The sequence below is a fragment of the Perca flavescens genome, chromosome 5, assembly GCF_004354835.1.
Source record: "Perca flavescens isolate YP-PL-M2 chromosome 5, PFLA_1.0, whole genome shotgun sequence".
NCBI lineage: Eukaryota > Metazoa > Chordata > Actinopteri > Perciformes > Percidae > Perca > Perca flavescens.
In genome coordinates this window covers 9,233,811-9,305,899 of record NC_041335.1, presented here as the reverse complement: position 1 = coordinate 9,305,899, position 72,089 = coordinate 9,233,811, and the positions used below count along the sequence as shown (strand labels likewise).

General features: G+C 40.3%; 3 protein-coding genes across 4 annotated transcripts; 2 read left to right on the top strand and 1 right to left on the bottom strand.

The window, feature by feature from the left end:
* Positions 1-6,802: 6,802 nt before the first annotated feature.
* LOC114556129 (Golgi-associated plant pathogenesis-related protein 1) lies at positions 6,803-10,114 on the top strand. The gene is made up of 6 exons (XM_028578986.1): positions 6,803-6,869; positions 7,045-7,071; positions 7,243-7,452; positions 8,055-8,132; positions 8,466-8,615; positions 10,033-10,114. Exons 2-6 carry the CDS (start codon positions 7,065-7,067, stop codon positions 10,035-10,037), a joined length of 450 nt encoding a protein of 149 aa, XP_028434787.1. The 5' UTR covers positions 6,803-6,869; positions 7,045-7,064; the 3' UTR covers positions 10,038-10,114.
* A 22,167-nt stretch (positions 10,115-32,281) lies between these two features.
* tubb2b (tubulin, beta 2b) lies at positions 32,282-34,961 on the top strand. 2 transcript variants are annotated; one of them, XM_028578904.1, is made up of 4 exons: positions 32,282-32,412; positions 33,273-33,381; positions 33,461-33,571; positions 33,786-34,961. In XM_028578904.1, exons 1-4 carry the CDS (start codon positions 32,356-32,358, stop codon positions 34,844-34,846), a joined length of 1,338 nt encoding a protein of 445 aa, XP_028434705.1. In that variant the 5' UTR covers positions 32,282-32,355; the 3' UTR covers positions 34,847-34,961. The 2 variants fall into 2 exon arrangements, with proteins under 2 accessions (XP_028434705.1, XP_028434706.1); XM_028578905.1 differs by lacking the exons at positions 32,282-32,412; positions 33,273-33,381; positions 33,461-33,571 and adding an exon at positions 33,607-33,640 and having other exon boundaries at positions 33,747-34,961.
* A 338-nt stretch (positions 34,962-35,299) lies between these two features.
* On the bottom strand, positions 35,300-45,335 carry bcl2l16 (BCL2 like 16). Its single transcript, XM_028578906.1, has 3 exons — positions 45,229-45,335; positions 44,512-45,123; positions 35,300-35,829 (listed from the first exon to the last, which is right to left on the bottom strand). Exons 2-3 carry the CDS (start codon positions 44,992-44,994, stop codon positions 35,701-35,703), a joined length of 612 nt encoding a protein of 203 aa, XP_028434707.1. The 5' UTR covers positions 44,995-45,123; positions 45,229-45,335; the 3' UTR covers positions 35,300-35,700.
* Positions 45,336-72,089: the final 26,754 nt, after the last annotated feature.

The window sequence follows — 72,089 nt, the reverse complement described above, 5'->3', positions numbered from 1 at the left end:
TGAGAGAGAGCTGTGACATACAAATATGTCCTGTCAAATTACAGACTGTGAGATCAGTATTGCGCAATGCCACTCGCACAGTTATCATCACATCAGCCATAAAGTGACATTTCACAGCTCCCTCGAGGCATATGGGTTTAGAGAAGCCTTTAAGGCTTTTTGACAAATATTTACATCCCTTAACACTTGTTTACAATGAATGGTTCCAGCTGTGCACAGAACAGAGGAATCTGTACATTCTATACTCATAGGGAACATTAAAAGTAATCTAGACATGTCAAATTCAGTTTTTATACTTCTGCACTTGCGATAGGCGTGGCGGGAGGCATTATATTTTTGGGGTTGTCCATCCATTCGTGTGAACGTGATATCTCAGGACCCCATGGATGGAATTTCTTCAAATTTGGCACAGACATCCAGCTGGACTCAATGATGAACGGACTATATTTTGGAGGTCAAAGGTCAAGGTCACTGAGCTCACAAAATACGTTTTTGGCCATTATTCATACACTTATGACAACATATCACACAAATGTCTGAAAGGATAACATATGTGATGACATTGTATACCCAAAAGGTCAAAAGTCAGCTTCACTGTGACATCATAATGTTCAGCAAAAACACTTTTCTGGCCATTATTCAACAACATAACTCAGGAACAGAAGGGGAGATTCTGACCATATTTTACATTTGGTTGGATAATGAATTGGTGACACTAATCTGTGGCGCCCACTTTGGTGATTTTATAGATCTTCGGTGCTACCGGGTTGAAGATGTGAAGATACGTTTAGCCAAAAAATACAATTAATACCATTTTTAAATTGCTTCAAAGTCTTCACTACATGCATTAATATGAGTCTGGACAGACATGGATGGAAACTGCAACTTAATTGGTTGGCAGAGACAGACAACCACAAGGCAGAAATTCTAGTTTTCTGATCACTGTCTTAAAGGTGTTTGTTTTTTTGCCACTGAAAGGCTTAGATTATTATACTACAACATCTTCAACATTATGGAAAGGATCCCTACAGAGATACATTTAAAACCTCTTTGAAACCTTTATGTTTAAACAAAAACAGCTCGGAGGTTGCTAGCGCTAAACCCAGCAGACTCCATTTAAAAAAGCAACACTTTTAGCGTGTATAGAGCCAACATATTGTACACATGTAATTCGGTAAATATTTGTTTGTTTATTTCAACCAAAACTAGAGTTGTGATAGTTGCAAAAGTGGAAAGACGACCCAAAATGGCTTTTCGTAGTTTTATTTTATTTCTGTCGATTTGGAATAAAGTTTATTTTACATGGATTCTGGTTATCAAGCACACAGAAAATGGTCTCACGAGGCAAGACTCAAGGTAAAATACAACAGTTTATTTAGCAGGTAAATAAACTCCGCAGCAGTGTCCAAATAAGAGGTAAGGGAAAAATCCAGGCAAACGGGCAATCTCACACTGGGGAGAGGGGAAGACAGAACTTAAATACACAACCAAATTAGACACAGGTGCAACACATTAGGGTGGGGACAGGTAATCACAAGCGGAAAAATACTAGCAGGACGTAAAACATGACCACAACAGGAAGAGAGAAAACTTACAAGATAAAACAAGAAGTGGAAAACAAAACAAAAAATGTAACACAAACTCAAACAACTAGACAGGGACGAAACACTTTAGCGAATGGAATTTTGCAGATGTTTGTGTTTAAAAAAAAAAGGATCTTACTCTTTAGCAGAAAGGTCGACCTCCTTAGAAATCCTTTCCATAATGTTGTCAGACACTTTTGTGAACGTAAATACAAGCTGCACAATTTCCCTATTTGCTATTAACTTACATTGTAGCTTGTTTCGCAGCTGCTGACTGCAGTGATCTTGCTTAATACTGGACCAATGTCAAAGATTGTTGTTCCCATCAGTCAGTATGGCAACTACAGAGAAATCCCGCAGAGATCACAAGAACTACGTGAGGTAAGTTTGGGCTGCTTGTGTTTTCTCCTTCACATTTCTGATGTCAGTGGGGATTGTTGATAGTGGCACAACAGTTGATGTTGAACAAAAACTCCGTAATGTGCTATTTTCAGTAACACACATCTAGCAAAATCATCTCCAGTGCAAACCTTCTGCTCACCACTATCACTGCTGTCACAGTGAATGAAAGAATGTGAAAACATTGACTTTCCAGGTGCAAAAAATATAAATTAAAGCTACATTATGTAAGAATTATTCTCATCTAGTGTTGAGATCATACATCGCAATCAACTCTCTCGCCACGCAGTATTGCAGCTACGCTAGCCTTCACGCTTCAAAAAGCCAAGGTGTACAAAAGGGCGTCTATCAGCCGTCATTGTTGGAATTCATGCGTTCTCTTAATACATCCATGAGTTCATGTCAGAGAGTGGGCACGAGCGCCACCTGACGGGAAGGAGAGAAAAAGAAAAGGAGAATGCAGCAGTCCAGAGGATAATTAACTAGTTGGGATTTGGTGTATGTCTCCAAAGCAGCTCCAATGTTCACCCCTTTTCCGGTCTCTTGCTCTTTTCAATATCAGTTTTCTTTTTCTGGGCGAAGAAGAAGACTTCTGTTCCTGAAATTTGAATACGTGTGGTCCTCCATGTTTCCTTCTTCAAAATTGCCGGGGCCGGGAAGCGACGATACCCATTAGCAGCAGCTGTGAGTCAAAAAAATGCGAAAGGCGGAGCAGTAAGTCCTGTATGTCCCTTACCGGCTAATGTATTTCAAGATGGCGCATCATTATGGAGCGTCTACCCCAGTTCATGCAAGCGCAAATGTAAAATTCCAAGCTAATAGGAATGCTTGAAATTCATGAAAAAGTATAAGTTTGTGAAGGGCAATACAGATTTTGATAATGAACAACTACAAACATTACACACTGGGGCTTTAAAGAATATTTTCCCAATTTCTGTGGGAAATATAATGAAAGCACAATACAGCATAAAGTAGTGATATCATGAAATTGAAACCCATTCATGTTATTCACATTTCCTTGCTTCAAGACTTACTTATAAATCTAATTCTACTGTATGTCACAAATTTTAAGAACATTTTGTCCTGAGGATGGAGCGGATGTAACCTTATAGAAAGTTGGAAGTGGAAAAGGATCCTCCTCTGGGGAACATGAATGTCTTCATTAAATGTCATGGCAATTTGCATGTTCTGATTTCTTGAGTGCAAGGGGAGATTTTAGCCCTTTTAGTAACCAAATACATTAGGGATCTTCCTACTGGGACTATGAATCTCCACTGTTGGCAATCTGTCCAGCAGTTTTATAAGTTGATTTTGAACAAAGTGACGGCCTGGACAACGGACCGTGATATCCCCATCCATAGCAGGCATTTAGACTGAAATTACACTGTATGGCCATCTCCTCTATATTTACTGTATTTAGGTGGGCAAACACATTTTTGTCTCAGTGCATACATTGTCTTAGTCTGGCAACGCCGCCACTAGCTTAGTTTAGCGTATTGAATGGAATCCTTTGTTGCCGGTTAGCATATCGTGAATAAAAGTGGCCCAACAACAACGAAAATAAAACTAATTACTTCTTGTGGCCTGTTCACAATGAGTACAAATAGCAATGCAGATTAAGACTAGATGATTTCCTAGGCAGATATTGAGTTGGGACTATACTGGGTGGAAGTAGGCTACAGCCGAAGCACTGCTACCCGGGCACAGAGATATCATGCAGAAACTCTGTGTGAGTACAGGTCTAATAAGGTTCGATCTATCCCGTAAAATAACCATGCGTCAGGTTTACAATAATAACTTAATCTGTGGACAGCTGTTTATTGGGTCCATTCGGCATTTTTTCCAGTTGACTATCGCACCAAAAAAAAAAAAAAAAAAAAAAGTCAAGGACTGCAGGATGGATCAACGCCTCGGAAGCTGTGACACAACTGCAGACACGCTCATTTCAGGCAGCATTTGTTGGCATATTCCCCCACACTCACACATGGATTGGTAGCTGGAGAAATGCCAGTTCACCTCCTTGGCACTGCCAGGTGCTCTTGAGCAAGGCACTGTACCCCCCCTCACCTGCTCAGTGCACTGGTCCAGCACTGGCAGCCCACTCACTCTGACATCTCTCTATTTGTGCATGAATAGGTCCTGAGTATGTCTGTGTGTATTTCAGGCCTGTGTGTAGTGATTTTTAACAGAGTATACATTTTAATTTCCCCACTGGGGATCAATAAACAGTATAAATTAACCTCCTATCATTCTATTTCCAAAGCATGCAGCTCCTCTTCTGAAAACTCTGGTTCGTAGAGGTATGCTTCTGGATCTTGACTGTCTGAGAAGTCATCCTCTTCGTCTCTCACAAAATCCGCCATGTTCATTGCCATTCACTATCTACTGTAGGAAAAATAGCCAGCTAACATTCACACCGGTGTGTTGACGGAAGTTGGGGGTTTTCAGGTGCTGCGTGATATCTTTGTGCCCAAGTAGCAGTGCTTCAGCTGTAGCCTACTTCCACCCAATATAGTCCCAACTCAATATCTGCCAAGGAAATAGTCTAGTCTTAATCTGCAGGCCACAAGAAGTAATTTGGTTTTGTTTTCTTGTTGGGTCACTTTTACTCACGACATGCTAATCGGCAACATAGGATTCCATTCAATACGCTAAACTAAGCTAGCGGCGGCACTGCTAGACTAAGACAATGCATGCACTGAGACAAAAATGCGTTTGCCCACCTAAATATAGAGGAGATGGTGAATAATTTCAACAAACGGTGGCATATTCCTTTAAAGGCTTATCCACAACCAAACAATAAGATAAATGGTATAGCCTGCGAAGGACAAAGGTTTGATGTTACTGTTCTGATGAATTTCCTTAATGGAAATCTAATACAGCGCAACATTAGAAGTGCTTAAGTTATTTTGGATAGCAGATTGTCACAAAAAAAAAAAAAAAAAAAAAAAAAAAAATCATGTCAACACCTTGTTTTTCCTTTAACAGAAAAACCGTTCTACATCCACTTTATGTTTTACATTGGATTATGGAGATAAAAACTAAAAATACAGACATCACCGGAGGGGAAAACAATCTGTGCCACAATATGCAGCTAAGGACTCACATTGAGTTCTAACGTAAAGCGCCTGTAGCTATCTTAAATCATTAGATTTATGCAGGTCAAGGGCTTATTTTAGTACCCTTTGTCTACCAGAGAAAAGAAGTTAGCTTTTAGTTAGCTAATGTTAGCTATGTATTAGCAAGCTAAGGCACTTGCAAACATAATACTAAAGCTTTCGGATTTATCCACATTCAATTATAACACGTAATGTAAATTAAAAATGAGGACGTAACATTACTTTTTACTCAAAGTGAACCATGACACCAGATTACAAAACAGGCTGGCTTTAACTCTCAGAGGTCTGAGGATGCACCCTTGCACCAAAATAGTGTTTGGTGTTTTAAGCCCCCAACATCGCCTACCAGGCAGCGCTGCCTGGAAGGCACTAGGATTAGGCAATGGTTATGGTTAGAGCTAGGGTTAGGGCAAAGAGTATAGAAGTAACAAGAGGCGAAACTCAATAGAACGTTGTGTTGCGTTCAGTCCAAGATGGCGGAGCTGCACTCTTTAGAATGTTCCATTGCAACAAACGCACCCATGACCGAGCTGCAGCTTGCAATGGAAACTTCTAAAGAGTGCAGCTCCGCCATCTTGGACTGAACGCAACACAACATTCTATTGAGTTTCACCTCTTTGTTACTTCTATACTCTTTGGTTAGGGTTAAGGTTAGGGGCCTTGAAGTCAACTGTCACAACGCTGCCTGGAAGGTGATGTTGGGGGCTTAAAACACCATTGAGCACCAAAACGACAAAAACAATGTTTCTATTAATATCTCAGCGATATTTCACCACAGAAATAGGATTTAAAAGTTCCTCATACCAAATCTAAACTGGCATCTGGTACTATGTTGGAATGAATGGCAAAAGAAACAAAATCAAAAGACATCAGTTCCTCTGAGAAGTTCTACTTTTTGATATTTTTGATGTTGTGTGTTTGTGTGTGTGACTGCTTTTTATAACTAAATTCTCATGTTGTAATGTAAAAATGCAGTAGTGGAAATCAACCAATTATGTTTACTCGAGTACTGTACTAAAGTAAATTTTTGAAGTACCTGTGCTGTACTTGAGTATTTCCATCTTTTATCTGTGTGCGTTGTTGGATGATGTTTGGATGGTGTGTGCAAACTTTCAGTTGGTGTCAAAATTCACAGGAAACACAAAACCACACCCACATAACAGTGTCACTTCTAATAATGTGATATTCAGAGTGGGAGTCTGCAGAGAAGCGTTGCGGTGAGCAACTCAAGTCACTGTGGTTAGAAAGACATTTGCTGGATTTGTGTTAAATGTAAGCATGGGACCTAGAAGTATTGTTTTATGACTTGATAAAATCCATGTGTGTTTGAAGTCTTCTGCTTGACTATGTTTATTTCAGGTCTCAACTCGGCAGATGCTGCTGGAGGGCCTGAGAACAAAATACATTCTTTACAGGAGGGGACATGGCCACAACCTGTTTGACAGCACCTAGCAGTACTCATCTGCTCTCTGTTTACAGGTTCTCTTTGGTATATCGCGTGTCTGCTGCTCTTATTTCTCTATTATTATTCCTTTACTAATGGCTTTCAGAATTTGCATGTGAAGAATGTGGATCATCCTGAAAACAACAATGCTGAGTCATTTTCAAAAAGGATAAGTGGCACAATGAAATAATTACAGGCAAGGGCTGGGTGTCTGTCTCCTCCTACGCATTGACAAGGAGGTAGAGGTCTTTCTCATAAATACTGACTTCAAGACAGCAAAGGGAACTGTATCTTCACAGGACATCCCTTCAGACCCTGAACCAGGTAAGTGCTGGAGATCACTGGAGTCATGACTGTATGAAATTACTCCTTTCATCACCACCACGCTAACGTTAAATACTTTATTGGATTTTATGGTTATTTTTTCACTCTGTATTTTTGCGTTATTAGGGTTTAGGGTTATTTTTTAATTTTAAGCTCTGTTCTTATTTCATTTCAGCCTTCATAACCACATGCACAATGGCAGGTTAGTGCTTTATCTGCTCAGGAATTATTTTCCACAGCATTCCATAATATATCATCACAGGGCAGGATTCATCCAGTCTACATCCACAATGCCAGCCTCAGTGATTGCACAAGACATGTTTCCTCTAAGCAGTAAAAGCTTATCAATTGATATCGATTGATTTCTCTACAGATGCAAGCTTTCAGCGGGAGTTCCTGGAAACCCACAATGCCTACAGGCTGAAGCACAAGACGCCAAAGATGACCCTTAGCAGAGAGCTGTCTGCTTCAGCTCAGAAATGGGCCGATCACCTGCTGGCAATCAACGCCCTGCAACACAGTAAAACTAAGGACGGAGAGAACATCTACAATATGTGGAGCTCAGCAACACTTAAACTGACAGGTGAATTAGAGACCCAAGTCCTTTCTCTGAATGTATCACTCTTCTGTACTTATTCTACGGTCTCCACTATGTTTTACAAATTACCACCCACCTGTAATTTAAAAAAATAATGTTGCCATTTCTATTAGGTTTTTTTAGGAAAATCGCTACTTTGCAATAGCAGCTAACCAAGGGGTGTCAAACTCATTTTAGTTCATGGGCTACATCCCCCTAATCTGATCTCAAGTGGGCCAGACCAGTAAACCACTCCAGAAAGATCAGAAACTTTATCTGCCACAGAGTTTCTTGTCAGCTTGATGTTGGCAAACACAAGTTGCTTCTGCTACAACATCGTTCTAAGGCCATTGTATGAAAAAATAATAAGGTCGTAAATTTGGAATTGGAATTAATTAATTCTCTGCAATTTTCACACTTTGCAGATTCATCCAGTGGGCCTGATTGGACCCCTTGGCGGGCCAGTTCTGGCCCACGGGCCGTTTGTTTGACCCCCCTCTGCCTTTAGAGCAGCTCTGTTTAGGCTATAAAGCTCAAACTTCAACTACCAATTTAAATTCATAAATTTCATATTATTTTCGTTAATTTTTGTCTCCTCCATGTTTTAGGGAAAGAAGCTGTAGATTCGTGGTACAGTGAGATCAAGGATTACAACTGGAGCTGCCCTGGATTCAGCAGCAATACTGGTAAAACTAAACCCACATCATGATGAGTTCTAGAAAGTCTGTAAATAGAAATACATTTGAAATGTGTGAATCAATAATACACGTGTATATCTGCATCCCTAAAATATGTACAGTACCAGTCAAAAGTTTGGACACTCAAGTAAATGGGAAAGTAGGTCTAAACCTTTGACTGGTCTTTATTATCTAAAGAATAAGCCATAACTATGGGAGAAGTTAAGTTACTACTTTGTTATATTGCTCTGTAATTGCATTTATGTTCAGGTTCAGATGTTATATTATGCAGTGAATAACACATTGAAAGATAGTACCCCACTGCTGTGTTTCCTCCTGCAGGTCATTTTACTCAGGTGGTGTGGAAAGACAGTAAAGAACTGGGCGTGGGCATGGCCACTGATGGCCACAAGGTCTTTGTGGTTGGGCAGTACCGGCCAGCTGGCAACATGAACATGGCGGGATACTTTGAGAAAAACGTCCTACCAAAAGGTAACATATTACCACACTTTTGCTGATGAGATTAAGAACATTACCTTACAAGGCAGCAGAAGTCAACTTCACACATCTGCAGCCCCAGAGGGAAACGAGAAGTATCGGTTTAACCTTTGAGAATTTCACTTCCCAGAAATGTTGTAAAGGCAACATAATTATGCCTTCAAGTTCCAAATTAGAGACTACGTCACACCAAAGACCATGGTGGAAAGTAACTAATTTACTGTACTTTTGAGGTAATAGTCTTTTACTTGAGGACTTCCATTTTATGCTACTTCATACTGTTACTCCACTACCTTTCAGAGATAAATATTGTACTTTAAACTTCACAAAACCTATAATCCACTTAAATAAATAGGATGTGATATTCCTGAATATCCTAATATATGGAGTAGTTAAAATTAGCACCAATTTGAATAGCTACAAAATAAAATACTGTTTTTATCAGTAGTAGTAATGCAAATATATATAGCACACTGTACATGCACTCTGAAAACGGGGCAAGCATAGGAATTACTTTTACTTTTGATTCTGTAAGGACATTTTGCTGCTTATTCTCATGGTCCATAACTGATATATTTCATCGTAAATCTACAGTATTATACTGTCAGTAGCTTAGCCAGTAAACCACTGTTTATTTACAGTTTGCATAATGTTTTTAAATTTTAAGGCATACTGTAAATAGACATAGTTTCTTACTGTATTATTTGAATTTACAGTAATATACTGGCTGCAGTGTAATTCCCGCCTTTTCCTTTATTTTCCCAAGATGCATTGCTATTAACAGTAAATACCTGTAATCTGTAACATTCACAGATAGTGCTGTAATATTCTTTTCTCCCAGAATGCATTACCATTTACAGTATGATCCTGTATAACATTAAAACAATACGATAATGTGAGATTTTAGCTGTAAATTTACATCAAAGGTTTACAGTGTAGTTTACTTAGTAATTTTTAAACTAAACTAATGCTATTAAGAGCCATGTACATCACAATATTTGTCTGCTTTAGTTTTAGAATGCACATAGCACAGACGAATGCTGCAGCTCCTTTTATCAAAGAATGTGTTTTGAACTTCACTAGCAGTTGTACCTTTAACATTTAGCAAAAAACCTTTATGTCATAACAAACATTTGTGTTGGTACCAAACTTTCTATACACCTGACTCCAAGTAACCGCTGAGAGGAAACTTGTGTAGCTTTTTAAAGTAAATCTGATGCCACAACAGTAAGCTAAATATCTGTGTATCATCAGGGACAGATGTTTCCTCTGATGCAGCCCTTTTTTCAGTCAGCTAGATGGATTTTACTCATTATCTGGTGCAGGTTTTAGGAATACACAATGGCCTACTGTGCTTACACTTCATCAGTTGAACAACATGCCTCACCAGTATTTTACTGTCACTTTCCAGCGTAAAAGACAGCTGGCAGAGAGGTGGGTGGAGCAGACAACACTTCCAGTGAGGAAGGTGCAGTGAGCCCAAGGAAAACTTCCTACTGCTCCTGATCCTTGACCATAACTGCGACCCTCACACTATTGCTAAATGTTCCATTTTGTAAAAAAAAAGTAAAATACATCAAATAAAAAATGTTAGTGTAAAATTGTCTCGGTTGATAACGTATTTAATAAATCTGTAGTTAAAGTGACAGGTTAAAGAAACTTAATTGTAGTGTTGTAATCATGATTAACTAAACGTGAATTCTTCATGTTGGTGGCTCTTTAAATAAAGTGCTGACTTGCTCCATCTTTAAAAGGAACACGCCAACTTATTGGGAATTTAGCTTATTCACCGTAACCCCCAGAGTAAGACAAGTCGATACATAACCTTCTCATCTCCGTGCGTGCTGTTACGCTGTCTGACGGCTCCAGCATTAGCTTAGCCTAGCACAGATCCTGCAGGTAACTGGTTCCAACTAGCCTACTGCTCCAAATTGTGACAAAAGTGACAAAATAACACCAACATGTTCCTATTTACATGTTGTGATTTGTATAGTTACAGCGTGTACAAAAAACTACGTAACATGAGACACAGCCATCTTCTAACCGTAAACAAACCGGGAACTATATTCTCAGACAGGCTTGCTGCGAGCATATCACTCCGCCCAAGTACTATATTCTTCCGCCTGAGAATAGTTCCCGGTTTGTTTCTTGTTAGAAGACGGCTGTGTCTCATGTTACGGTGTTTTTTGTACACGCTGTGACTCTATAAATAACAACATGTAAATAGGAACATGTTGGTGTTATTTTGTCACTTATTCGGAGCAGTAGGATTACTGGAACCATTCACCTGCATGTTCTGTGCTGGCCTGATGCTGCTGGAGCCGTCAGACAGCATTACAGCACACACGGAGATGAGAAGGGTATGTATCAACTTATCTAACTCTGGGGGTTACGGTGAATAAGCTGAATTCCCAATAAGTCGGCGTGTTCCTTTAACATTTATAATGGTGGCATATGCCCCAATCTTTGTGACCCCACAAATAAAAATAAATGTCAAGACATTTCTTGCGTTCAGACATTTAGAAGTTAGTAAAAAAGGTAAAATTCGTAAATATACTGCTTGGCTGAGCATTGTTCTTACACATTACTGTTTAAATGGACTTATGTTGTTGTGAATAAAGCAACTATAAAAATGCATCTGCAGTATCCTGTATTTTGTGTCAATGCAGTGACCTTAGTATAATTTTGCCAACCCGCCCCTTTAATTCTTAATACATTTACAGTAATTGTATGCCACCATTAAATATATCTTATTGTATAAATGTTAAAGACGGACCAGGTCAGCACTTTATTTGAAGGGCCACAAACATGATGAAGTAATGACGTAATGTTTAGTTAATCATGATTAACATTTTTTAGAATATATGAACACTGCTGTGACTGGTCAGTTTTTTTGAAGAAGATATGAGCATCATTAATACATCAGAAATCATGATGATTCATATACCTTAATTGATGTATTAATTAACGTATTGCTTCTGCATTAAGTCATTCATGAGATACTATTAATCCTTGTACATTACTGATAGTTCATGAAGTACTACATGAATAAATGCATGCTTTTTCTTGCATGACTTCATCCACGATAATTCATGTACCAGTATTATAAAGTGTTACCATTACAATCAGCGCTGAGCTATATACACATTATTATCCACTAAACCAAATCACTAATTCCCTTGATTTCAATAGATCCATAGACAAGTGACAGATTCCAGGAAAGATCTGAATAAAGAATTGGAAAACGCAAATGCCTCAGGCTCTGGATGAGGATGATATAATTTTGCTCTTATTCTAAGAATTAAGTCCTGAGCAGACAGACATTGACTTTTCCTGTACATTTTGTAAACAGAATATTGAAACAATATCTCACTTTTTTTTTTACTGTGAAATATCCAAAATATTTTGGACAGATTTGGAGTCTTGCCTTTTTGAACCCAGAAACTTTGTCTACTCTTTTAACCTTAAAGATACCACGCGTTTCTACGAAAATTCAGGAAATGGTGCTCTTGAGTATCTAATTAATTTCATCAATCTGTATGCCAAATTTTGTATTCACTAGCAGAAATTCTCTAATTAATTTCCTAATTTTGTACCTTTTCTCATAGAACTTAAATCTCTACTGAAGTCACTTAGATCGTTGAATGACATAAAAAGTATTAAAACTGTGGAAACTGTAGAGCTTTTTTTCCCCTGAAACCTCTGGCTAATTGTAAATTTATCTTTAAATGTACCTACATTTTTTCTATGTAATGATTCTGTTATTTCATCGTTTGTATTACTTTGTATGTTTTTTATTTATATCTTCATAAGTGTGTACACTTGATGTATATGTGCTATTTCTGTTTACCTGATTCTTTGAATACTACTAATAAGGCCAGGTCAAGCAGAGTTAGATTTTTAAGTGCTGCCCCAGCCAGAAGTAACTTTTTATTGCCACTTTACTAAGATATATTTTGGAATCAGCAATCTCCAGTCGTTTTTACCAATCCCACCAAACTCCAAATGGAGTCTGGTGAGTTTGGCGATAGTGATTTTGAGGCCGTTTCATGCTAAACAAAATAATTTTACTATGTAACAATCTCTGTAGGGATCTTTTCCATAATGTTGTCAGACACGTAAAATAATAATCTGTGTTCACACTTTTTTTTTTATTCCTCAGGGTAAATTGCAATAACAAAGCTGGCACTGACTTTGTTAACTATTATTTTCAATGCACTTTCACAAGTTTTTACTCTGATTTTAGCTTATCCAACAGCAGAATTTTCTCTCTGCTCAAATTTGGCTTTCCTTTGTTTCCATTTGAACCAGTTCCCAATATTTTTTGAACCCATTTTTTAAATCAATCACAAGATTTCATAAAAATAAAAAGGAACTTTTTCTAAGCATTTAAATAATATAAATAGGCATTTGCAGACTAGCATATTACTGTAAAAATGTAAGTATTTGTTTAAAGAATGATATTAGTAGTTCCTTGACTCTAACTGGCTGTTCCTTCCCTGCTGGACATACAGTACATACAGTAGATAGCTGCTCCTAAAGTCACTTAATAAATGTGATTGCTCTTAAAAGTATATTCCTATTTAATACAGTCTATGATGTTGATTGATGATTATTTACACTTGTTGGTTTGATAAATACAAGCTCAGATCTCAACTGAATACCTACAGTATGGGAAATCTTGACACAATGTGTTGACGGTGCTCTGTTCTCCACCACCATCATCTAAACACACTAAATGAGGGAGTATCTTATGAACAATTGGTCATCCTTCCAGTAGAGTTCCACACTTGAGAGATAAGTAAGTCAGAGTAGTGAGAATCTATAACCAAATCTGTTCTGGAGGCTTGTGGTGGAACAACATCTTACCAACACACTTTAATTTGGGTAGTCCTTTCATTCGTCACTAAAACTAATCAGAAGGGGGCGACCTCTAGCTCACCCAGTAAGAGCGTGCGCCCCATGTCTGCAGCGGCCCCGGTTTGAGTCCAACCTGCGGCCCTTTGCTGCGTGTCATCCCCATCTCTCTCCCACCTTTCCTGTCTATCCACTGTCAAATAGGAGGAAAAGCCCCCAAAAATAATCTTAAAAAACAAAATAAGAACTAATCAGGATGCCAAATTGCTCATCATCTATCCATTATGTGTAACTGCATATCCTTTAGGGTTGCAGGAAGCTGGAGCCAATCCCAGCTGACATTGGGGTGAGGGACACTGCCTACCGTGTTGCTCATCATGCATTATAAAGACCAAATATTGTCTACATATCTCAAAATATGGAATTAGTATCTCAATGTATTGACTAAATATCTCAAAATATTGACTAAGTACCTTAATATATTGACTTAGTATTTTAGAATATTGATTTAAAATCTTAGAATATTGACTTGGAATCTCAATATATTGACTTAGAATCTCTATATAATTACTTAATATCTCAAAGTATTGACTTAGTATCTCAAAATATTGACTAAGAATCTCAGTATATTGACTTAGTATCTCAGAATATAAACTAATAATCTCAAAGTAATGAGAAACTTTAAAATATTGACTTAGAATATCAAAATATTGACTTAGTATCTTAATACATTGACTTAGTATCTCAGAATATTGACTAAGTATCTCAATATATTGACATAGAATCTCAAAATAATGAGAAACTTTCAAATATTAACTACATATCTCAAAATATTAACTTAGTATCTCAATATATTGACTTAGTATCTCAATATTTTGACTAAATATCTCAAACAGTGACTTAGTATCTTAATATATTGGGGGGGACAGACACCATCACCACTTTTAAGAATAAACTAAAAACTATCCTCTTTGATAAAGCTTATAGTTAGGGAGGAGGAGTTGCAGTGTCCGCCTAACCCGGCCCACCTGCTTCTCTTCATAGTCGTCAGATTAATAATATCACAAAAGTAGAGGGAGGCAGGCTAGTACAGCCCGAAACGGCAGGGGAGAGTTCCTGCTGAACCCTGCTGCTTCCTGCTACATCCATCCATGCTCTGCTGTGCCCTGATATGATATGAACTACTACGACTATCATTTTAAGTCACTATTCCTTATCTTTAAAGTGACTATTATTGCCTCCGTTTATCACATCCCCAACCGGCATCGTCAGACACCGCCTACCAAGAGCCTGGATCTGTCCGAGGTTTCGAGTTTTTCCTCGCCACTGTCGCTCGGCTTGCTTTTAGGGGAATTATTAGAATTGTTGGGGTTTTGTAAATTATAGAGTGTGGTCTAGACCTACTCTATCTGTAAAGTGTCTCAAAATAACTCTTGATTATGATTTGATACTATAAATAAAATTGAACTTAGTATTTCAGAATGTTGACTAAGAATCTCAAAGTAATGACTAATTTTTAAATATTGACATAGAATCTTAATATATTTACTTAATATCTCAAAATATTTACTTAGTATCTCAAAATAATGATTTATGCTGCATTCCAGGCAACCCATAACCCGTGTTTTCACAACCTTCTACCCGTGAAAGTGCCCTGGAACGGCAGTCAAACCCGTAACTTAATACCCGTGAACTCGTACCAGATCGTTGTACTCCCAGTTACAGTTTATGTCACACAATTAAGAAAATTAAGCAGTTCTTTTGGTCCTAAAATAAAATTCACCAGGGTTTTTGGGGTAAAGTTCGAGATTTCCATATTACTGCTAAACCGTATAAATGATCTTGGCGGCATTTTAGACAGGTTTTTAATCAAGTGGAAATATGGCTTTAAAGTGGCCATATTATGCTAATTTTCATGTTCATAATTGTAATTTGAGATTGTATCAGAATAGGTTTACATGGTTTAATTTTCAAAAAACACTATTTTTGTTGTACTGCCCAGGGCTGGACTGGGACAAAAAAATTGGCCACAGACACATTCCCTGCAGACTATCAGGCACACAAACGTATGGACCCACAATACACAACTCAGGTACGTATTTGCAAATGTTTGCTGCAAAAAGTCAGAATAAACTCTCAGGCATAGGTATCCAAAAGTGGCAGGCAAAAGGGAAAATCCAAACACAGGCAGAAGTCGAAATCCAAGGAATAAACAAACCGATAAGGACACTAGGAAATAACGCTTGAAGGCTGTACCCAGGGGAAGCAGACAATCTCGCACTGGGGTAAGGGGAAGACCAAACTTAAATACACTAAACAGAAAGGACAATGAGACACAGGTGCAAAACATATCATAAACAATCACTGACAACAGGAAGTAAACAGACAACATAAGAAACAAACAAAAACGAATCAAAAACAAAACACAAACGTGACACAGGCGCGGAACGTGACACAGACAGTCTATGATATGAGTTGCCTAGTGTTCTGCGTTCATGTGATCGTTTTGGTTCCTTCAAGAGGGGTCTCAAGACTTTTCTGTTGATCTTACACTTAAATAATTCATTCATTCTTAGAGTTATGATTTGTGTATTTATGGTATTTGTATTATTTTGTATTATTGATATTTGATGCTGTATTGCCATTACTGTTATTATTACTATCATGCTTTATATTGGCTTAGCAACTTTAAAAACTGTTTACTGTTAATTTTAACAATTGTAAGATTCATATTTTGTCGCTTTGGACACAAGTGTCTGCTAAATACAATAACCATAACCCTTCTCAATGTAAGCTTAAACAGTTAGGTTACCTAACAGTCACTAACTTTAATGTTACTGCCAAACTGCTCGTTCTCGTTATGACGTGTGACACACACACACACACACACACACACACACACACACACACACACACACACACACACACCCTCCCTCCCTGAGAGTCCCTGTTAATTTGCTTACTCCTTACCACATCGTCATCAACTCTCTCTTCCATCTTTTCCTCACTCGCTCCCATGGCCCCGTCATGGTCACTCTCCTCCTCCTCGGCTTCTTCCCTGTCATGTTGTTTCTGCTTCTCTGTATAGCCAGCCACCTCTCCTCCTTCCTCTACTTCAGGTAATGCTGATGTTGAAGCAGCTACTACAGCCCCAAACATGTCAGAAATGTTGGCACATTTTGAGGAATCCACCTGTAGATTGTTAATCTTTTTCTCCTGTAATTTCTCTGCACCTCCCTTGCACTTTGGTGGTTGTTTGTCCATTTTAACATGAATGCTAAACTTCCAGCATGACTATTACAGCTCATGTCTCAGGGCCGGGAGGCGTGGCCATAGTGGGATTCGGAAATTTGCAGCCCGGATTTTATTTGGCCAGGCCAGCGCCAATAAAGAAAATTAACCAATGGGCCGCTGTGAGTTCTTTATGGGCCGGCCAAAAAATAAAAAAAGGCCTATTTATATCGGCTATTCGGCCCAAAAGTGCGTCGGCCTACCGGGAAAATGCCCGGTATGCCAGATACCCAGGCCAGCAATGGTACTGCCCATTGCTGCAGATCCCCTTTTCACCCTGTGTTAGGTCTCTGTTTTAGCTACAGAGTGAGACCTCTCAACTTCTGTAACATCTTTGTTGGCAGTCGCACATACGCAGTAGCTAGGTAAGGCTCACAATTGCTAGCTAGCTCTTTTCTCCAACTTCAGCCTGTACAAGCAGTATTAGCCGGGAGAGTTCTTCTAAATGAGTGCGCACTTCCAACTTTGCGTGAAATACCTGCAGAACAGGGACTTGTAAGTAGTTCTATACAATTTATTTTGTAGATTAGGGTTAATTTGTGTGTGTTGTAGCAGTGTTTTGCCATTCAGAAATAGCTAGCATGCTAGCCATAGCATGCTAACGGTTAGCCCCCTCATTTTGGCTAGTGACGTAGAAAGCCCTGCAGATTTTGAACAGCTCACCCGGAGACTGAAGGCAGGTTACACTCAGAAAGTCGTATCTCACTCAAAACAGACTGGATGGTTTTTTTTCTAAGTTTGTATGCATGTGGAAGCACCATAACACCCAGACTTTTTTCATAATATGGGCACTTTAAAAGCCCTCCCCTAGATAAATCAAAGCATTGATTTTCTAGCCAGAAAAGCCACCTTTCTGGACAGACCAATTCTCCACACATTAGCAGGAGCTCCAGTCCAAATTAATTTTGAGTATGCTGCCATCTCCTGGTATACCATATTATAACGTTTCAAAAGCAAACTTCTGCTTACATACAAAATTGTGGAAAACATGGTACCACAGGGGGCATCCTCTAGCTCACCCAGTAAGAGCATGCGCCCCATGTAGGCTTAGTCCTTTCCAGCGGCCCGGGTTCAAATCTGACCTGCGGCCCTTCGCTGCATGTCATCCCCTCTCTCTCTCCCCCTTTCCTGTCTATCCACTGTCACTATCAAATAAAGAGAAAAGCCCCCTCCAAAAAAAGAACATGGTACCACAGTACTTAACCGTTTCTTACTATAAACACTGTTAGCGCATCTCCATGATGCAAGCCTTCGGTTATCATGCACCACCCCCACCCCTCCTCCATGCAGTTGCTAGCGTTTATCCCGTCAAATCAAGGAGGACACAGAGGATAAAAAAAAGTTATGGACTCTTCAGAAGAGGTAATTATCTTGTAATCGTTATGTCCTCTTTGTCTCCAAAGCTGACACCGCTGATGTCCTTTCTCAGGCCTAGTCCACACGGACACAGGTATTTTTATAACCAGAGTTTTTTCTCCATTTTAAAAAACCCCCCGTCCAAACATGCTCTGTTTAAAATAAATCTCCGTCCACATGAAAACGCAAAAACACGCTGTCAAGCGCTGTCAAGAGCATGCCACACCAGCAGGCGGCGATATAACCCAAATCGTAAAGTCACCTTGGCCAATCAGAAGCCTAGAAAAAAAGTTACATCCTACTCATCCGCCATTGCAAAGAATCGTCAACAAACATCAACAAAGCAGGGAACACAGAGAACACTGGGGGCACAGGGAACATAGAGAACACTGGTGGCACAGGGAACACAGAGATAGCCCTGGGGGCACAGGGAACAGAGAGGGCCCTGGGGGCACAGAGTGTGCAGGGAACACAGAGAACACTGGGGGCACAGGGAACACAACCCACCACACTCCATTTAAATAAACATCATTTTATCATTGTGAAACACACTTCATAGTGTGATCAAGTACAATCCATAAAACACACTTTAACTTTGGTAGTCCTTTCAATTGTCACTAAAACAAATCAAAAGGATGCCAAATTGCTTGTCATCTATCCATTATGTGCACCTGCGTATCCTTTACAGAAGTGGTTCCCAACCTGGGGTTCGGGCAACCCTCAGGGTGGGCGGCAAAGATCACAGGGGGTGCGCAAGTCTTTATCTGGTTTGAGGTAAAAAAAAAAAAAAAAAAAAAAATGCAAATAAGCAAAACATAAGCAAATAATTGCTTATGTTAAACAAATTATGATAATACACTAGAATATATAATGTGTACAAAAGTATGTATAAAAACTATGTATTTTTGTTCTCGCTTAAAATTGTAGGCAGGCTACTTAGTAGGCCAAACCTCCAGGACCTCTTAAAGTGATGGTTCGCAGTAATGTCACCCTAGGGTCCTTTGCACCATGACGTCGAGCCAAACACCCCCTCAGAAGCTTTTTTCACCTGGGTCTAACATTGGGAGTGAAAAGGAGGTTTAGAGGGCTGTGGGATCAGTGGAGGTGTCGTAAGAACAGTTCTTGTCCAATCACTTTCAATTCCACAATTCCTTTATTCCAAGCATTATCAAAAAGACAGGTTACAGGTTTGTATGGTTACATGTTTGGGAGTGTGTGGTTTCTGAGGGGGAAGGATATGGGATACAGTTAGTATCACAAAGGCACAAACCAGGCCATAATAAACATACATACATATCTGCTCTGTTATTAACCTAACAATGAATAGAACTACTCCAATGCACATATCTCAGGTAGCTCAAACAAGCAATGTAAACTTATTTACTCGCAACTGTACGATACACAGCACCTTTACACAGCACAAACAGGAATACAGGAGAGGCACTCGCCTTATAATGACATTAGCACTTTCTTTCAGAGTATGTCAAGTAAACTATAGAACTTACATAGAGCAATAACGCACACAAGGCAGGAAACACAGCATGTCCAGCCTCAAAGATCCTCCATGTGGTTCTGAACAAAAGGAAGGGCTGTGTGCACAGGTGCTGCCTATTTGAGTCTGTGGCTGATTGAGGCAGATTGATTGCAGGTGTGGCAAACTACAGATGGAACTGAGTGGCAAAGTATAGGGGGCATGGCAACTGCAGGACAGAGCTGGAATCTTCCAAACAGGGAGAGTTAGCGTAGAGTAGCGTTATCAGCTGAATAGCTTAGCGCAGGGGCTAATGGATCCGAAGTGTCTCTTAACATTACCCCACTAATAATGCCCGAAATGATACCAAACATCTACAGTAGTACAAATAGGTTATGTACTCATAAAATGATGAATTGTAAAGTTTGTAAGTACACCAGAAGTGTATGTAAATAACACTTGCCTGCTGGCTTCTGCTCTCTGCTGCTGCTGCTGCTGCTACCTGCAGTTAGACGAGTGCTTAGGGCCGTCTACAAATTACTACACCGAAAAGAGATACAACAAAAATATTTATTAATTTAATGATTAAATAAGGTAATGTCTCCAAACTTACCTCAATTATAACTTGTCTCCTGCTAGTTATTCTACAGCACTTACTTAAAAATAAGTTAAATTAAAACTCTTTTCGGTGTAGTAATTTGTAGACGGCCCTAAGCACTCGTCTTACTGCAGGTAGCAGCAGCAGCAGCAGAGAGCAGAAGAGAGCAGAAGCCAGCAGGCAAGTGTTATTTACATAAACTTCTGGGTACTTACAAACTTTACAATCCATCGTTTTATGAGTGCATAACCTATTTGTACTACTGTAGATGTTTGGTATCATTTCGGGCATTATTAGTGGTGTAATGTTAAGAGACACTTCGGATCCATTAGCTCCTGCGCTAAGCTATTCAGCTGATAACGCTACTCTATGCTAACACTCCCAATGTTCGACCCAGGTGAAAAAAGCTTCTGGGGGGGTGTTTGGCTCGAGGTAATGGTGCAAAGGACCCTAGGGGGACATTACTCCGAACCATCACTTTAACCTGGGAACCTTGCTGTCATCAGGTCACCTAGTAGCTGCTATCATCCTCGTTTTTCCTGCCGCCACGGCATCACTATTTTATGAATGAAACATGGCGGAGAAACGTCAAAGTGCTGATAACTCCTCTGTATCAAAAAAGAAAGTAAGGCTCTATCTCGAGAGTTACCTCAACTTTGGTTTCGGTGAGGGGGGGCTCAAGGAAAAAAGGTTGGGAACCACTGCTTTACAGGGTTGCAGGAAGCTGGAGCCTAGTTTAAAAAAAAAATGAAAAAGAAATACAAAAAAAAGGGGGGGTTTTAACAAAGTGTACTAATTAGTACACTTGGTAGTAGTAATTTGAGCTGCTGTGGAATCTACTGTCCATGTGAAAATAATTCCAAAAGGTACCACTGTGTGGCAGCATAACACAACAAAATGTGCTTTTTTGCTCTGCATGTTGCATATTGAAAAGCAGGACCTGCTTATAAACTAGAAACGTAATTTTTGGTATTTTTAGTATTTTTAGGTTTATTTATCAGGGACCATGCACAGTTCAGGTCCTGTACCAGAGTTAGCTATACAGCTAATTTACATCTGTGGTCCCTGGGCAAGGGAGATAAAAGGACAATATAGACAATACAGACAATACTATCAAAACAGATAAAAACTTAACAACAAACAACATGTGACAAGCATTACATCACATATAAACCAGAATAGAAAATATACATTCCATGTTATAAAAAGATCAATGATCACATATTTGATTCGCCTTCAGCCAAGTCTTAAGGACATTTTAAAACTGCTGGGACTTGCACAATCTCTAATATCAAGTGGAATTAAGTTCCACTTTTCTATTACAGTAAATAAAAAAGCTGATTGACCATATTTAGTCTTAATCAATTCGAAAAACAATTCAAAAAACTTACCTAACAACCTAAATAAAGCATGGTTTATTTACTTTTATTATCTGTGATTTAAAAAGATTTGAAACTGTTTAATGATGACATGACAAACTACTAAACAATATTTTGTAATTAATTTCAAGAACATACGATAAAAGATATCTTGTTTCCTCTTTATAAAATATAAATAGTACAACAAAGTGCACATCTGTCACAGTTGTCAAATGTACAGGCAATTATGTCAACAAGTTGAAATATTGCCACCATCATAATATGATTTTTTCATTTCATATCATGATTTTACAAATTATTAAAATATATTATATTTATTGTGAACGATATGATATGGCACTCCCCTGTAGTGAGTTCATTTGCCATAACCAAGTGAATGGTAACCAGCCACACAATAAACTTCAGGATTATTGGTTGTTTTCAGATTAGAATAAGAAAAACTATGTGTTTTAAGTGGTATATAAATATTGTAGATCTGAAGCACAGATCTGGTGTATAAGTACTGACTTATTTACAACTTTCTATTGTGCATACTGTGGAACTTTAGCCCATTATATCACTGCCTCTCCAGTCTATTGGCGATGTTTGGAAAGTAGGGCTCCATTGTATGCTGGTAACCACACAGGAAGTGCAAACTGACCAAATGCAAATGCAAATGTATAAGGAGGAAGTTGTACTGATAAGAATGGATGTATTCTGTCTGCCTGTTTTGCCTATTGTCCTCTGTCCAGGTTTGAGGAGTAGGATGGTATGCTGGGGAAACCTGTCCATCATCAAAGTGTCACAGGTGTGATCACAGTAACAGATATGTTTCCTGTAAGGATTAAACTCATGATCATTTCAAGGTAGAGAGGGTTGCTGGATCTGGATGACACTGAATTTACAATTTTGTCAGCGTTTTGATGATCATCTTAATCCTAGTCTGGATCAATGGAAGTACATTTTCAGGATGAAGCCTGAGGGCCGAATGTTGGGCATTGTCCCTCACCTTCTGCTCTCTGGATGTTGCCTTTCTCAAAATCCCTTTATACAGGAAACAACAACAGCCTCCTAGCTAGCAACCTAACAAATGGAAGCGTACAACGGGGCACTGGCATGACGGTGTCCCAAATGGCAAGTTTTGAAGAAAATTTAGACAGCACAATAAGGCAGGCCTGGTTGGTTCTTTTTGGTAAATTATTGTAAAGATTTACAAAGAATATGTTTACGGCATAAGCTATCTAACTGGGACGTTTTGGGACCGACTGGCAGGGATTTGCTATGGACGAAGTACACATGGTGATGTTTAACCATGTATCCAGCTCATTTCAATAGCTCACTTTACTGTTAACTTAATATTTTATCTGATGTTTTCCTTTGCAGGGTGCAAATGTTCCACCAAAACAAGTTCCTTTCCAAGACTATTTTGCAGAGCCACCATTGCTGCGTCTGGAACTTAGCGCCGCCCAAGACGATTGAGATTGGTTTAAAGAAATACAAAACAATTCGTACAAGCTCAGGCATACATTCCTTGTCAGTAAACCTTAATGATATAGACTCATTTGATCCGTACACAGCAAATAATCTCTTTCAATGACATTGGTAACCTACAGTTTTGCACAGTTATGCTTCACGTCGGGCTGTACACCCCTTAGCTTTAATATAATCACAAGTGTGATGGCATGTGGCTCAGAGTGTACAGAGGGTCGGCCCTCCACCCCAAGATTGGTGGTTTGATCGTGGCCTCCTCCAGCCTCATGTCAAAGTGTCCTTGAGCAAGACACTGAACCCCAAGTTGCTCCCTGGGTTCTGTATTTCTATGTGTCCACTGCTCCTATTGTTTAGGATGGGTTAAATGCAGAAATAGAATTTCACTACAGTTGTATGTTTAAAATTAAAGTTTGTTTAGAAACTCACTATTGTAATCTATTGCTTAAAGGGTCATTTCTGTATTTCCCCATGCATTGGTGTCTAAGTGACTTATGTGAACAAACATCTTTAAAATTGGTCCAGTATTGAGCTGGAATGCTTTAACCGGTAGCTGCCAACCAGGCTGCAATGTAACCCTATAGGGCAAATGCACACCATCAAATTCTGTCCACTAAAAGGGCTGTTTTTGCCACTGACAGGCTCAGATTGTCTGTGTGACAACATTATGGAAAGGATCCCTACAGAGATAAAGCTTTTTGTTAAAGAGTATGATCACTTTTGTATAACCAGAAACAGACGAAAATGGCCATCGCCAAACTCACCAGACTCCATTTCAATAAACAATACTTGTAGCGTGTATAAAGCCAGCATACTTCCATATGTAAGTGGGTGAATTAAGAATTTATTTCAACCAAACCAGAGTGGTCATTATTGTAGCAGTGGATCGTATCTGGATAGACAAACCAAGATGTCTTTTGATAATTTTATTTTGTTTCTGTCGACTTTGAATGTAATGTTTTTTATGGTGATAGAATAATTTAAACAGAGTCTGGTGGGTTTGACGACAGACATTTTGGGGCTGTTTCATGTTAAACAAAGTAATCTTATTCTTTAACAAAAATGCCTATATCTGTAGGGATCCTTTTCATAATGTTGTCAGACACTTAGAATAATAATCTGAGCCTATCAGTGGCCAAAACAGCACTTTTACTGGAGGTAAATTGAAGGTGCGCAATTGCTCAATGACGTTACATTGCACCTTGTTATGTCTAGTACTGGACCAATTTCAAAACAGGTTGTTCAGTCACTTAGACACAAAAACAGAAAAATAGGGTCCAGGTTAAACTAAATTTAGTTAGCCTTTAAACCTAGACACAGATGTGACAGACCTAATTTGATCTGGCAGTTTGTTGCAGAGAAGAGGGACAACAAAAGTTCAAAGTAACTGAGCTTCCTGGCACTCACTGTATTGCAGAGAGACAGTGACTCAAAGGGCCCTATCTTGCATTCAACGCAATCGCCTTTGTACACTGACACATGTATCATTCCTATTTTGCACACGACGCACAGAGGACTTTTCTCTCCACAGACGCACATCGGTAAACTAGGGAATGTATTTGCGCTCCCGGGGGCAGTTCAGCGAAAAGAGGAGGCGTGTTCAGGCGCAAACGTTCCTTGACGCTATTTTGCAGTTTCAGAAAACAATTCCGCCACAGACCAGGAAAAACCTGGTCTAAAGTCAGTGGCGTGTTATTCAGATGTTATTTTAGGGACACATGCTTGGCCATAATGTAGCGTGTGCACAATGCGCATACACTTTGACTCTCTCATCTACACGGACGCAGCAGTTCCCATTTTTGCAAACCATACATAATTACAAAGAAAAATATTACTGAAAATGCGCTTCAGGTGTTTGGATAGATCAGGAGGCACTTTACAGTACAGTCCTCAAAATGTAGCAACACTCTCTGTGGCTTGTTGTGTTTTACACAACATTTCCATGAATCATGGATGTGTTGATGACATATATGAGGAAATATTAGAGGACTTAAGGAGACGTGAACGTGAATTTTGAACTACGGTGGGATTGGACACTCCGGCGGGATCTGGTCCGGGAGTGGTAATGTGCTCCTGGTGGAGCGGGTGGACGGAGATGGAGTGGGGGGAGGAGGAAGGGGCACAACAGGAGCAGGTGGTGTGTTTGGATGCCCACGCTCCATGGCTGCAGCAATCCTCTCCAGACTTGAGGAGATGCGCCCGAGAGGCCGCAGCAATATCGCCACCCGGCCAAGACGGGCATTTATTACTTTGCCGCGTCCCGGACAGCTCCTGCTGGCGTGCGCCAGGCAAATCCGCCGTCATGATAGCAATCCGCCATGGAACAAGCGCGCCTGCTCTTAAAGGGAATGTGAGATGACGCTCTGATTGGCTTATTGCAAGTTACGCCCAAACCACACCTAGCTACTTCAGACCAACCCAAATTTTAGATTTGCGTCGGGCGCAAGAGTCATTTATCCCGCCGGTATAATAGCAACAGCGCCCGAGATCCGCCCCCACAAAGCTACTTGCGTTTCACGTTTGATACTTGCGTTTCAGATCATTAAAATAGGGCCCAAAGTGTGAATACGTACCCCCTCTGAATTTCCTGTCTCTAATTAAAACCACATTTCCCATAAAACCTGTTATTTCACGATCCCTCCCCCTTTTCATCTTATCATGACAGTAATGATTTTTCCGTCAGCCAACGCCTACCAGGAACTCTGCAATGCAGTCTTAAGGTCAGAGACGGCCAGCCTTTTTGCTGATTACATGTTGATGATTTATACATGGTATGATAATGCTCTCATGCTACATGCAGCACATTTTAGTTAATCAAAACAGCTTATGTTATATACAAATTAGACACAACAGTATGATACAGTATAATGAGTTGCAGCCAGCTGGGCCTGCAGCAATGCCCCAACATTATGTTGTATTTTTGTAACATGATATCCTGTGTTAGCAGGGTGGGCACACGCATCGTGGACTTCCCCTGGACCACGCTGTACACTGTGGGGCTGTGGCTGTGCATAGCCTGCTGGTGACTGTCTGGCTGTATTAGCATCAAATGGACTTCCTGGCTCGAAGTCTCTGGAGAGCAGCCAAAGACACAGCTCTCTTAAAGACACATTACGCTGGTGAATGATGGGGGAAAAATCAATGTAGGGATGCATTTATTCCGCTATAACTTTTAAAAGCAGGGCAAATATACAGTTTTTACACTCCAAATATGTGTTTATGGCTAATGTGGCTTTACTTATAGAACTATATAGTAAGCTATCTGCCTGTCATTGCTCCACCCCTCTAATGCACTTAGTTTGCATTGACACTGATTTGTCATATTCATCTATATTTCCTGTTGTCAATGGGAGGCTCTCATTCCTTATCCATATATTCAATCCTACAGAAGCAGTGAGGTTGAGGGTAAAAAGGTTGACAGTTTTGTGTAACAGATAGAAAGGTTGCCTTGACTAATCTTATTATTTTAGGACGATTATTTCACCCCCAACGCCCACATAATATGAATGCAGATACTCTGCCTTTGGGGCATCTTTAGGGAATGTGGAGATGCAGTATCTAACAATTAAAATGGGTTCTATCTGATTTCTTGCCCATCTTAAAATTGGCTTCATATTGACAGTCCTTAGGAATAAAGTAACTGTTTTGCTGTGTGTCTGTCTGTTAGCGTACTAATAGCTAATATTTATAGAAATTAATATGATAAATTAATCTGCAATATAATACATTTGATTGTATTTTAAATTTCTAATTTCCCATTGGCTTGATTGTATGATTTCCTTTTAAGGCAGAAGCTGAGATGGCAGTAACTCTGCTGACCTAGTTAACTTTAACCAGAGGTTAGCTGGGGTTTTATCTCCGTAATGACTGGGATAATGTCTCATTTATTCAGATGGAATAACAAAATTTATTACAAAGACGCCGGATCCTCAAAATATTTAGATAGCATCTTTAGTCAGATAAGAGCTAGGCAAAAATCAATAAACTTAATTTTAGCTTTTGCTAAGGCTAGCTTTTTCTTGCTTTAGCTGTCAAGTTAAAAGTCTCTGTACAACAAAGTCCAGTAAAAGCAAAAGGGTTTGCTGGTTACTATACATGATCAAACATGTTTATACATCTCTATTGCAGACACATTTTTATGTAGTAATACAGAAAGTGAGATTCCAGAATGAACTCAATTTTGACCAAATCTGTTAATGTTTTGATTTATTGGTTATATTGTAGTGATTACGTATTTCATGTAGCCTATGTTTAAATACTCTTTTTTTTTTTTTTTTTTTTTTTTTTTTTTTAAATCTGCTCAATCAATGGCCTAAATCCAAATTAGGCTTCAATGATACATCTCTGTAAAGACTCCTTTTATTCTGCTTCTTTCTCAGCTGAGCCTTTGTATTTCACAGCATCTTCTACAAAGCCAGCTAAGGGTGTAACCTGCAGGCAAACAATGTCTGATGTGTGTATGGCCTGAAAGGGATTTGGTTTGCAGCAGAATGTAAGACAGCTGAATGCTGCGGCACTGGGAAGTCAGTAAGCCGATATGAGAGTGAATCAGTGGTTCTCTGAGCAGACATGCTACATGAGCCCAGCTGTTCCTGTCTAACACCTGTCCACTCCAATAACCCCATTCCCCACAGTATCTACATAACAGCACCAGTCGCACACTGGAAGACCATTCCCCGAGCTGGTGCATTATTGACCTCAAAATGCGTTTACGTGTTTGTGTGTGATTTTCTATGAGTGCATAGTTATTCTACACCCTAGTATTATGCAGTTCATTTTCTTACGGGCTTATATATTTTCAGCTCCAAAAGGGGGCATGACATAAAACATTCGGAAACCACTGATTTCACCTTTATATATATGCACTTGCTACTGGTTGCATTTTCTAAGAGAGAAATAATTGAATTGACTTTATGATTTGAAGCTGTAGCCTGGAAATATGAGATAACCATTTTGTAGTCCATCTGTTTTGCTGTTTTTTTTACATTCAAAACAGTGCACATTAACGAAGCTCCAACTTTAGCGGAAAATATCATAACTGCAGTGTTGGATCAGCCCAAGAAATTACATTAAATATAAAAACAACAGTAACATTTGTTTTTCCAGAAACAATGTCCAACAATGTATTGGAGAATCCACAGAACTATCAACAGTTTCCTTTGGAACTACTTTCTTTTATAAAAAATAGTCCAAATGAAATATTTTGGGATTGAAGTTAAAGTTATACATCCTTACATTCAATCTACTTTATCTTGAAAATATTCAAATTAATTCCAAAGACTATGTTCTCTAACACAGCTCCTCCCTGTTAGACAGACAGTGAGAGTTTCTGTGATTCTGTTATGGTTTTACTAAGTAAACATGTTTTATGATCAAATGACATCAGTGACTTTGTTACTGTGAAGCATTGAAGCATTACAATCTCTGATGTGGGTGTGTCTATCCCAGCAGCATCTGTTTTTTTTTTTTTTTTTTTATTGATCTAGCTGTTGGAGGCTGAGTGCTGAATGCTGCAGTGTTCTGAGACATGCTGAGTCATGGGAAGCAGCACTGATTCAACAGGGTTTCACAGAGACCGTATGTATGTAAGCACACTGTGGGAAGTGCTTCATCATGAGGTAATGTACTCATAAAAAAGCGTCAAACAGCAAAATCTCCTTTCAATGCACTGAAAGGTTCATGCATTAATATCCAGCTGACCTGCTCAAGCTGTCACCACAAACCACTCAATGCACTCCATCCCCCCCAAACAAAGAGATCAATGAATAATGTATCAGTAATAGCACAAAGGCAGCAGACTGAAGAGGAACACAACTGACTGAGATCAAAGAAAGTATCCACTAAGTCTGTAACACTTACTGTCAGCGTTATGCTTACATGTTACACAGTATAGTCAAGATACCTTGACCCTATTCCATATTCACGACGTTCCTCTTCCGGGATTGCTCCGTTGCCGCTGAAAATTCCGCCGGATTTCACTTATTTAGGCCAGATATCCGTTGCCTTGGGCTTCCTTTGTGTTGGCATTTTAAACCCTGGTCGATTTATGTGGACTATGGCTAACCTTTTTCTCAGATCTCTGCAAGGTAAATCGAGACAGCTAGCTAGACTATCTGTCCAATCTGAGTTTTTCTGTTGCAAGACTAAAACAACTTTTGAACGTACACACGTTCCACCAAAACAAGTTCTTTCCCGAGGCTATTTTGCAGAGGCACCGTCCTTCGTAGCGCCGCCCAAGACGATTGTGATTGGTTTAAAGAAATGCCAATAAACCAGAGCAAGTTTTTCTCCCATCCAGGAATGCTGTGTGGAGGAAGGTCTGGTAATGCAGGACTACCTTGACCCTACGCACACAACTATAACAACACAATATGTGTAAAACCACACAAAGTCACAACATTTTCCTATTTATTTATACATTATGATCTGGTGCCAGGCAGTAAATACAAAGCACATCTTATGCTGATTGAACCACAATTACACAAAGTGACACACAAAGTGATGACAGTTTATTCTTTTACCAAATGCCATGGCAAACCATTCAATGGTTGTTGAGATATACCTCTTTCATTCACCATTATGCATTATGCATTACCATTCATTCTTTTGGGACCATGAATATCTACTAAAAGGCCATGACAATCTATCTAGTAGTTGCTGAGATATTTCAGTCTGGACCAAAGTGGTGGATCAAACAACAGACTGACACTGTCATTCTTAGGCCTAGTCCACACGTACATGCGGTATTAATGCCGCGTTCTATTTACCTCGGAACTCGTTTTTTACGAGGTCAAAGTCGGAAACGCGCCCAATGACCTCGTATTTACGAGCTCGGAATTTGTACAACCTCGCAGTAGCCCGAGTTCAAAATCCACCATGGCTGCCCCCTGTATCAACAGTTGTGAAAGCTGCAGTAACATAAAGTTATAAGCACTTCTGTCTTATTTGTGTCTCACTAAATCAGTCGTTCACACAGGCATGTCCAACTTCTATCTGTGGACATGTTGTTACGCTGTTTGCATGCACAAAAAACGGCGTAATGCGTTGTTATCAACTGGTTGCTAACAATAGCTAACCGGGCTAGAGCTAATGAAAACAATGAAAATCCGACTTTAAATAGAACGCATTCAACTCGGGTATGACGTCATTCCCAGTTACGGCTTTCGAGTCCCGAGGTAAATAGAACGCGGCATAACATCATTTCATACACATGCATTATAGGTCACTGAAAGCAGAGAAAGCAGAGAAAATTTGGCCAGGCGGAAGATTTTTTGAAATATTAGTCTGACATGCCTTCCTTGTCCTAAGTGGTACAGCACTAGATGCTTAGATTCACATAAAAACAGAATGATGGTGAAACTGAATCTTTACAATGTTGTGATATAATGTTTCCTACATAGGCCTGATAACAACACATGTAATACACTATATGTGTATATGACTTGACTGGCCGACAAAGAGCCCTGACCTCAACAGTTACAGCAAGCACCTGAAAACAACAAGGCCCAATGCAGACAACGGGATACAGTAGCTGGTCATATTTCCTTGTATCTTGATTCATCCTCTCTGTGACATGGCACTGTCATGGAGCAAACAGAGGAGGCCTTTGTGTGTCAGATTACAATGCACACACAGAAGAGACTACAAGCGTGACCTACATACTGGTCTGTATGATATGGTAAGCAAAGCAGTGGTGTTCCTGTAAAAAACATCTAGGGCCCAAGCAGTGTGAATATAAATTTGTAATAATACTACCGTATTTAGATTTAATGAGACTCACTCAATAAAATACTATACACCCACCTAAAGTCTATAGTCTGCACAACAACTAATCTACATAAAAATGTATGGTATGCATAGATACTGTGTTAATGGCTGGAAAGGTTCATGGAAAGCTTATATAAAGCCCTGTACTAAGGCACAGAAGTCCACAACGCCCAGTGAGAAAGCCTAATCGTCATGGCGACAACCACCTAGGATGTACCCCCCCCTCAGTTGTTAGAGACATGGCCGTGGCCCATGCAGAAGAGCTGGTGTCACAGCCACATTCTCGCCTGGAATTCAGATTAACTATTAATAAGCCCATCAGCCCTCATCCCGCAACCCTGCTTTACAGCAGACAATACATGTAGCCTACAAACACACAAAGGCTTTTCTTTTCTCCAGGCATCCTGTGTCTGAGCCATGTCCTGTGTTTAAAACTTACATTGAAGCTGAATTCTAATATTTTTAGTCTTACATTATCTTAAGAATCAGCCATAAATCTGCAAGATTCTCTGTCTGACAGGTTAAAAGCCTATTCAGGCTGAAAGAAAGCACTTTACATAATATGGGCTATTAGAGGTTGGGTGTATGCACATCCTGTGGGAAATAATTGTAATTTTTTTCTTTTGATTCTGAATCAGTTCTTCAAATCTGTGTGCATTGGCACATCAACATCACACATGATCATTGTGATTATGTATGTGTGCAGTGCTCTGATAGATAAAAGTCTACTACCAGGGCACTACACAGCTATTTTTGGTTGCCTGCCTTGATAATAATATTATAGTCCTAGCCCTTCTGTTCACACACAAATATCACTGCCCCTTACATTTTCTGTAAATATGAAGTTATTGCCTAGTTGTTTTAATTATGCAGCTTTTATTTAGAGTAGGCCTAAGGGGAACTAATATGTAGAGTTAAGCTGCTGTTGTGCTTAGCTGGAATGCAAAACTGTAGACTCGTTGACCTAGTGGCGCATGACTGAAAATCATGGTTGTTGCCACGACGGTCATGTCCAGTTCTGCTGCGATCGTTTCCGCTAGCGAACCTCTGCTAAACTGGACCATTGTATGCTGTTACGTTAGTCCGCCACGTGGACTGTGGCTAACTAGAAGTCAACTAAGGAGTCTTACAACTGGTCAAATTAAAATAATTTACTTTGATTGTCGAAATGAAATGTTTCACTGTCTTTTACAGACGCTAACTTGCGGCTGTTAAATGCAGAATTAAATCTGTTGTCGGTGTCGCTTTTCTTTTCCGCCATCATGAGGAAGTAGGCCAACGTCTTCAGATTAGACGTTAGTCACACGTCTGACATGAATGTGATTGACAGGAAGATTAGACCAATGGCGGATAAGCATTGAAACATTTGATTGGTTTAAGATTGTGTCTGTAGGTGACGCTTTCGAAAATCAGCCAATACACATTCGATCTTAGACGTAAAGGGCGGGTCTTGTTGTAGTATAAAATAGAGGGTTGAGCCGTTGTTCACACACATAAAGAAAGGCGGTATCAGTCGTAGAAAGGTCCACCCCACCTCCAGAAAGCAAAATGAGGGAAATTGTGCATCTCCAAGCTGGCCAGTGCGGAAACCAGATTGGTGCCAAGGTTAGTAAAACTGTATTTGCCGTTTGAGTTCTAAATTGAATGCTTTTATTCATAAACGCCGTGTTCTCTTCCTTAGGAGCCGGTGCTTTGTGCCTATAACGGTAACGTCAACGTTACATTACTCTTCCCACGAACCACGCCCTGGGAATATTAATGTTCCCTTTGTGAAAATTGCAGTTTTAACGTTTTGATTTGAACGATTTCCCTTTTGGGATGTATTTAGGGCCGTAATATATATAGACGTATAGACTAATAAAAACGATTTAACCTTTTTTTTTTTTTTTTTTTTTGCATCTTTTTAAATGTATCGGAATTTAATGTAAAGCCCAATGTAGCAGAACATCAAACCGCTACATCGCAATCGAAACCCTATAACAACGTTTACGTTGAAGAACTAACCTTGGGATATTGTCGCCTTTGTTCTATTGGCTAACGTTACTGCAATGCGAAAAAACTGATTGATTAAAACAAGCTCCTAGCTACTCTTGTAACGTAAAATGAACAGTATAGCTAATTGTATGTAAATAACCATAATTTTCCAAGGTAACGTTAGATCTAGTGATTTTTGGAACGTTCACTGCTCATTGAGGCCTAGCGTTACTTGGCAATGGCTTTTGAACAGCGCCCGGCTTTTGCTTGAAGTAGGCGGTCCTGGCGGTTAGTGACGTAGCAGGATTTTTCAAATTCATAATCCATGAGTCGCAGCCAATAGGGGATCAGGCCGCGCGCGCCAATGTAGCACGGCGGGAAATGAAGTAGTCACTCCAGCCTTCGATATTAAAAAGGACTGTTAAATAAACCAGTTATAAATAAACTTTTTTTTTTTTTTTTTTTTTTTTTTTTTTTTTTTTGTCTTGCAGTTTTGGGAGGTGATAAGTGATGAGCATGGAATCGACCCAACTGGTACATACCACGGTGACAGTGACCTGCAGCTGGACAGGATCAATGTTTACTACAATGAAGCCTCAGGTAAGTATTTATTTGTACAGGATAAAGTACAGACTGTTCTTTGCCATTTATTTCCCTAACTCCTGACCTTCTTTTGTAGGTGGGAAATATGTCCCCCGTGCTGTGCTGGTTGATCTGGAGCCAGGTACCATGGACTCTGTGAGGTCTGGACCTTTCGGCCAGGTCTTCAGACCAGACAACTTTGTGTTTGGTAAATTACTTTTTTGTGTGAATTTGTCCAGCGAATTTCAGCTACTCATTATGCTTTTGTTTAAATTTTATATATATATATATATATATATATATATATATATATATATATATATATATATATATATATATATATATATATATATATATATATATATATATATATATATATATATATATATATAAATGCGTGAACCTTAATCTTTGTTTTACAGGCCAGAGTGGTGCTGGCAACAACTGGGCTAAGGGTCATTACACAGAGGGTGCAGAGCTGGTGGACTCTGTCCTCGATGTGGTGAGGAAGGAGGCAGAGAGCTGTGACTGCCTTCAGGGCTTCCAGCTCACACACTCCCTGGGTGGTGGCACAGGCTCTGGTATGGGCACCCTGCTCATCAGCAAGATCCGTGAAGAGTACCCCGACCGCATCATGAACACCTTCAGCGTGGTGCCTTCCCCAAAAGTATCGGACACAGTTGTTGAGCCCTACAACGCCACACTATCGGTCCACCAGCTGGTAGAAAACACGGACGAGACCTACTGCATCGACAATGAGGCTTTGTACGACATCTGTTTCCGCACCCTTAAACTCACAACCCCCTCGTACGGTGACCTCAACCACTTGGTTTCTGCCACCATGAGCGGTGTCACCACCTGCCTCAGGTTCCCCGGACAGCTCAACGCCGACCTGCGTAAGCTCGCGGTAAACATGGTGCCATTCCCCCGTCTGCACTTCTTCATGCCAGGCTTCGCTCCCCTCACGAGCCGAGGCAGCCAGCAGTACAGGTCACTCACTGTGCCGGAGCTCACCCAGCAGATGTTCGACGCCAAGAACATGATGGCCGCCTGCGACCCGCGTCACGGCCGCTACCTGACTGTGGCCGCCATCTTCCGCGGCCGCATGTCCATGAAGGAGGTGGACGAGCAGATGCTGAACGTGCAGAACAAGAACAGCAGCTACTTTGTCGAATGGATCCCCAACAACGTCAAGACCGCCGTCTGCGACATTCCTCCCCGTGGCCTCAAGATGGCCGCCACTTTCATCGGCAACAGCACAGCCATCCAGGAGCTGTTCAAGCGCATCTCCGAGCAGTTCACCGCTATGTTCAGGCGCAAAGCTTTCCTCCACTGGTACACCGGCGAGGGTATGGATGAGATGGAGTTCACAGAGGCAGAGAGCAACATGAATGACCTGGTGTCTGAGTACCAGCAGTACCAGGATGCCACTGCTGAGGAGGAGGGAGAGTTTGAGGAGGAGGGTGAGGAGGAGCTGGCCTAAATGTGTCACTTCTACAAAGCTCTGCTGAAGTTGCAGTGAAATAACGTTCCATGTCTATCCAGTTTTCAGTGTTCTGTCTGCTGTTCATGTTAATAAAATCTTATGCATTTTTGAAGTCTGCTTTTCTGGTTTTAATAACTTGGATATATAGATAGCAGATGCCCTACACTGTACATAAAGTGTAGATGCATAACTGGTGTTTTGCCAGTACTATAAATCCAGGTAGAATCATAAGCTGTCTTGTGTGAGCCCTTAAATAACTCATAACCCTTGTGTTGTCTTCCTGTCAACCTTTGGGGGGTGGGAACAAATTTTCAGTGCTTATTTGTATGTTCCATATTTTCTGATTTATAAAACAAATTGAAAATTTGTCAATTTGATCCAAAGTCAACACAGGTTAATTGTTGTTAAATGCTCTGAAAAAAATGTGGTTAAATGACCATACAAATGCAGTTAAAGTGTCTCAATTGGCTTTAATAAAAGTAAAATCAGAAATGCAGTATGTTCCAGATTGCTCTAAAATTCTGACTTCTGACTGGATGTGCACAGCTGACAGTAAAGCAAAGAGCAGATTAATTAATACCAGATCCTATAATTTCATATACTGCTCAACAAACATGGTTAGCTTACAGTTTTTGACAGGATTCAGAATGGCTTAATGCTCCTTTCATCCAAACTTTGTACACATTATTACTAGGTATGCCAGAAGTGATGAAAATTATACTAATGTGTATCAGTTACTGATAGAAGTTTCTGCAGAATTAAAAGATGTACTTAAAATTCCTCTTCCCGACATTTTCATATAGTTCACTCTTGGAGAGTTTTTGGTTGTGGACACTAGGTGGCAGTGTTGGTTAAGCTATTCTTTTCCACAAGAAGTAGATGATGATGCCTATGGCCAATGCCAGCAGTGTCCAACAGCACCCTTTCTTCACCTGGCCCTCCAAGCCCTGCTTCTCTCCAAAGCGTGATACAAAACCAATCTGTCAGAAACAAATAAGTTAATGAAAGTTTCAAATGAAATGATACAAGTCAGGACAATAAACTGTGATAATTGGATGTCCTGTTCAAATAATACAGCATTACTTGTGGAGCGTCTTCCTTCCTCGAGAGAGCATTCACGTATCATTTAGGAGAGAAAAGAAGTAAGTAAAGAATCAGTTAATCAAAAGAATGTGGGTATGTTTGGTTTAAATTGTTATTTTTAAATTTTAATTCAGCATGTGGAAACCAGTTAAATAGAATGTCTTTGTTGTTTGCCGAAATGAAAGGAGTTTTTGTAGTATATCTTGTGGAAGTAAAGGTCAATTTTGATACATCTTGAGTTGCACAGAGGCCCAAAATTGACTGTGGCAGTTAGATTATGGTCATTTGAACAATTAAATTTTTTTCAAAATATGCATCATTAAAGCACAATGTGAAGTGAAATAAAAGGAGCCACAATGTAGCATTTCTTACTATATGATGAAGGGACCCTATCTTAAAGTCTATCTCTAGGTTTTATAAACTTTATTGTTATGCTTAAATGGTGCATATTCCTAAAAATTTATATTTTAATCAAATTACCACTACCTCACTGACAAAAAGGGGTAAGATAGTATCATCAAACTCTCGGCAAATAAAGAAGCTGCAATGTGTCTGCAGTGTGCGTTGTACCTATAGGGCGTCATTTCCAATGTCCCCCCCACTTTTCAAAATCCCGTTTGTGTCCACCCCCCCCACACTTTCAAATATGTTTATTAATTTATTATATGTAGCTATTTTAAACAATAAAGAAAGTAAGACATCTACATGGTTTAGTACTATTCTTTCTAGAAGAATTTATCATTATGATCAACTGAATTATTTCCTGGATTTTGTATCACCATAGTCCCTATAAATGTATGTAGAAATGCAGGAAATTGGATTCAAATCGGAAAAAAAATGTTTTGGCGGAGGACCCCCTGTTTTGTGTCAAACTTAGAAGACGTAGTGACAACTGAAGACAGACAAGTTCAATCTAAAGGAGATTACGCCCTAGGCCGTTTAAAAATTGCATCGCGATTCATTTTTTATTTTAACTGCTTCACGATGCATAGTTATATCCCTAATGCTAAAGTCAAATTACTAAACACGAGAAGCACTGCACAACCTGTGAAAACAATAGTATGATGTTGTTTGAGAGTCTGGTGGACTTTAGTCTATTCCAATTTCATTTTATTTATATACTTTATTTTGAATCTATTGTTAGAGGATACTACACACAGGCCTGAAATACAGAAACATGCTCAGGTCCTATACTGTTCATGCACAAATGGAGAGATGTGAATGAGGGGGCTGCAACTGCTGTACAGCCCTTACTTAAAGGTGCTCTAAGTGATGTGACGCGTTTTTTAGGGTAAAACATTTATTGTCACATACAGCAAACATCTCCTCACTATCAGCTAGCTGCCTGTCCCCTGAACACACTGCAAAAAAAACGTGGTCTCTGTAGACAGCCCAGGCTCCACAAATGGCAACAAAAACAAACTGCGCCAACCTGCCCCACGAACCATAACAGTGTTCCAGCCAATAACAGACAAGAAGGAGCTGGTTGAGTCATGAATACGCATTGTGGAAGTAGCCTACGTGCTAACGCTGCTGCAGTGATGGCTCAACCAGCTCCTTCTTGTCGGTTATTGGCTGGAACACTGTTTGTTATGCTTCGTGGGGTTAGCGTTATCAGCTGGTTAGCTTAGTGCAGGCGCTAATGGATCCACGTGTGTATCTCATAAATTACCCCACTAATAATGCCCGGAATGATACCAAACTTCGACAGTAGTACAAATAGTTTCTGTACTTATAAAACGAGGCATTGTAACTACACCAGAAGTATATTTAAATAACACTTGCCTGATGGATACTCCTCTTGGCTGCTGCCGCGCGAGATCCCGCAACATCACGCACAGAGGACAACATCTATTGCTTTAAAACCGAAGCCAGGATATATACTTAACTGTGTGGCATCTTGTCCTATCGCCTCATGCTGCAGTAGCTGCTTCTGCTGTTCACTCGCTTCTTGATTCTTCTTTACCAGTAGTCTCTTCTGGCAATAGATGTTGTGCTCTGTGCGGGATCTTGCGCGGTTTATTATCGGATCATAAGCATAGCATCATAAATATACTTCTGGTGTAGTTACAAACTTTCCAATGCCTCGTTTTATAAGTACAGAAGCTAGTTGTACTACTGTAGAAGTTTGGTATCATTGCGGGCATTATTAGTGGGGTAATTTACGAGATACAAACGTGGATCCATTAGCGCCTGCACTAAGCTAACCAGCTGATAATGCTAACTCTACCAACGTTATAACAAGGGAAAAAAGTTTATGGGGGGTTCTTTGGCTCGAGGTCAAGGTGCAAAGCAGCCTAGGGTGAAATTACTCCAAACCATCACTTTAAGCAAGACCGCTGCAGTCGGCAGTGGGCACCTCCAATTTACATCCGCTAAAAGTGATTGTTTTTACCACTGACATGCTCAGATTATTATTCTGTCTGACAGTATTATGGAAAGGATCCCTACAGAGGTCAGCCTAAGAGTAAGATCCTTTTTGTTTAACATGAAACATTCCCGAAATTGCTATTGTAAAACGCACCAGAATGGATCTAAAGAAACAGTAACGTTATTAATGTAGAACACACTTCATTCAAAGTCGATAGAAACAAAATAAAACTATCAAAAGCTGTCTTGGTTCGTCTGTCCACTGTTCCAACAATCACCACTCTGGTTTGGTCAAAATAAAGTTTGAATTTACCCATCGACATCTAGAAATATGCTGGCTCTATACATGCAAAAAAATATTTCTTAGTCTGGTAGAGGTTTGGCGATGGTTGGTGATAGCGATTTCGGAGCTGTTTCATGTTAAACCAAAAGGCTCTTACTCTTTAAAGAAAATGGTCTATCTCTGTAGGGATCCTTTCCATAATGTTGTCCGACACTTAATAAGAGGGGTGTCAAACTCAACTTCACCGAGGGCAACGCTGGAAAATGAGAATCACATCAAGGGCCAGACATGTATAGTTTATTAACATGCTTTTATTAAAAAAAAAAGTAAAAGATTTTTGATTGTATTATTGCATATCTCACATAGATTTCTCATTTACAGTTTGGTCCACATAACGCCCCCAAAAAGTCAACAAAAAAGTTCCTCAGCCATCAGAGAATTTAGCAAATCATTTAAAACAATGATTACATTTTGTATTTTTGTAAAAGTGGACATATTATGCTTTTTCGTATTTTCTGTCACATCAACAATGTTATAATGTCAGATTTTCATGTTTAACTTGGCCAAAACGTTCAATTCAAATAATGAGGTAAACGTATTTTAGAGAAACCCCCGTGAGTTCAAACGTTTAGATTTCCAACTGTTCTGAAAACTCAACAGTTTTTTCTACTCTCGGCTAAGTATTACGCAACTCTAAGCCGGCCTGCTATGATTGGCCATCTGCTCCAAGTAGGCAGGACTGGAGTGTTGTTTTTACTACGCTACTGCGGCTAACGGCACTAAAATGTCATCTTGCGAGGCATGTCCCCTCACGGAGCCCTTAAATTTGTATCTACCCTCTTTGAGGGCTCCATGAGCGACAAGGAAGTGTCAGGAATTACATCCCTTTTAACCCCCGAGATGGCCATTATGGTTGACAAAGGATTCCTAGTCGATGACCTGGTACCTGGGACTTTTCTTTTGTCACTCAGAGGGCCCAGATGCCAGAGGAGGATGTCCTACAGACCTAATCCATAGCTCGGCTGAGGGTGCATGTAGAAAGGATGATTCCAAGAGTCAAAGAGAACAAACTGTTTGACACCACCATCCCCCTCTCCCTAACCGGGAGCATTAATCAAATATTTACAGTAGCCTGTCTTCTCTCAAATTTCCAAAATGGACCCCTAGTGAAGACATGGGCAAATGAAGTTTGAAACGGTTTTTACAAATAAATTTGACATTCATGATTTTATGTGGTTATCTGTTTTCAATATAGAATTTAATAATAACTTGTTTTACTTAATTAAAACGACAAGAAAGTAACAATGAATTAATTGCTGGTATTTATTGTATGGGACAGACACTTTACATGCATTTTGCCATGTAAACATAGAAATAAAAACGGTCCATTTTTTCTCTGATGACTTTGCATACATCATTGTCCCTGTAAATCCGCTGAATCAGCAGGTCGTCTTCAGCCGAAATGACAAAATCATACCATGTCAAACTGGTAATAAGCATCTCACCCTCCACCTGCCAGTAATATGCATGTGATTTTTTTTTTGTTCCAAATTGCCAGATTTCATTTTAAGGTAAGTACAATACACATAACGTTTTACGTTGGGGCATTTCATTTCTATAAGCCCAAACTGAACTGACTCTGAAGGATCAAAAACAAGTCCGTCTGGAGACGCCCCCAACCAGGGAGCAAATTTTGGAGGATTACAAATCCACAGGGGTAGTGATTGACACGTTTTATTTGGCAGTATTCCCAAATTGTATCAGCCTCAAGCTCTAGCCCTCGCTGCATTGCTGCTGTCTGACGAGTTCCTTGCGGAATTCTGTGAGCAAGTCCATCTTCTGATTTTTCACTAACGTGACATGCTAAATCGAGAGGCAGTCAGTCTGGGCCTTCTCAGTTGGTGCCACTCCGTGCAGCTACTCTGCTCTCTTCTAGCGGACTCGTACTTGTGTGCCATGTCCCAGCTGACCTGTAGGCACTGCAAGTGGCGCTGTTCTCCTTCAGTGGTGACAAAACTGCAGGCTGTTGATTCTAGGTGGTATCCCTGAAGGGGTAGAGATGGACGTGGTGGGGCAACATGAAAGGAGCGGTCTCTCCTTGTTGCTGCTGGCTGCTGATAAGACAGTGGGCTTCCTCTTTGGACCATCCCGACGCGTGAGTTGGTGAGCAGGACGTCAGCGCTGATGGCCATACTGCAGACTATTGGTGCATCAGCCAGAGGGAACGCTTGGTACGCCTCGGTCACCTGGAGATGGACTAGTATTTTAACAATATACTGAAACACCAAGTAACTACAATTTCACATCACACATATAATAATAACAAAAGACCAAATTGGTTATTTGATATGGTATGGGACCCGGGTTCGTTTTCGCCTTGTGGTCACTGTTCATTAAAGGCATAAAAAAGTATACTTTAAAAACCATTATCCTTACATGTTACTCTATCCCCATTTACCTGAAGCACAGAGAGATCAGGTAAATCCCCGCTGAGGCCTTTGTACAGTGTGCTCCTGTGTGTGAAAACTTAAGTTACTTGAAAGGTCAGGAAGCAAACAGATTTCAAATCAAATATTCACTCACACATTCCAACACATCTATAATATGTGACTTACTTGACTCCCTCTGTTGTTGCTTGAGTCTTGGGTTTAGCAGAGAGTACAACCATCCTGTCCACTGGGCATATTGGGTTTCAGCATATCCCCAATCAGTTTGTAAAGACAGATTTATTATTAGTAATAATAATAATAACCAAAGTTCTAGGCTTGTGTCATTGTTGTTCTCCTTTAGTGCAGCTTAAGACAGTGGGAACTGCAGACAAATTCAGCTGACTGTAATGCGCCGACTGAAAGTGCTGCTCCCGCAATACACAAGCATCTATGATGTATTAACTCCACAGGGTTTGAATCTTTCAGGACCACCTGCAAAATTAAGTTGTCTAAATTAATACTCAGGCCTATCTAGACTTGATCATTCACTGGGTACTTTCTGAAAGAGAAAGCATAGCAAGGAAGTAAGAGAGCACTAACACAGTGGGGATCCAGCTAAATAAACCTACCTGCCTGGCCATTGTTTCTACTAAATTTGAGTTGAGCTAAACTTTTATGAGAGAAAACTACAGTGCTGTAGGCCTAGACCTAATACTTTATGTACAAAAAAATTGCACGTCTACAGTAGTATCTGAATATAAAACATACGTTTGTGCTTGTGTTTTATGTTCATCATCATGGACCTTAGCTGAACCCCCAAGAACGTTAACACTGGGTTACAACAGCATAGTAGCGTAGCATAAGGTAAAGAGACAGTAAACGTGAACAAAGTCCAGAAGGCCAGCAGCGACTGGCAAAGTAAAGTCACAAGCTATTTTCAGCCATTCAGTAGTTTATGTACAGTGTTGAGCTGAACTTTATCTGTGCTAAATCCCCGGGTACACTGGATTGTGAAAGTCACGTAACAACTTTAGATGGTCCGATACCATTTTTTGCTTCCCGAAACCTATTCCGATACCTGAACTTGCGTATCAGCCGATACCGAGTACCGATCCGATACCAGCGTGTCATATATTTGATTATGTTTTAACAGCTGTATACTACTATCCCTGTATGGATGTGATATGATTTATATCTTTGTTGTCGGTCTGGCTCAGGTTAAACTCTTTGTAAAACATGAACAAACACAAACAATGAATGCCACAGAACTTTCTTTTAGTATCCAGTTTGACAGTTAGTTATAACGGAAAAAGAACATAAATAAACTACTTTAACGTAGATTTTCTTTAGGGCTTTATTACATGGTATTCGATCAGTACATAAACTCCAGTACTTCCCGATACCGATACCAGCATTTTAGGCAGTATCGGAGCAACGACAACAGATATCTTGTCTAACGTTACCCGTATCCCTATAGCTTCACCATACACTCAAACAGTGCGCTTTCTCCGATTTCTTCATGGACCTGTGACACTGTGCCCTGATCATAACCTCTCCTGACACCTGATCTTTATTAGATACTGAGAAAAGCAGAATCAATGAAATTATTTTGACATAGTACAACAGTTATAGCAAGTAAGTAAAATAAGCTAGCAGCTAGCTCTAGCGAAGATGCTACCATCAAAAGCAACGTAGCTACTTACCCTCATAGTTGTGGATATAGGATGAAATGTAAAATTTGAATCCTTTATTCCTTGCATCATTTTTGAGTTTGGAGCCATTGCACAGGAGTCGACAATCCTGTGTCACCGATATTCAGACGTGGGAGGTCTTGGAGGCATCGGCTAAAAATAATAGAGGCCATTGTCGTTGAGTGATGTTTCGCCGAAAGTGGAGGTAGCGATTTCCTGTCAAATTCGAAGTGTGTGCAGCAGCCATTGGCAGTATGAGAAAAATTAAGTTGTTTTTTTTAACATTAAAGCATGTAAACATGTTCTAGTACAAACACAAAATACAAGCAAAACCCTGAAAATGTGATATATTAAAGTTGCCCTTTAAGGAGGGTACCACACAACCGACTCACAACAACCTGTTTCACAGACTCTCTTCTTTAGGAATTTTTCAGTCTCAAAGTCGGTAAATGTGCCAAATTCTGCTTTAAGTGTTCGGATAATTTCAGTTTGAAGGGAGTTTCCCGTCTTTTTGGTTTGGCATACAACTAAGGGATTCAAAACCTAAATTGATATGTGGCCATAGATTGTATAATATTAATGGACAGAGCATGTGTGACAGCCATTGGTTTGTGGAGATCTGCTATGAGTCGTCGAGTTTGCTGTTACGGGCGCAGCCATCCTGGTTGCAGATGTGACGATTTTAGACGAGAGGGAGGAGTCCTTACACTCTACGTTACCTTACACACTTTCACTGGCAATCACATCATAGCCACACCCTAAAACACCCCCTGCTTTATCGCAGATTAAAAAATTAACGAGACCATAATAAAAAAAAATTAACATTCTTTATTGCAGAAGACTTAAAACTAGCGATTGAGACCATAAACTGTCAAAAATGTTTACTGAGGTAAAAAATCAAGTGAGAAGCCGGTCACTTGCTCATAGACTTCTACTTCTAATTCAGATAGAATGCAGGTTTAAGGCACTTCCGCATTTGCAGCACTTCGCCGAATCGATTGCTTTGTCCATTAGTATTATACAGTCTATGTATGTGGCACAGAAAAAAAGCAGTACGGTTCAACCCGCGGGCCGTGAGTTTGACAGAAGTGCTTTAAAACAATCTGAGCAGGGTAGTGGCAAAAACAGCACTTTTAGTGGACGGAAAGGGACGTTTAGGCTACATTGCAGCCTGGTTCACAGCGTTCTTACTCAATACTGGACCACTGTCAAATATTTTGTTCGCGTTGGTCACTAACGCCGCCTTCACACTGTCAGTTGAAATCAGCTCCGTAATACGCAATACACCCCCAGCGGACGTCGTACTACACCGTTCAAAATGGCAGAGAGACTAGAACGAGTGATAAGTGTCTGAATGTCCGATTCTCTCTGACCTCTCTTATAAAGCTATAAATAGAAAGGCTGCTGCTGCTGAAGTTGCCCAGGACGTTGACATGTCAGGTCGGTTAAACGTGATATAGCGGTATAATGTCAATAGTTCTGTGTCTGTTGCTAGCTAACCAATTAGCATTAGCAGGTTTGTTTATCAGTACCATAGCAACGCTAACTTCCGTCGGATAGGAACCGTCCGTAGCCTTTCGCAAGAGTTCAATTTTTTGAACGCATCCGGATGACCAACTGACACGATTTTTTTCGCACCGCATTCGTTCGGACCCGGTTCGGACCCATTCGCATGGGGTCTGCGAATCTCCATAGGAAATGAAAGACTTCTGATTTCAACTGCTAGTGTGAAAGCGGCGTTAGACACCGATGCATGGGAAAATAGGGTCCAGGTTGAAAAATATTGAAATTGCCCTTTAATCTTACCCATCCTCCCTTGTCTCGTATCTCAGGGCAGATGACCCTCTCCACATAGGACCCCACACACTCCTTCAGCTGTGGCAGGACCTCCAGCATGTCCCTCTCATGGCAATGCAGAGCCATCTGGCCAGCCAGCACATACACCGATAGCACGGCGCTCCAGGCCAGGTCCCTGCGCCGCCCCCCAGGGACTGGTGGGAAGAAGTGCTCGTCCAGGATGCTCATGAGCGTGGGGCAGGCCGTGTTCTCTGTCACGTCCTTGAAGACCCGAGGCCAGCGCCGGAAGAAGATGGGGAAGCGGGTGAGGAGCTCGTCTCCGGCGTAGCGCAGGGCCGTGGTGCAGGCTGTAGGAGCTGGACCCATGGCGCCATCTGCCCCCCCTGTGGTTACATAGTCTATGTAGTCATGGGCCATCAGAAAAGCCTCTCTCACCAGCGGGTCAGGACTGTTCAGGCCCAGTCTGGCCCCTGGCACCTCCGACTGACACATGGTCTTCTCCAATTGCCACTTCACTAATCACCAAGATGGATGGTCAGTAGGACACAGATAACAGCTCCAGTACCAAGCAGCAAAGCCATTCTCTAAGTCACATCAGTCTGTCATGGCGGTGAGGGGATGCTGTAAATGCGAAATTTCAAGAAATCACAGTATAGAGAAGAGGGGAATAAACATTCATACTGCAGTGTCATTTCAAAATGTAGAAATAAAGTATTCATAACTCACCTCCTCTTCGCCATACACCATACACAGATAAAAAAGAAACAGCCAGCAGGTGAACGAGTGTTGGGGTCTCAGTGAAGTGTGTCTGTACGTGTTGCAGTCAGACTGGATCACCCAGTCCCCTCACCAGCTAAATATAGAGTCCTTGTTGGAAACTGACACTGATCTCCAACCTCGTATATGCACAATCATGGCCGTCCTGACACACAGCCCCATTCCAACGCAAGAGGCAAAGCAAGGCAGGGCAGCTTTATTTGTATAGCACATTTCAGCAATAAGGCATCTCAAAGTGCTTTACATAAAACATTGAAAAGCAGTTAAAAACAATTAAAAACATTTGTTATAGAGAATATGAAAGCAGCTAAAATAGGATGAGACAGGTATGAAACACAAGAGGAAAAGTTACAGTGCAGCGTAAGAAATGAACAATTAAAATGGCAGCATCAAAAAGAAAAGTCTTCAGCCCTTAAAGCTTTAGTGCATAACTTTTTTATATTAATGAACGTCCGTTACATTCAAGCCATTGCCCAGTGAGTTGATACAAAGCCAATTAAGACTATCAGCTCCACACAACTCTCTCTGGATTTCTCAGCATGGCTGTGTTCAGAAGATTTCGTCGTGTGTATCATGTGGCCACGCCGACAGTTTTGTTGTCATTACTTAGAATTCCTGATGGGGCAGACAGACACTATGCACTGTAGCTTTAATTTATGAGAACTTAGATTTGCAGCGGACCAGCATTTTTCTGATATGTTTTTGTTCCAGATATGTGGTGCACAAAAACTGAATGCTGCTTCTCCATGTTTAGATCTCCGGGGAGAGAAAGCAGACTGGTCTCAACGACCTGAGAGGTCTGGATGGTTCATAATGTAGCAGCAGAAGATAAATAAACCATTCAGCGCTTTATAAATCAACGGTAGTATTTTGAAATCAATTCTTTGAGAGACAGGAAGCCAGTGTAAAGACCTCAGATCTGGCGTGATGTGATCCACATTCTTGGTCTCAATGAGGACTCGAGCAGGAAAAGTAGCACAAAGGAGGAACAGGGTAGCTTTACATGAGCAAAACAATCAAATGCAATACATGATGTTGATCGGTTACAGCTTTCAGTGAGGTATTAACATCATGCACATGATGAATGCAGAGGAATATGACACTAAACCCCTCTTTTCTGTTTCATTTAATTTATCGTGTTTGTATTTTAAGCATTTAGCCGATTGCATATTTCTAATCTAACCTTGCCTTTGTGAGCTTTAAATGATCATTTTGCTGTCATAATACCCAATGAGCTTATTCTCTTGAATAATGTTTAGCACTGGGAGTCTTTCAAACAACTTGGAATACAAATTAGGTATTAAAGGATAAGCTCACCCATATTAAGAAAAAAACAAGCAATTTTCTCACTTACACTACCGGTCAAAAGTTTTAGAACACCCCAATTTTTCCAGGTTTTTATTGAAATTCATGCAGTTCAATGTCTTATTGTACTCTGAAATTAAAGAATAGAACAAATGAACAATTTAAGTTAAAAAAGAAATCATGGAATCAATTTATAAACCAAAATGTATTCTAAATTTTTGACTCATCAAAGTAGCCCCCTTTGGCAGATATAACAGCTGAACACACTCGTGGCGTTCTTTCTACAATGGAAATCAAATATTCTTCAGAAAGTTCTTCCCAACTCTGTGGCAGAAGTTCCCATAAATGTGTGGCACTTGTAGGTTGCTTTGCTTTCATTTTTCTGCCCAGTTCATCCCAAACCAGCTCAATGGGGTTTAAGTCTGGTGACTGTGCTGGCCACTCCATGTTGTTAAGCTTACCATCTTGTTATTTTTTCCTAAGGTAGTTCTGGCATAGCTTGGACTTATGTTTTGGGTCATTATCTTGCTGTGGGATGAACCCCTGACCAACTAGGTGCATACCAGAGGGTACTGCATGGCGCTGCAAAATGCTGCGGTAGCCGTTTTGGTTCAGGGTGCCTTTCACTCTGTACAAATCACTGACCCTGGATCCAGCAAAACAGCCCCAGACCATCACGCTTCCTCCTCCATGTTTGACAGTTGATGTCACACACTGAGGAACCATCCACCACTCAACGGCGTACAAAAATCCTGCGTGATGAACCAAAGATTTCAAATTTTGATTCATCAGTCCATAACACCTTCTTCCAGTCTTCAGTAGTCCATTGACGATGTTTCTTGGCCCAGGCAAGCCTCTTTTTCTTATTCTGACGTCTTAGCAATGGCTTTCTTGCTGCAACTCGACCTATCAAACCTGCAGCTCCAAGTCTTCTCTTTCCAGTTGAAACTGAGACTTGCTTATTACGACCACTATTAAGCTGTGCTTGAAGCTGTTGCAAGCTGTTGACTCTCAGAAACTTGTCTTCTGATTCTGTTGTGGCTTTGGGTCTGCCAGACCTCTTCCTGTCAGAGTTTCCCCCAGTTTCTAAGTGCCTTTTGATGGTGAAGAATACTGTACTCACTGACACCTTGACTTTCTTCGCAATTTCTCTGTAGGAAAGACCAACATTCTTAAGTGTTATGATGGTCTGTCTCTTTTCCATTGTTAATTGCCTTTTTTCCCGCCATTTTTATAGCAACACACTACTTTCTGCAGTACAATACTGTTCAAATAATGCTCACGAGGTTACGGTACCACAGTGTGTTCCAACAATACTTTTATACAAACACAGGGGGTTGTAAGTAATCCAGTTAGAACACCTGTGGGAATTGGTAGCACCAACTTTCAAAGCTTGATCAACCTCCATTGCTGCAGAACAACTTTACATTGTTAACCCATTTCTTGTTCCCTGAAAAAGGCCTTTTTGTAAAATACTGAAATGTACATTATTTTTCAGTTTTGGGTAACCTTACTTTTTTTTTTTTTAACCTCAGGCAGTTCACCACTTACCTTTGTACCATTTCAAGCTATTCATTGGACTTCAATTTTCAATAAAATTCTAAAAAAATGTTGTGTTCTAAAACTTTTGACCGGTAGTGTACCTATGCAGCTAGTTTGGGTTCTCTTTGTCCAGCTTTTTTTTTGTTGTAACTTCTTTCTAACAAAGAAATAGTCTCTTAAAGGACTGCAGTCACTGTGAGCATTATGTGCAATGCATTTCTCACTTACACAACAAAATAATATATGTTGTTTAAAAAAACACTGTTGTAATTAATAGGCAATATTTGGTTTGTAAAGGTGTTGCAACGGCTCCATGCAGACCTTAGCGATTGTGATTGGTTTAAAGAAATGCCAATAAATCAGAGTATGTTTTTCTCCCATCCATGAAGCAAAATTACGAATCCCTCTATGGCCACGCCAAGACCTGCCCTACGAAGCAGCTCGATTGGTTGGGGTTAGGCATTTGACCTCGAGTGGTTAAGGTTAGGATAGCCGATTGGTCAGGGGATAAGACCTGTACAAATGGTGTTACGTTACCTTGCGTAAGCATGGACAGCTGGCCAATAAATGCTATTTAAGGGCGGGTCTTGGCGTGGCCATAGTGGGATTCGTAATATCGCATCCTCGAATGCTGTGTGGACTAGCCAGACCCTCCTCAGCAGCGCTCTGGAGGAAGGTCTGGCAAAGCGAGACTAACTTAACACAGTCTAAATTAAATCATTTACAGGATTAGAATAAATAATTTTACGTCTGGATAGATTAAAATTGCAATTAAGCGTGCTTTAATCATATTAGTTTCTACTTATGGACTATGGATACAGCTCAATGGTACCATTGCACACAGAGGCTTATTATAAGCTTATACCATAAAAATGACACAATAAATACGACAATTTAACAATTAATACACATAGATCGAACAATGTATTTAATTAGAATTTCATGTTCAGCACAGCCCTGCTGCTCAGTGATTTGTTACTTTCTCTTAATTGTGTGCATCAATCTCAGAGAACGGGGTCTTGTTCAGCTTCCCTTCAGAAAGTGAGAGAAGGAAGAAATGGTTGAACAAAGTGAGGAGGAGCAATTTGACTATCACAGGAGATGCCAACAACAAGAAACTATGTGAGGTAGTGATGTGAGGATACTGTATTCAGTAACATTTAGAACATACCCTTCATGTAAAACATAAAATACGGTACAATTAACAACTATAAGATATGATCTTATATTTCTAGCACTTAAGGTAATTGTTAAGCATTGCTCCCGGGTTGACCCAGGTGATCTCTGATGTCATGACCAGGGACATTCCCACGTCGACTGGCTTGGTTTGAATTTCCAAAAGGAGGGTCGAACCCTGATCAGACAACCCTGGTAGGTGGTGTGAAAGTGGTAACAGTTGTGACTGATGATAGCATTAATGTAGAGCACATAAGTTTCTGTGATACCAAATAATGGACGGAATCGTGAAATTAAGAATTTAAAAAAGTTATAAGACGGATTCCACCATCTTACAATACACTGGGGGAAACACTGCAGTCAAAAGGGCATATAATAAGAACCAGGCAAAAGTCATTAAAACAATGATTAATAATAAAAATCGATTAAGGTTTTGTGCAAAATTCTGACTACACAAAGCAGCAGTGACACTCTACTCTGCAGGGACACAAAGACATGAGTTAGTGTTCACAGTTATTAAATATCATTAACATCAACCAGTCCCGACAAAATAGTTTACCTTGGCTGTATCAACTCTCCTTATCAGGGATTATCAATAACTCTCGGCCCAAGCCGACTTCCACGCTGGACAGCTGAAGCTGTTCCTGACTGTGGCGTGCAAGCAAGCAGCACACGGGGAAAGTCTGGAATACATTTTACGAGCTTAAAGATATTTAAAGTAACAAACAATGATGCTGACAGGGTTAACTACTGCCGGTCTTTATTTCTGAGGGACTGATCTGGAAATCACCTTTTTTTTTTTTTACTAACTACCCCTTTATTTTATTTATTTATTTCAACTTTATTTGCATATTTTCACAAACAATTTTTTAACAATTCGGCATCGTACTTAAAAGATATATAATGAGCCATTCAATGAGCATTATAACCTTACATAATGACAAAATAAATAAACTTAAGAAGAAGGTACTAAAATACACAGATAGAAAAGAAGAAAGTAAAAAATAAAAAAATACAATACAAATAAAATGAATTGAAAGGTAGGCTATATAATCACATTTCCTTGAAAAATCTTGTATCAAAAAATCAGCTATATAAATACTTTTCTTATTAGATCTGGAACCTCACAGCATTGGTTTATTGTGAGGGAACGCTAACTGGAAAGGGCGTGACAAAGTTGGACTTAACCTGCCGGTTATACAAACAAACATTGTGATTGGGTCTATAGAGCGTAGATATCGTTAATCTTATTAGTAACACTTTTTTCTTCTTATACACTGGACTATCATTTTGGCAATGGTGGCCTAAAACGTACTGAAGCGAGTTTGTGACCAGGAGGTTGCCGGTTCATTCCCTGGACTGACAGGATAAATCTGGGTGGGCACTTACCACCACTGAGGTGCCCTTGAGCAAGGCCCTTAACCCCAACTGCTCCAATGGAGCTGTTCAGTGGCCAGTAGATTAGACTTTGATCAGATCAGTGGTTGTACTGGGCAGCTTCCAAAGTGTGAATGTGAGAATGGGATCAGAGTGTTCCAGAGTGTTCCTGCAGGGTAGGTTCTCATAAAAAAAAGTTAAAAAACAAATCCCATTCACATCAGGCATAAATACAGGTATCTCAAATCTGAACTAATAAACCCCAAACCCTTGCATGGAGAGATGCCTGAGGTGAGAAAGTATTTTGTTTTTCTTACTTGGCTGAATCAACCATTAAAAAGTGCAGAACCCATTTCACCACATGGGAGCAGTAATGTATTACTAGAGACATACTAAGTCTTATTTAGTGTGTGTGTGTGTGTGTGTGTGTGTGTGTGCGTGTGTGTGCGTGTGTGCGTGTGTGTGTGTGTGCTTGGAGCTGGGGCAGGCTCACATGGAATTTCATAGCTCTCCCTTGGATTTTAACTCATAACTTGTTTGCAATGAACCAAATGCTCATCTGTAATCTTACCTTTCTAGAAACTAAGAAATGTATGTAAATGCAAACACGAAGAGACATTTTAATTAGGTGCAAGCAAATGTATTTAAATTGTGGATACTGCCTGTGAGATCTGGATTTACACACGGCTAAATCTACATTGTCCTTTAAGTGTTTACTCTCCTTAATCGAACGCTCTGTGTATGGCATTTATGTACGTTGTTAGTATACAGCAAAGACATGATCATGTGGTACCATTAGCAGTTCTGTATTCTCCGGCCATCTGGCGCAGCATACATTGTGAATGTGCATGGGAGGGGAGATAAGTCCAACCATCCAGAAAGAACCCTAACCCAACCCCTGCAAACACACACACAAACACACACCTTCCGTACTATAAGAGTATGTGTGTGCATGCGCGTGCGTGCGTGTGTGTGCGTGCCTGCGTGTGTGTGTGTGTGTAAAATGGCTACCTAGTTGTTCCTCTATTGCTGAGCCAGGGAGCAGGGGAAGTGACATGGTTGATAGAGGTTCCTATCAAGCCTCTCACATGTTAATCTGGCAACATCTGCCAGCAGGGGGAACTTCCTGTCTCCTTTTGATGTGTAGATGATTGTCCTAAAAGGGGAAGGTGCAAGATGAAAAGGAAACATGATGTAACTTACAGTTGCTTCTACAGTAGACTACTACAAGAGTCTACGGCTACACTCGCAGCTCTGAGGCTGCTGCTTAATGCTAAACGTCAGCATGCTAACATGGTGACATTTAGTTACCATGTTCACCAGCTTAGTTTTGCATGTCAGCACGCTAATGGGCACTAACCATGAAGTACAGCCGATGAGAAGCATTTAGCCATAATCAAAAGTATTGGACAAATTAATCTTTTTCCCTGATAATGGAAATTGTCATGACAATCCAAAAATTGTTGAGACATTTCACTTAAATCCACAAATATAAACCTCATGGTGGCGCTAGAGGACAATATAGGGGATCACCAGAGTCCATAGCAATAATCTTCTGGATAACATGAATGTCTGTACAGAACTGAAAAAATAAAATAAAATAATCCTTTTATAAGCAAAAATGCCCACAATAGTCAGATTCAAGCCTCTCATGAATATGAGCATATTGGCTGGTTTTCTTAGTCTTCTATGTTAGCAAACTCAGTATCTTTGGGTTTTGGAGCTGTTTGTATATGTTAACTTGGGGTTTATTATTTATTATAATAAAACCCATTATATTTATTATGATGGGTACTTCATTTTTTTTTCAAAGTTAATCAATTATTTGAGTGTTGCCTGGTCAGTTATCCAGCTTTGGGTTAAAACAGGTTAATTTATATACTTTGTGTTTTCTTTGCTTTATTTTTAGCTTTTAATACTACCTTTCTGTTCATTTTACCATTTCTTTCTTCCTATGGTTACTTTCTTATTCACCAGGAGAAAAAAGTAAATCAATTAGAGTGTTTTATCAACAATAATTCATCTGCATAGCCTTAACCTTGGGTCAGGGGATAAGAGTTTCTCACAACAAAGAATGAGTTGATAAGGACCAGACAGGCCTGTATGTGTGGATGCTATTGCCATGGTTCACACCCCCCTCCTTCTAATGAACACAATGGTTCCATTTCTGTCATTTTCATCCATGCTGTGGTGTTTTTGTCAGTACATATCTGCTCCAGGGCACCACACACACAAAGTACCTGCAATAATGTAATCCAAAGCATTACAAACCTACCGTCTCCGCTGATAGAGAACAATGGAAATGGTCTGCCATGCAGAGGGGTTTTTAACAGAGGGCAAAAGTCATCAGCGAGATGAGGCGTGCATCATTACACAGCTAATTCAACTACTTTGCAAAACAGAAACAGCAGTCTTGTTCTGCTGAATGGAACAATGCAGTGAGTGTGTGTCTATTATCTTCAATTATCATAAGAGTATCTTTTGCTCTCAGGAAGTGGCTTATCAACATCTACACAGAAGCTGAAATGCACTTTGAAGTTCCTACCCATCACAAAAGAAGAAGAAGGCTCCAATAAAAGCAGCAAGGTGACAGAGAAAGGTTGAACAAAGCAGACGGATGAAAACCGACCTCCTACTGCTCCTCCCCACCAACCCGCAAACAAACAATCGCGATCTCCACGCCTCTTGTTCTGGACTCCCATCAGCCTCGCAGTGGGAGCTGTGGTCAGAAAGAGGAGGAAATTGCTCTGAATTTGTGGGTAATTGAAAACACCTTTATCCCCCTGTGTCTCCATCTCTACCTGCTTTAAAAACCTCCTCCCCGGAGCCTACCTTCTATACCAATACACTCCTAATGGCACCCCTTTCCCATCCTGTCCTCCATCTCCCACTGGACTGAATTGATGCAAACGATTGCGCACCCATTTGCTGTCTGGAGGAGAGGTGACCCACTTGTATGGTTTGCTCGCTGTCTCTTGGCCCACCTTCTCCCAATTGCAGGTATTGATGCCCCGCCATTGTTTCCCCCTGCCCAGGGGGTGGAGTGGTTTGTGGGAAAATTGTAGGACCCCTCAGGTGTTTGATGGCTTTTATTGATTCACACCAGACTCCCCAGCTCCCATTTACCCTTTGCTACGCAAAACAAGCTTTTTAGATATTGGCTGTATCTGCAGAGGCAGCTATTGTTAAGACGTATTATTCTGTTCCACCAATGCATAAGCACACATTTTCTTCTCATGTGTGGCTGATCAATGCAGACCGGAGGAAAAATTGTGGTCTTTCTGCATCTCAAAGTGAAGCTGCTCTACTTTCAAATGTCTCTCATTAATTGCAGTGTCTGTTTTAATACGAAATAAACAACCTCCAACACTTTTTCACATTTTGTTTTTTCAAGGATCTTTAAACTTATCCAACAGTTACAGGAATATTTTAAGAACACCAAAACCTTTAACTTCGGCTGCTTAATTTCAGTTGTGTGCAATGTAATCTAGAAAATGGCGATGGTTAATTAAGGGCAACCAGGGCAAAGCCCTTCCTGCTGGCAGCACATTGGTTTTGAATCTGTCTAAACAAGTTGTGACCCAGCTATTTATTTTCTTCCACCTAAAAAACACACTGATGGTAATTCTGTCTGGTGAAGTCAGAAATGGAAAATCAGAGCTAAAGCAAATTACTAATTGTTTTGATGTAGTTGGAGTCCTAAAAAAAAAGATGTGATAATTAAATGCTAATTTCAGGGTACCACAAAGATATGGCGGCAACTAAAACTTTAAGGTATAAGAAGCAATGTTTTACTTGTTTTTTTTGCTCAAATTGAGCAGCAGGGCTCACAAGATTTGCTGATCAATGCCAGGCACTTCTCTTTTTATCTCATTAGCAGCACAGTTTTCAAGCTTTCATAGAGGCCCTGTACGTTGAGTCACAACATGATGTTGCAGGTTCATTGCATTTCACACTTCGCAAGATGGGTCTGTCTCGCAACGTCTTCGTCACAATCTGTGTCAGAAATATGTATACATTGATAAAACTGATAAAACATTTTGAGGCAGATGTGAATGCTTGGTGAATCGTAGTTTAAATTCAAGAGGAAATGCCAGCAAAGACACATCATCAACTCACGTCATCCATCTGCGTGATGTTTACAAAATGCACTACAAGCTTTGGCCATAGCACTTGCACAGTTTACTTCAACAATATTAGTTAGTAGGTTAGCATTTAGTGTTAACGATTTTAAGTGCACCTTTGCATTCCTCAGATCTCTGCAGGGTAAATCCAGACAGCTAGCTAGACTATCTTACCAACATGAGTTTTCTGTTGCAAGACTAAAACAACCTTTGAACGTACACATGTTCCACCAAACCAAGTTCCTTCCTGAGGCTATTTTGCAGAGGCACCGTGGCTCCGTCCGGTGCTTAGCCCCTCCCATGACGATTGTGATTGGTTTAAAGAAATGTCAATAAACCAGAGCACGTTTTTATCCCATCCAGGAATGCTGTGTGGATGAGGGTCTGGCAAAGCGAGACTAGTCAAAATGAGACTTGACAAATGTCAGGTGTCCAATATGGCTCAAAGTAGCCCCTGCCTTATTCACATTAAAGAGGAAAAATGAGGCCCTTGCACTGCCCGTTCCCCATTGCTCTGCTCAAGATTATTTGAGGATGTGGGGGAGTCTGTGCAGCTAGCTTATTAGCAAAGAGCAGTTTGTAACAAATTGACATACTTTATTACTTCCTGTTGTAAATATATACCAATTGAAATGACCTGCAAAGTCATTTCTGCAGGTTTTTAAAGTCAAGACTACATAGGCCTGCACGCTACAATGTGAATGTTGTTAGGTAAAGGGTCCTGCATCACCCTGTCAGGGTTTCATTCGCAATAATCACCCTCTTACTCTACATTATTCCGCTTATTACATGGCTACTTACTAGAGAAGTCAATCACTTGACACAGAATATTGATATAAAATGATTTCATTTAAAAATAAAAATGGTCCTCCATATTCTAGGATCAGAACTGCGTCCATGGCAAGAGTTTGTCATTCAAAAATAACACACTGTAGAATACTATAATTGACCCATACTGTTCTATAACAGCAGTTAAATCACTAAGACTCAAACAGTACATTGCAACACACCAAGTAGACAAATCTGAAGGCTGATATTTTGACCAGTAAATGTTTTCAGTTTTGCCCCATTATGATGAAGATTCACTGCATAGATTGATACAGAAATACTCCTTATTAATGTATTCTCAATTTATTCTCTCATCATCAACACAAGCAGTGGCTGATCAGCTATGGGAACACTCACAAAAGTCAGCACATCTCACGCTCAGTCAACCATCTTAAACATCTCATTTTGTGTGTCACAAAATAATATCAAGCTCAATTTTCCAGCTTTTTCAGAGCTTTCAGTCGCATCTCGCGGTACTCATCACCAATCTGAACTGTGCCTTCATGTGACCTAAGAGGCTCTAAAAAAAGTGACGGCGACACTGATCTCATTTTGTTTTTACAGCATCCTACCCACAGGATCTTATCATATTATCTTTACAATTCATTCACCATAATATTTTTGCTAGTTTAGGAAATATTGCTCATCCTCACTACTTGGAATTCTGACTTGCTGCACCTCTACACATTCCTTAGCAGGAAGTCAGACTTTCTGCCATGTCTGAAACACAAACTAGCATGAGCAGCAAAAGCCACACAGCTGAATACACGAAAGTGTGCCACTTAGAGAAACTCAAACTTCAAAAGGGAAAAGACGTCAGAGTACGAGACACGCTGATTGATCTGCGGGATGTGCAGTGCAAAACTGCAGTAATGAGCGCTTAGCACCAAACGCAGAGACAAAGAAAAAAGGAAAAGTAACAAGGAACTTGCAGATTACCACTTTAACAGCGCATGGAGATGTGGAACAATCAGCAGAAGCGTGATCCAATTGGAGCATACAGAAATAGAAATAGAGCTTTAGAGGCTGTTATGTTCATTGTTGTGAAGGAGAGGCGAGGTGGGAATTGACTCTCCAGTGCAAGGGAGCAGGCTCTCCATGCCAATAACCACCTCTTCATCAGCACCCCTTTGACACCGGTTTTCACCCACTGGAATATATATCACTTTCAAAAGCATGACGCCTGCTCTCCAAATATTTAATTTTCAACTTGAGGTGTACCTCTTGTTTATATAACTAAGGCCTCATCTCAATTAGAGCACCTAGGGGTGGGAGGAAGCGAGGATGCATATCTGTACACCCATACCCCCTCTCGCTCTCTACCTCTCAAACTCGTTTACAGTCACACACACACACAGCACTGTTTCCCTATCTCTCTTCCTGCGTAGCTGTTAAGGAGATAATGAGATTAAAAATCTATTTTTGTCAGCTACCTGCAAGTGATGCATTAGTGGAAACATTCCGCAACACTACGGCTATTACTAAAATGAATGGGAATGAAATTGCTTTCCCCATTTACCCACTTCAATGCCTTTCACACTCACAAAGTTGTTAGCAGAGGCTTATCTCACTCACCTGGCCTTATTCGTTTTTACATTATTCCAGCATGAGTCTCGACCTCAGGGACTCGGAGGGTAATGGTGTGTCACACAGGGTTGAGATTACATAAATTAGAAGCATTGTAACACTACAGTTCTGCTATGTTCACAAGTATGTATTTAGACATAAAGAGGGGGAAGTGGGTGGAGAAAACACACTACTATATTATGTGGTAGAAAAAGTACACTCTTATTGTAAATATTGTATTAGATATTGTTCTGTTACGTTTACTCATGTAATGTCTATCATATAATCAATTATAATCAAGAAATCAGACAAATGTAACTTGTAATTATACTTTGGGATCAAGATATTTTCCAGGTCCCGCACATATATTCACTTTTATTTCTAAGTAACATAAGTTTAGCAGGATTCACTATCAATCATGTATCACTATGGGTGTATATTCAATGCACACTGGGTTCACAAGTGTACAATGTTTAAGCACAATTTAGGCCTTGCAGTCTCGGAGATGAGACTTCTTTCTGTGTCAAAGAGACAGGAAGTGCAGTTTGAAAGCTATCTTTAGTTTAAACAATGATGATGTGAGTGAGCTAACGCAGGGAAGTTAGCATAGCAAGGTGTATCCTGTCAGTGAGCAGAGGAGTTCTCTCTTTGAGACAAAGCTGAGACAGAAAATGAGTACATAAGAATTTGCTTGTGCATTGCTTTGTTCCAAGGTAATAGGATCAATGACACAGAAATGATAAAGATATTTCAAAATGTATCATGTCTTCCACTTCACTAATTAGGCCATGCCTAAGCTAAAACAAGCTTTAGTGTGTAACTTTTTTTATATTAATGAACGTCCGTTACATTCAAGCCATTGCCAAACAAGGCTAATTAAGTCAGCTCCACAAAACTCTCTCTGTATTTCTCAGTATGGCTATGGTTCAAAAGATTGTGGCGTCCGGCGACTGTCCCGTGCAGAAACTCAAGTGAAGATAATTACCTCTTCTGAAGAGTCCATCTTGTTTTTTTAAACCTCCGTGTCCTCCTCGGCTACTAGCAACTGCGTGGAGGAGGGGTGGGGGTGGTGCGTGATCACGGAAGGCTTGTATCACGTGGACACGGCAACAGTTTTGTTGTCATTACTTAGAATTTCTTGTGGGGGCGACAGAAACTAAGCACTATAGCTTTAATAAATAATAAAATAATCAGTTATCAATAAAATCTTTTGATTTGCCCTATGTGGGAAACCAGGAAATGGTGAGTACCCATAATCTCCAGAAATATCTGAAAATGTGAAATAATTCGAAGTACACCATCCGGTTTGACTATCATGTACGTTAGAACCATATTAATATTAACAGTCTATGGTTGGAACCTAACAGACAATGAACTGTCCTTGGTGCACTCAGGAAAAGGGAAGAAGTGGAGACAGGTAGGAAGGAATAGAAATAAAAAAATATAACCAGTTTAAGGTCATTCTTAGATGAAGGAAACATGAGGTAATTGTGTGCGTGAATGTGTCCAACTAACACTGTCCAAATTGCTGTATAAAAAGAGTTGCCACTTAAAACATACATATTGATACGTTTCAATTTCGATTGATCCAGCTTAACGTGCTACGTTGACAAGTAACGTTAGCGTTAGCTCATGCTAATGCTCGGTAGGAAACGTTAACGTTATAAGGTTACAACATCGTTCAACACGTTCATAAAGTTATTTTAAGTATAATTGTTTAGATCAAGGTAAAGTTAATGTTAAACAGCACTGGCCTAACCCACGATTACGTTTGCCAGCTAACGTTAACATTAACGTTAGCTGTATAGATAGAAGACAAATCTAGTAATCTAGTAGTTAGCCAGCAGCCAGACACTATCTTTAATTTACAGCAATCTGAACCCAACCAGCACAAAGTCCAGCGCTGGGTGATAACGATGCTAACGGAAAGTTTTATGTTCAGTCGGGGAAGCAGACCAATACACCCCAGGTGTCCAAGTCTGGCTGTGTTGTGCTGAAATTCTCCCCAAAAGGAGAACAAAAGCAACACCCGGCAGCCATGCTTTTGATGTAGGCGTATCCTCGGCCAGTATCTCTGGCTAGGCTAGGCACCTGAGATACTCGGCGGCCAGCCCCAGCCGCAAATTAAGTCTCTCAGCAGGGTTGAGTAAGGTTACAACAAACCCTTTCCCCCGGTGCTAAAAACATCCCAAAAGTGACACAGACATGAAACATATTGTGATATTGTGGTTTTAGCTGCTGGCTAATGTTAGCTTGCTTACTCGCTAACTGAGCTACCAATAAAGATCAAATCAAGGAAACGTAATTATGTGGGGGAAACTGCTGCTATTTTATCAGAATGACATGAATGTTACCAAACGTAATGTGGATTAAACTGTAGTGGATACATTTTAATATATTTTAATCGGCAATTGTGTTAAACTACATCTCCCACAACACCACTACACAATGTCATCAAAAGTCTGTGTTTACGTCCATTGTTTTGATTAAGAGACCCTACCCTAAAATTACATTTAAGCAATTTAAGAACAGCATTTCTCAGTTTGGTAGTTATGTTATTTATCATGTCATGCTCACACATAAAAGAGTTCAGCCCATATGGACTTATAAGACACTAAAAATACCATTACAGTGTTAAAACGGACAGGAACAAAAGTTTTTACACATCACATTACAGTACAAACAAAGAACTTAATTTTCCATTCCTAAAACAAAACTCTTTTATAATCATCCAACCAGAAGAAGTCATTAAAAATCAGCGCATATTACAAAAGGTAAAGCACTCAACAGGGCTCTCAAGTCTCACGCATTGGGCGTGAGACACACGCATTTCAACCCGTTCACACTCTCACACGCCACACCTTGTATTTTCTCGCAGAGAAATTACCAGGATAACGCCCACCAAGTTGCGCCGCTATTTTTAACAGTGGAACAGGTAGAGGAATCAAGTGAGTTCCCCATAGAGTTCAGAACGCCCTGCCACCATCCGCGGCGCTACCATTGGTCATTTTAGGTTCGGGCCCGCCCATTTTGACCCATCTAGCAGTTCATTCAATAAGCAGCCTGAGGAAAACTTTGAGTGAAAGCTTCTCAGCCAATCAGCGGCTTCTACCCGCCTGCCCACAGGCTGCGTTGTCACCAGCAAGTGATCCAATGAAATGAATGACGTTTGTGCACAAGCTTTTCAAGCAAGCTCAATGAGACAGACACAGAGTGTAGCTATTAGCTAGCTAATATGAAACGCAAAGCGAAGCAAAGCAGCTTGTTTTCATCTAAATTCAGCAAGAAACACTCCAAGGAGCCGGGAGGAGGACATTTTAAGTAACGCGGTTACAAGTGACGATTTACCATCCTGCTCGGCCGCCCTCTCCCCATCAAGTCCTCCCGTAGCCACACCGTCACACCAGCAAGGCAAGTAGTGTCTTAACGTTATTACCGGTAGTGTCTGGCTGAATTCAGTGTCTGAATGAAGGGGGAACCTGAATACATTTGGCTTATTTTAATTGGCCCGTCCAGTTTTCTGGAGGCCCACCTACAATCAAAATCCTGGCGCTGCTAGTGCCTGCCACGCACAAACTGAGTGAGTGCGGATTTCAAGTTGCGGCTTTCGTCGCTGTTTGTGACTTTGCCTGAGATTGAGTGACAAGTGTACTCGGTGTACTCGCCCTGTTGTTCATCTGGTAGGGATGGCCGAAGTGAAACTGACGTTCCGAAGCTTTGTCGAGATCCCGAAGCGCAGATGTTTCGAAACACTGATTCAAAGCGTGATTCAAAACACCCATGTCACGTGACTACGGCTAAATGAAACATCGGAGTGTTTCACAAGTGTTTCAACAGGTGGCATGAATCAGCGTTTGATTGACAGGGTCGGGAACACACAATCGCACATCAGTATAAAAGTGAAGTCAACGCATCTTGACCTCGTGGGTTTTTGTGAGAGGAGTTTGATTTTGAGATAGCGGATTTTTGGTGATATAGTGACATTCATAGTGCGAGTTGTTTAGTTATATTTAGGCTTACATTTAAATTTACACATTGACTGATAGGCTAGAGACAGACAGAGTATACATAGTGACACTTTAACATATTGATAGGTAGATACATATATAGATACACAGATAGACAGATAGATAGATAGATAGATAGATAGATAGATAGATAGATGCACAGTGAGGAGCCTACAGGTTACAAGCTTCACATATTAGAAAAATACAATAATAAAAAAATTGCTCATTGTCAAGGTTGTTTCAGATCAACACCTGCAAGTGACCACTAGGTGTCATTGTTGAGACGGGTGTCGGATTGTTTCGAAGCCTCGACACAATATGGCACATTTGCTTCAACTGTTTCATTGTTTCACGAAGCCTCGATCTGCCCACCACTATTATCTGGTTGCCATGACTTGTCGAGTGATGACGTCCTGTCACTGTTCCAGTTGAGGTGAGAAAGAGCGGATGACAGTTGGCTTGAGTTCAGCAGAGCACACGGCTATGTAGAGTCGTGGAATTATGACTTTATATAGACGGGTTTCCTGTTTACAAACATTACAGGGTGCGTGCGCATACCAGGGGCAGAAAGACAGATTGGTGAGCTGGTCCGATAATGCAAACGCATTTTTGTCTCAGTGCACATTGTCTTAGTCGCTTCATTTCGTCATGGTATTTATATAACACATACTCTATGGTCTTACAAAGCTAACGTTTTTGACCGATTACAATTTAATCATTTTTTGGGAGCTGGAGAGCTCTCGTTATGAGAAGCTAGCTATAGCTCTGTTTGCCATTCATTCCAATGGGGAAACCTCGCGGCTAGACTTTCGACATACATTGCATATATTTACACTTTGAATTTCATCATGGTATTTATATAACACATACTCTATGGTCTTACAAAGCTAAAGTTTTTGACCGATTACAATTTAATCATTTGTTGTGAGCTGGAGAGCTCTTGTTATGAGAAGCTAGCTATAACTCTGTTTGCCATTCATTCCAATGGGGAAACATCCTTTAAGCTTTCCTTATTGTTTGTATATAACTGCTGACTCAATAAAACATGATTTTAGTTGGATCTGTTTGTCTGTCTTTAATTTTGCAGTGTTACTGTGATATATATGTATGGCTATAATTATCAAAAAACCCACCCATCTCAGAGGAGCGAAGCTTAATATTTCATTCAATAAAGTTATGTACAAAATGAGCACTAATGCCACAGGTCTTATGTTGGCAACGTGGACGCAGACGACTGCCTTCGGAGTTTACTATATCGATATAGTAAACTCCGAAGGCAGTCGTAATATTTATCTAGTAGGCTAGGCTAACACTGTTGCGCTAACGTTAGCAAAACATCGGCATAGCTTTAGCTAGCTGTCTAAACTTGTCTCGAGTCCGGACCTTTAATTGTCTATGGTCCGGACTCGAGTACCACAGCCCTGACAGGTAGATAGCACTTAGCTGAACAACCACAAGCTGCAACTTTTCTGATCGATACAATGGGAGCCTGACTGCTTGCACATGACCCCAATCTGCCCCTCTTATGGCTTGAAGCCATAACCTCCGCCGGTTTTTGGCAAAAGCATGCTTCCCCCTAGGTATGTTAAACATCAGGCACCCATCACTGACTCTGTTTGTACAATTAACTACGCAACAACTCCTTGGCATTTTGACTTATGCTATGCCTCTACTAGCTAGCTAGCTAGCTACACAAAACACGTCTTCTTTCTGCGTGCGCAAGCAGTGATGACGTTGCTGAGAAACCCATGTATACTACATGTACATAGGAACAGGAAAACCTGATGTGTGTCTGCCAAGGGGGTAAGCTTCGCTTCAGAACGCGAACCTCCGATGGCGCCATTTTGTTGCTACAAAGCGATCACCTCTTGTTAGCATTACACTGACCGCCATTTTTTTTTACGTCACTTGACTGCGAATAACTTTACATGTGAAGCGTTTAAAGACTCTATTTGTCCGTTGTTTATTTCTTAAGAAACACGACAATGTATAAAAGGCTCCATTACCTTGTACCTCACGTTATAGCTTTTTTTGTAAAAATAGGCTAACGATTGTGTCATAACCAAGTGACTTACTGTCGCACAGTTGAGGAATTACCGTATAGTACAGGAGAAGCTCGCAGTTTCGACTTACATTAGCTGTTTAGGTTTAATTACTAATGTTAACTAGCATGTTAGTTAGCAATAATTAGCCTGTGCTTATGTTATCTCCTTACATATACCTACACTTCTCCGTCTCTGTAAGATTGGAAATGATTGAGATTTCTCTTCTCACAGCTACCAGAAGACTTACAACTTTCAGACACGTTGCTCACGTCACATTTACGTTGTCTCTGTCAGTTGGAGGCTGAGCAGTAAAGCAAGAGATCACTGGAAAAGTGCTTCTAATAGCCTTCACTGGTCTCCGTCCAGAGCAACGGGGTCTATTGGTCCATTATACTGTATAGATGTCAATGGTGTCTGCCCTATTTCTGATACTGTGGCGGCAGAAATCAACATAGAGGAAACACTGGGTAGCTTTTATTATTATTATTATTATTATTATTATTATAGCTACATGTTGAATCGGCTGCAGGGCTACTCTGACAGTTTTATATTTTTATAAAGATTACCCATTTTAGGCCTACCAATAATACTTTTATAACAGTTTTTTCTTTCCTTTTATTTTTACTGCACAACCTCCCGGGCTCCATTATGAAAACCTTTGGCCTAGGCTATTTCATTATATTGTATCCAGACAATTGATAGTATTAATTATTGCGCACACACACACACACACACACACACACACACACACACACACACACACACAAAGACATACTGAATTAATACAAATAAAAATTATTTGTACAAATTTATGTAGGGCTGCTCCCTCTTAGTGGATTAGTCGACTAATCAGTGGTTTTGGTCTTATCAACTTACTGAAAACAACTTTTTTCATGCTGAATGACTTATTTCCAAGAAACGTACGAGCACATCTCTAGTAAACACAAGAATTAAGGGTTGACATTTTACCTAAGAGATATCACCGTGAAACCTACTTTGATTACTTTCATTAAGGCAATTTTTTGTTGTATTACACGTTTTCTGAAATGTGTTTAAATATGCAAAGGAGGTGTTATCTTATTCAATATATGCATCATTTTGCATGACTCTTTGCAGAGAAACTCAGATTTACAGATCTGTCGATTAAATCAACTAATCGATTAGTCGGTACAATTGAATGAGTGTTAGTCGACTAAGAATTTCTTCAATCGAACACAGGCCTACATTTATGTCATTTATCAGATCAGACTCCGTCCCCACCCAAACCCCTGCCGCCAAAATCTCACTCTGAACTCTGTTCAAAACTTGAGAGCCCTGACTCAAATCAGAATATACTACAATGATAAGATAAAGTCTTTCCTGTTTAGGAAGATGATTAAACCTGCCTGTTTCTATAGCTGATGACTCAGGCATAAATAATGTTCACGGATAAGTTAATGTATTAAAGTTTCATTTACACACAGATGGCACAGTATCAGGAGCAATTCGGTGTTCAGTGTCTTGCCCAAGGAAACTTCGACACGTAGACTGCTGGGGTCACAGATTGAACCACCGACCTTCTGATTGGTAGACAACTGCTCCACCCCCTGATCCACAGCTGCCATTTCATTCACGTTACATTTTGCTGGCGTCAAATGGAGCAGTCCAGAAAGAGCTCAGTCCTCCTAGTCAGGAGATAAGCTGAGGAAGTCAACGAGTTCTAGGAAAGGGTTCCATGTCTCTAGGAATGTCGAGATAGAGCCTTGCAAAGAATATCTGAGCTTCTCAAGCTTCAAATTGTCGAGCACCTCTTTAATCCAATGGTCGGGTGGGGGGGGCAGGAGAGCCTCCGAAAATGGCTGACAAAGGGCTGGGGGGATAATGCGACTCATGGTGTCAAAAATCCTCATCCAAAAAATAGTTAATTTAGGACCAAGACAAGAACATATGAGTATGGTTGGCAGGAGACTGGTTACATCTGTTACAGGCATCCCGTGGACAGTGGAGTATATTTTGGAAAACTGGGACACGGAGCACATATGGAGGAAGAATTAACGATAGCCAGCGCAAGGTCCCATTGTTGGTCCATAACAGTCATGTTCAGATCGCTCTCCCATGCATCCTTTGTCACAGTACGAGGGCTCGCTGAGGCCTAGCATAATGAATCGTAACCATCAAGCAAACCTGAGTCCCCTGACCTGAGATCCCCAATAACTAACTGAACCTTGAGTGTCCATTGCACAGCGGTGTGCCATCTACACCTCCGCATGGGTCCCGGATGTCCCCAACTGCCAAAACAACGGATCAGTCCAATACCAGAACAATATTAGTACAAACAGGCCATCAGCTTGGCAGCATTATGTGCATAAGGTACAGCACTTGAGGTGTCTACCTCGTCAAAGAAAAAAAAAAAAAAAAAAAGAAAGAAAAAGAACAGAGGTACTGTTATATGGGCAGTTACAAAAATAAAAGTAAAGACACTGTGGAAAAGCAGGAAGACAAGATTGAAGTACTGACGAGGCGAAACATGAGTCAGCAGGGCGTGTAAACAAAAAGTTAGAGTGGGAGACTCTGAGGTACCACCTACGACTTGAGAATACAGATTCACAAAAAGGATTCTTGCGTTACTACTACGACTTTGAACAGGAGAAGCATAGTTAAACTATAGTCAAACAGAAATATTGCAGAAATATGTTGTCACATCGCAGCCTCGGCTATGTGAGGCCCCCGGCAGCCCCGTCCAGAGAGTCATTTTAAATGAGCCAGCTGATCGCCAGAAACGTTGGCTAGAGGCCAGTAAAGTCAGAAAAAAAGAAGAAAGTTCACAAGTGAGCTGTTTAAAATCGGCTCGGACTGTGACGTCGCCGATTTTAAACAGCTCACTAGGAGACTGAAGGCAGGACCCATTCAGAAACCCTTTCTCACTCAAAACAGCATGGATGGATTTCTTTCAAAGTTTGTATGTGTGGAAGCACCAGAGACACAAAAGAACACCTCAAATCCCAGAAAAAGGTTTTTTTTCATAATATGGGCACTTTAAAGTATGGAACGAAAATACACAGACAGTCATAAGAAAAACTTAAGGTAACATTTGTAGCCTACAGCTACGAATCTTAGAGCAGTCTTACTGGGCCAGTGCACGGCAAGGCAGGGGGCTAACGGTGGCCCGCTGCTGAGAGCTATCAATCTACGTTAGCCCACCACATGGGCGTGAGAACAAACGCCGGCTCTCCGGGCAGTTCTAATGTAGCCGCCATGTTGCTAGGCAATTTCAGTCCTCCGTGGGTCCCGAACTGCGTCGACGCTGAGAAGAAATTAATGGGTCTGAAATGTGTGGTAACACATCACGACTGCCCTGGGTTTCTCACTGGGGCCTAGTTTCGCCGTTAGCGTGCGGTGAGCTCGTTCCAGCTCCTGGGCTAAATTCATTTCTTTGACGAATCATAAGAAGTTGAGAAAAAAAGGCTGTCGGCTGAGCACCTTTGATATTCTCTGAAGGCCCACCACTCTTTATATATATTATTTTTTTATTGTTTCGGCGGCTTCTGTTTTCCAGGTCGGTAAGCTTGGCTTACTCGGCTTGGCTTAGCATTCTCCTCGGACACCGTAGCTAGCTTAGCCTCCACGATACTCATGTCCTGGCTTGTAGGGTTGGTGAATGTCTCCAGTGATGAAAGACGCTGTTGGTGCTCCAATATAGTGGTCTGGATGTTATCTAGTTTTGCCTCGAGTCTGGAAAACGCCATGTTGAATTCAGCTAGGAGCGAAGTCTTGTGCTCGGCTAGCATAGCCGTTAGCGTGGCTAGCACGGCACCTGACATTGAGTCTTCCCCCTTTTTCTCTTCTTTCCTCAACCTGTTGCACATCCTTTCGACGTGGTGAAGTGCTGCCGAATATAGTTAGATATAAATGGCAAGTTGTAGCGGTTTAGCTGGACTGTAGAGAAAGTTAAAGATGAATAAGGTGGGAGCTTGGGTTATTGCACGCCGGAAGTCCCTGCACACAATATTTTAGATGAATTCCAATCTGGTTTCCGTCAGAAGCATTTTGCTGAAACAGCTCTTCTCAGAGTGTCCAATGATACAATGATATGTTCTCATGTGGGTGAATGCTTGGTGCTGCTGGACCTAGTGCAGCATTTGATACTGTGGATCACGCATCCTGATCGAAAGGCTTGGGCGGTTTGTGGGTATCTAGAACTGGTTGTCATCGTATCTTTCGCATACAAGTTTTTCTGTGTCACTTTGTCCCTACATGCCTGAAACTGCTGCACTTTTCTTTTGGTGTGCTTCAGGGTTCTGTGTTGGGTCCTGTATTATTTGCATTGTGTAATATGCTTCCCATATTATTCCCATCATATTATTAGCCAATTTATAGGTATCTCATATCACTGTCACACTGATGACAGTGTTTTCCATATATTAACGAGGCTGTGGCGCTCCACCATAGTCTAATTTGTCCCGCCACAGTTTCATAAAGAAAAGAAACTATGTCTACACTTCTCATAATACCATTAGAGATCGCTTGTGGTGTTTTGTGTCGTTACTTCAGCAAAGTATCTCTCAGCAAAGTATCTCTCAGTCCAGTCAGTAATGTCACCCTGAATAAACACCAAAGAAGAAGTCTCCACCCCCGCTCCGCTGTATGTGACACGAGCATGCCACGCTCACACACACACACATGGTTGAAAGTTCACGGCTCCATCCAAGACAAGATTAATTTATACCATGTCCGAAACTCACTGGCAACATCCCTTCATTGTATTTAACGTACATGACAAAATACATAATCTTCTTAACGAAAATAAGAGTACAAACCGTGTGCTCCAAATGCACCTTTATATTTTCATTCATTTAGCTAACGTAAACTGTATTTTACCTTCATTTTCAGGAAAATCAGACATTTGTAACAGGCTGCAAGAACAGAGCTGGCTGCCTGAGGGTCTCCATCACTGGGTTGAGCCCAGAGGAATTTAACCAAAAGAGGGCATTAGAACTGTTCTTCTCTAAGCATTAAATGTCCAAATTCAAGGTGCAAAGTTTGTCAATTGGAAGGTAGGAAGAGTTAGAATATAATATATCTTAATATCCACCTGTTTTATCTTACATTTTCTCTTTTGTCTTTTATTTATTTTCACCATATGACCTGTCAGGTATCATCCAGTAGAAACCCTTTTAATATAATAAGTTATTACATTAAAAGGGTTTCTACAGTTAACAGTTATTACTAATAACTGTTAACTGTTAAAATGATGTCTAATGGATTTTTGATAGGTTTAAGTGATGCTTTTGACTCAAGCTGCAAATCATCTTTCCTTTGCTGTCTCACAGAACGGTCTAATAACGTAAAAATTAAAGGCTTTTCTTCAGATAGATATTTTCATCCTTTGACACCTGTCTTGTTCTGTTCAAAGAATGGGTGCTTAATGTTCATGTTTGACAAAAAATAATATTAGATTAATCTATTAATCTAATATTATTTTTGTAATACATATTTATTTAAATTATTATCAGGGTGCAGTTAATGATGTAGGCAGAGTTAGAATAGGTTATTGTCTACCAGGGTGGAAATTTGTCAAGTTGATCAATACCCTGTACTTGTAACAGATAGAAAATAAAATAAACCAGTCCAATACAGGTGACCACTTTTGCTTTATTTCTTTGATGAATCAAATTTATGCTCTAGTCCAGTTTGTGTTTTGACCATTTGTGAACTAAACCCTGTCTCATTTACTATGTTTTGTGGGTGTGAATTTTTTGCTGTGGCATCACCATTCATATCTATACAAACAATCTGTTAATAATTAATTTGCTTACAAGACAACATTGTTTACCCCCCAGAGTCTCACAAAAACCTGTGGAAAACACTGGCTAATATTTCTCTTTTAAGCCTAATAAGAACTACAAACTGACTTATTTGCACAATTGTCTGACTGCCATTAAAAGTTGGATGGCGAACAACTTTTTACAGCTGGATGCGGATAAGACTAAGGTCTTTATCATTGCTTCTAGTATCACAACTTCCAAGGTTGCTCAGTGTTTGGGGTCCCTTTCTTCAGTCCAATTCTCAGAAATCTCTGTTTTCCATTTAATTATGTATTATCTCTGTATTTTGATCAACATATCAAATCATTGACCCTTGGGACATGTTTCTTCCAATTAAGAAACATTGCCAAACTCAGGTCTGTTGTACCACAATCTGAGCTAGAGATGATCATTCAGGCTTTTATATCATCCCGGCTAGACTACTCCAAGTTGTCCCTGGGCCATCTACAACTGGTCCAGAGTGCTGCTGCAAGGCTGTTGACCAGGTCCAGCAGGACGACTCACATCACTTCCATCTTATGTTCTTTTACATTGGCGTCCTATCATGTTCAGAATTCATTTTAAGGTTTCTGTTATGACATACAGAGCCTTGCATGGTCAGGAACCTTTCTACATCTCCGACTTGCTCCATCCATCCAAAGGTAGGTCACTTAGGTCTTCTGAACTTGGCTTACTGGTTGTTCCTCACACTCGACTAAAAACAAAAGGTGACTGTGCGTTTGAAGTGGTGGCTTTAACACTGTGGAATGCTCTTCCTAATGTCATACATTGTGTTGATTAAGTAATTGAAAATGAGTTTGGAAAGATGTACTACTGAAGTACGACTGGCTTGATCACCTTTGTACAGTAAATTAGGCCCTGCTTCACTAGACTACCTGTTCTTGAGATCTTATCTTAAAGTGGATCACTGTGTCAAAATGTTTTTTTTCAGGATATCATTATTTAAGTTTTGGGGTTACATAGCATGTTCTTAAAATATTTTTTTCAATATTTTTTTATCACACAGCAAGCGTTGAGCCACATAGTTTTCCAACATATAAAACCTGTACACAATGTAGAGAGAATGGGAGGAAAAGGGAATTAATAGGGGCCAAACAGATCATTGTTAGCCCATTAGCAAGTTAATCTGGCCGTGCTCAACAGACTAATATCAGTAGAACCCAAATCTATCTTTGTGGTACTGATAATGTAATGATATCAGAAACATGACTATACTGTAAGTATCCAGCATTGGCCACCCAGTTAACTTCACTAACATCAGTTCCAGACTTTAAAGTCGCTTCAAATCCAATCCTGAGCATCACAGAGCCAGCAGGTTAACCTATTTGATGATCCAGCTGTACCCACTTCACATTATGACAGGTTGTGATAGTTTGTTCTGCTTTGAGGTAATGTATTGTATTAGTATGAGCATTGGGCAGCAAGCTGTGCAAACAGAGCCGGCAGGATGTGTGGGGATTGATTTGAGGCTAAAGGTGGGGAAGTGGTGCCAACAGGTCTGGACCCCACAGAGTGGAACCAGTCAAATTTGCCATTATTTGGGTTTAAACTAAGCAAAGGTTAATGGAGTTTGTGACTTTGGGAGTGCAACTTCATTGTTGTTATGTTAGATGGTAAAGGGGGAACTTATTTGTGGAAAGATTTTACATTCTGCCTGCACTGTATCTGTTTTTAAGCCATGACCTTACTGTTTTGTGTACTTTATTGACACAAAAGTTTGTTGGCAGATAAATACCATAATCATGTATCATTTATGTCCAAACCAGAAACTAAGTCTACTTTAGCACCGGTTAACATTTGTCAGTATATCATCGTATGTATACCAAACAAAAAGTAACAAAGACATCTTTCAGACAAGAGTTCTTAACAGAACCAATTTCTCTGGGAGTCCCTCAAGAAGTTTACTTGAAAAAAAAACTACAGTGTTTCTATAGTTTTCACAACAGTGAACAGTATATTGAGATTTCGGACACTTATGAAATCATCTTTTTGCATCATCGCTGATGATCGTCAGCACCACTGCAATGTTTGCCTCTCTCAAATCATGTGAGCATTGTGGGATTGTTAATGAGAAGAAATACATACAGACCAACTTGTTTGTCCATATACAGTAGAAAGACACTTCCAGGACAAGCACAGGTGTTATTATGTTCTAGTCAGTAAGTCATGACAATGTGACAGGGAGCGAGAATACTGTGCAATACTAGGACCTGAAACTGAAGCAGTCAATTATTTTAATATTTACACCTGTGCTTTTCCTACTGTGACAACTATCTTCAGTGAAAATGGCCTATGGTGGAAACTTTTAAGTACAATATATTGCACGTTTTTCACACAAAGAATTCTGACACTGATAAAAATAATGGGGGTAGGTGTAGGCCACTTGGTTGTCTAGTCTAGTCATGAGTTGCAGCCATTAAAGGTATTTATACCATGGTCTGGGTGTATACTCTGTTTTGATTGGCTTCAGGGTGTCCATTGAAAAGTGATATAGGACACCTACTAACTAGTTCCGGTGAAACTGACTGTTAATCTTTCTAAATGAACAGCTACATTAAATGAAAAAAAGACAATGTGAATGTTATTTCCACCACTGAGGGTAGTCCTTCACAGCGATCATCTCTCATCCTGTTTGCTGCGGCCGACAGTACACACGGCGTATCATTTGTTTGTGAAAGTCTTCATAGCGATTTGGAGACAACAACATGGCTGGATACCTAGCTTGTCTTGTTGTTAAACCAACCCAGTCTCACGGCAGTTTGTGAAATGGTCACGTTATTTAATCTATTGATTTGTGTACACGGACACGTTTATGCCGTTTATTTCGTGGTGGTCAGCACGTATTTTAAACTAATGTATTTCAATGGGAAGCATCTTTCGTGATCACACTCTACTGAAGCGAGTAGTATTAAATGCCGAAAATCCGCGAAGGGAGATTGGTTGGGGTGGTGGATGGGATGGGTCAAACAACACAGGACTTTCACCCCGGAGACCGGGGATCGTGTCCCGCATGTGTCGTTAACTTTCCCCGTTGTT

What these genes read in the sequence shown, in the direction of transcription:
- bcl2l16 (XM_028578906.1), bottom strand. Translation starts at nt 44,994, where the DNA reads ATGTGTCAGTCGGAGGTGCCAGGGGCCAGACTGGGCCTGAACAGTCCT. An exon ending in TACGAGACAAGGGAGGATGG is followed by an intron (nt 35,830 to 44,511) that starts GTAAGATTAAAG and finishes TGTTTCTGACAG; the next exon opens with ATTGGTTTTGTATCACGCTT.
- tubb2b (XM_028578904.1), top strand. Translation starts at nt 32,356, where the DNA reads ATGAGGGAAATTGTGCATCTCCAAGCTGGCCAGTGCGGAAACCAGATT. An exon ending in TTACTACAATGAAGCCTCAG is followed by an intron (nt 33,382 to 33,460) that starts GTAAGTATTTAT and finishes CTTCTTTTGTAG; the next exon opens with GTGGGAAATATGTCCCCCGT. An exon ending in ACCAGACAACTTTGTGTTTG is followed by an intron (nt 33,572 to 33,785) that starts GTAAATTACTTT and finishes TTTGTTTTACAG; the next exon opens with GCCAGAGTGGTGCTGGCAAC.
- LOC114556129 (XM_028578986.1), top strand. An exon ending in AGCAACACTTAAACTGACAG is followed by an intron (nt 7,453 to 8,054) that starts GTGAATTAGAGA and finishes TCCATGTTTTAG; the next exon opens with GGAAAGAAGCTGTAGATTCG. An exon ending in TGGATTCAGCAGCAATACTG is followed by an intron (nt 8,133 to 8,465) that starts GTAAAACTAAAC and finishes TTCCTCCTGCAG; the next exon opens with GTCATTTTACTCAGGTGGTG.